Source organism: Oryza glaberrima, chromosome 12, assembly GCF_000147395.1.
Source record: "Oryza glaberrima chromosome 12, OglaRS2, whole genome shotgun sequence".
NCBI lineage: Eukaryota > Viridiplantae > Streptophyta > Magnoliopsida > Poales > Poaceae > Oryza > Oryza glaberrima.
The window spans coordinates 22,300,906-22,372,284 of record NC_068337.1 but is presented as its reverse complement, the minus strand read 5'-3'; the positions used below and the strand labels follow the sequence as shown (position 1 = coordinate 22,372,284).

The 71,379-nt window shown below is 42.1% G+C and overlaps 6 protein-coding genes and 1 pseudogene across 6 annotated transcripts; 2 read left to right on the top strand and 5 right to left on the bottom strand.

The window, feature by feature from the left end:
• Window positions 1-12,721: 12,721 nt before the first annotated feature.
• LOC127756709 (uncharacterized) lies at window positions 12,722-19,696 on the top strand. Its single transcript, XM_052282080.1, has 6 exons — window positions 12,722-13,557; window positions 14,379-14,455; window positions 14,842-14,884; window positions 15,165-15,291; window positions 17,945-18,059; window positions 19,045-19,696. The coding sequence occupies exons 1-6, from the start codon at window positions 13,203-13,205 to the stop codon at window positions 19,504-19,506; spliced, it is 1,179 nt and encodes a 392-aa protein (XP_052138040.1). The 5' UTR covers window positions 12,722-13,202; the 3' UTR covers window positions 19,507-19,696.
• A 3,136-nt stretch (window positions 19,697-22,832) lies between these two features.
• Window positions 22,833-24,708, bottom strand: LOC127758044 (B3 domain-containing protein LOC_Os12g40090). The gene is made up of 4 exons (XM_052283662.1): window positions 24,589-24,708; window positions 23,815-24,270; window positions 23,477-23,710; window positions 22,833-23,308 (listed from the first exon to the last, which is right to left on the bottom strand). The coding sequence occupies exons 1-4, from the start codon at window positions 24,706-24,708 to the stop codon at window positions 23,030-23,032; spliced, it is 1,089 nt and encodes a 362-aa protein (XP_052139622.1). The 3' UTR covers window positions 22,833-23,029.
• A 1,204-nt stretch (window positions 24,709-25,912) lies between these two features.
• Window positions 25,913-29,039, bottom strand: LOC127757991 (B3 domain-containing protein LOC_Os12g40080). Its single transcript, XM_052283584.1, has 7 exons — window positions 28,966-29,039; window positions 28,258-28,375; window positions 27,582-28,005; window positions 27,293-27,504; window positions 26,842-27,109; window positions 26,546-26,736; window positions 25,913-26,327 (listed from the first exon to the last, which is right to left on the bottom strand). The coding sequence occupies exons 1-7, from the start codon at window positions 29,037-29,039 to the stop codon at window positions 26,067-26,069; spliced, it is 1,548 nt and encodes a 515-aa protein (XP_052139544.1). The 3' UTR covers window positions 25,913-26,066.
• A 1,544-nt stretch (window positions 29,040-30,583) lies between these two features.
• LOC127757992 (B3 domain-containing protein Os12g0591400-like) lies at window positions 30,584-31,986 on the bottom strand. The gene is made up of 4 exons (XM_052283585.1): window positions 31,789-31,986; window positions 31,311-31,578; window positions 30,996-31,183; window positions 30,584-30,847 (listed from the first exon to the last, which is right to left on the bottom strand). The coding sequence occupies exons 1-4, from the start codon at window positions 31,960-31,962 to the stop codon at window positions 30,584-30,586; spliced, it is 894 nt and encodes a 297-aa protein (XP_052139545.1). The 5' UTR covers window positions 31,963-31,986.
• Window positions 31,987-33,353: 1,367 nt separating this feature from the next.
• LOC127756405 (putative B3 domain-containing protein Os03g0621600) lies at window positions 33,354-36,635 on the bottom strand (annotated as a pseudogene).
• Window positions 36,636-47,692: 11,057 nt separating this feature from the next.
• LOC127757522 (uncharacterized) lies at window positions 47,693-52,537 on the bottom strand. The gene has a single exon (XM_052283047.1). The coding sequence runs from the start codon at window positions 51,599-51,601 to the stop codon at window positions 48,875-48,877; it is 2,727 nt and encodes a 908-aa protein (XP_052139007.1). The 5' UTR covers window positions 51,602-52,537; the 3' UTR covers window positions 47,693-48,874.
• Window positions 52,538-69,714: 17,177 nt separating this feature from the next.
• LOC127757900 (dof zinc finger protein DOF1.6-like) lies at window positions 69,715-70,995 on the top strand. The gene has a single exon (XM_052283492.1). It carries the CDS (start codon window positions 69,805-69,807, stop codon window positions 70,567-70,569), a length of 765 nt encoding a protein of 254 aa, XP_052139452.1. The 5' UTR covers window positions 69,715-69,804; the 3' UTR covers window positions 70,570-70,995.
• Window positions 70,996-71,379: the final 384 nt, after the last annotated feature.

Sequence of the window (71,379 nt, the reverse complement as noted above, 5' to 3'; positions counted from 1 at the left end):
TAGTAGGATGATAATATTGCGTAAGGTCCATGGGTTTTTTCTCAACCATACTCGGCCCTTATATTTTTCTTAGGGAAAAAGTACGAATTACCCCCCCCCCCCCGAACTATCGTGGTTGTCCAAATTACCCTCCTGAACCATAAAACCGGACATTCTTCACCCCCAACTATACAAACCGGACGAATTACCCCCCTCGACCCAATCCGCGGTGGTTTTGGTATACGTGGCAGTTCAGTCAGCAATTTATTTATTAAAAAATAGGTGGGCCCCACCTGTCAGTTTCTCTCTCTCTTCTATCTCTCACTCTCTCTCTCTCTCTTATCCTTCAGACGGCAACGGCAGAGGTAGCGAGCGCGGCGGAGGAGGCAGCGGCGAGGCGCCAGCGCCAGCGAGGCGAGGCAGCGGCGGAGGAGACGAGGGGGCGGAGAGGCGAGCGTAGGGATGGCAATTGGGCGCGACGGGCACGGGTAGTGCCTACCCATACCCATGCCCGTGAGATTATTTGTGCCCGTGGGTATACCCATTACTACATGACGGGTAAGGATGGTTGCCCATGCCCATTGCCCGCGGGCGCCTTATGCCCACGGGCGCGCCCGTTTACCCGCCACAACAAAAGCAGTGGAACAAAAAGTCTACAAGCTACTAAGTTTGAATCGAACTTAAAACATCAAATATTCTCCGCCTCGGTGTCGTGTCTCTCCTCTGGCGGCGATAGAGTAAGAGGAGAGAAATAATAAGGGAAATAAAATGGAAACTGTAGAAAACAAAGAACGTGGCTTATGTATTCTAGTGGATTTTGCTCCTAGCCTACATGTAAGTTAGATTTCGCGGGTAAACGGGCAAAGCAGGCATGGGTAGTGATTACCCATACCCATGCCCATTTACCCATTGGGCATAACTTTTGACCCAATAAGATACCCATGGGTATAAATGGAGAACAAACCCAACCCGCGGGTAAACGGGCAAACGGGCACAATTGCCATCCCTAGGCGAGCGCGGCGGCGAGGCGAGCGTGGGGGCGGAGGAGGCGAGGCGTAGAAGTCGAGCGACAGCTCGTGCCGCACCGGCGCACGCCTGTTTCCTCTGCCGGCAGCAGCGCCCACGCCTGCACTACCCCGCCCTCCTGCCGCCGCCGCCACCACCTCCTCTTCCTCCAGTGCCAGCAGCGGCTGCGCCTCCCGAGCACGGCAAGTCGGCGCCACGGCGGCCGCGAGCAGGAAGCCAAGCAGCAGGAGGAGTAGCCGCCTCGGCCTTGGCGCAGCGGATGGCGGAGCGGGCGGCGCTAGGCGGTTGCGGCGGAAGCAGCGGAGCGGGCGCTAGCGGCGGCGGTGGGTGGCGGAGGTGGAGCGAGCGCTGGCGGTGGGGCAGGCGGCTGAGGCGGAAGCGGAGAGAGCGCGGGTGGTGGCAGGTGGTTGTTGCGGTGGGTGGTCAGCCGTGGAAGGGGCGAACGAAGGAGCCGGTGGCGGCGGGGGCGGAGGAAGAGAAGGGCAGCGAGGATGCGGCGGCGGCATACTTTTTCCTTTTTCTTAGATAAAAAGGGGGACCGCGATAGTTCAGGGGAGGGTAATTCATACTTTTTCCTTTTTCTTAGATAAAAACGTATAAAATTCAGCTCATTCCTATTTATTTTAAACTCAGCCCTCATCAAGTTCTGTATAGACTAGCTAGCTAGAAATTTGGGCCCGTTACCACCCCTTGCAATATATGTATTTTCAGCATCTACAAAATGATAATTAAGCAAGAAATTTAAATTCGTATATGTAACTGCTACTTCCTCCGTTTTATAATGTAAGTCATTCTAATATTTTCCACACTCATATTATTGTTAATGTTTCTAGATAGATATATATGTCTAGATTCATTAACATCAATATGAATGTGGGAAATGCATTGTGAAACGGAGGGACTACTTCGATCCATAGCTGCATTTTTCTTGCAGCTAGCTATCTAGCTAGTGTGTGTTTCTGTAGCCCGCACTAACACACGCACACACGCACTGGTGGTCGATCGATTCGTCGTGCAAACGACACTACTGCAACAGGAAGCTAAGTTAGAAAATAAGTGGGGAAAACACGTATATAGGCAGAGTTATATACTATGGTTTTACTTTTTAATAGGTAGCGTCGTTGATTTTTCTATCGCACACTTGACCATTCATTTTATTCAAAAAATTTACGTAATTATAATTTATTTTGTTGTGGGTTGTTTTATCACTTATAGCAAGTTTAATAATATAGCCAACTACTAGCTCCGAATCATATATACTTAATTTAATAGTCAATTCATACGATATCGTAAACTATCATAGATACATTACACCTCGTAGTTTGTGTTGCGGCTGGATATAAATTTGTAGCCCGCTGCTCTTATATCTTCTCATTTATCTTCTCGATATGTGTTTATAGCTAGCTTATAATCTTCTATTGTACTTGCTCTTAAAGTATTTAAGCATTATTTATATACCTTATACATTTGTATAAAATTTTTGAATAAGACGAATGGTCAAACATATGTTTAAAAGTTAACAGCGTAATTATAATCTATTAAAAAATGAAAGGAGTATATTATAGCAAATTAATGTTTTTGGATGCATATCTGATTGTACCTTCATTTGCATGCTGCTGCTGCTGCTGATGCAGGGTCCCTCAATTGCTTTTGGATGCATGCATGTATGATCTGATCCGTGTTTGCAGCCGAGCCAAACCTACTTATCACCTTTTCCCAATATTCAAGAGGATGATAATTGCATCTTTTTACCTTCTCTCTGTGCATGTGGCAGCCCAAGTGTGGCCGTGATGGCAACCTGAGAGACTGAAGCAAGAGAGTGTGGCACCATGCATCATATTATTCTTGCATTGTCATCATGGCTTAGCATACAGCATTGTTGCTTTCTAAGAGAGAAGAAAGCTATGGAAGGACATGTGTTGGCCATTTTTTGATTTGTTCGATTTCAAGGTTTTTTTATTTTGTCTAACCCTAGATTTTTATCGGATAATGACATGGCGATGATGATGAGGGGTGACCAGAGGTCGAGCAAGCGACAGGAGAATTTAGATGATAGCAGATACTACTATGTCATAATGTGTAGAACTTACAAGGTTTCATTGGACTAGCAGGGAATGATACCTAAAAGATGGTTAATCCGAAGAGTGACAGCATGGATGCCACATAGTAGTAGAAGTTGTTGGCGACAGAGATGGTTAGCAGCGAAGAGTGATTTGGCTGGACTTTCTATCCTTATACGCTACTATCTCTGTTTCTAAATAATTAAAAGTGTTGAATAAACTCACAATCACAAAAGAAAAGTCATCAAACAGTTTTAATGCTGGTTTTTGAACCGGGAGTGATACTCGGACTCCGAGTATTACATTGCCGGTTCATTTATAATGTGTGAATTTTTACATATAAAAGCAAAGCAATATATATTAGGGCGACGCTCCGATGCTTTCTACTTGTAGTATATACTACAAGTATAATTAATCTGAACCGTTTATTTTTAAGGGTAGATTAGTAAAGTTGGAGTAAGTTAGTTTGGGGTAGATTTGGCACTTATTTCTTCAGGTGGGTCCCATGGTCAAGCCTGCTCCTCCTCTTCGCAGTTAGGCCGTGGCGTTCTGGGCCGGACGGACGTGTTGATAAGGGGCGCACACATGTACGTGACTACACGTCTGGTAAAAAAAAATAAAAAAAATGTGTCGAATTAAAAAAAAATAAAAAGAACGTGTCTGTGGCGTAGGATAAGGTAGGCTACAACGACAAGAAAACTGGTTTAAAGTTTTTAAACTCAATGAAACTCGGTTTCAATTTGAGACGAAATTTATACTATAACAGAACTACTAGATATATTTTAGGACACATCGTATTTTATATCCGGAATTCATGTGGGAATGTCCGAACCAAGTTGGAAAAAAACACGTGGTTTTTTTTGTCATATACACATAGAATAAAGGAGAAATATTATTTTAGAATAAAATTGGTTATGTCCGGAATCCGTCCAGTCTGTCTGGATCGGGTCGATTAAAAAACACGTGGTTTTCCGTCCAGTCTGTCTCGTGGACAAAGAACAAATGAGAAATGCTATTTTAGGACAAATTTGGTTACAACATGCGAAATCCATCCTGTCTATCTGGACTGGGTCAATTAAAAAACACGTGGTTTTTCGCTCGTGCGCATATAGAATAAAGGAGAAATATTATTTTAGGATAAAATTGGTTACGCTCGGAATCTGTCTGGTCTGTCCGGACCGGATCGATTAAAAGTTAAGTGTTTTTTAGTCTTGCGCACATAAAACAAAGGAGAAATACTATTTTAGGAATTGGTCACAATGCTCGGAATCCGTTCGCTTCTGTCCGGACCCTCGAGTCGATTAAAAAACATGTGGTTTTTGCTTGTGCGTATATATAATAAAGGAGAAATATTATTTTAGGACAAAATTAGTTACGCTCGGAATCGGTCCGATCTGTCCGAACCGGGTCGATTAATAAAACGCGTGGTTTTTACGTATTGTAAACATAGAACAAAGGAGAAATACTATTTTAGCACAATAATGGTTACAACGCTTGGAATTCGTCCAGTCTGTCTGGATCCACGGGTTGACCAAAAACACGTGGTTTTTTGCTTGTGCGCAGAAATATTATTTTATGACAAAACTGGTTACGCCAGAATCTGTCCAGCCTATCCGGACCGGGTGGATTAAAAAAATACTCCCTCTGTTTCAGGTTACAAGACGTTTTGACTTTGGTCAAAGTTAAATTGTTTTAAGTTTAACTAAGTTTATAGATAAATATAATAATAATAATATTTTTTTAGATAATGGAATAAACATCCCAGCCTTTGCTAAAGAGAGCTACATATATTTGTAATACTAAATTATTTATATTTTCATAATAATTTTGTCTTGGGTTAAAAATGTTGCTACTTTTTCTATAAATATAAAGTTGGTCCAAATTAAAACTTTAACCACAACTTATAACCTGAAACGGAAGGAGGACATGGTTTTTGTTTTTTGGACCAACCATATTATTCCTGTCAGAATCTATCCGTATGTCAACCGGGACTTTCCGTTTTTCATCTATGTTGTTTTCTCTATTTTCTCTTTTTTTCCGTACGTACGAGATCCATTTTCTTTTTTCGTACTTACGAGATCCATTTTCTCCGTTTCCACTGCAGTTTCTTTCCCCTATTACCCCGTTTCCATCCATTATCGATCCGTCCGTTTCCATCTATTATCGCGTCAATTTATCCTGTTTTAACGTGATTTGTTTTCTCCGTTTGCACTTGCTGTTTATTTCCCGTACTATCCCGTTTACAATTGGTGCGGTTTATATTTTTAATCGTATCGAGTTCTTTACCGCTATGGAATTAATGTTATTAATGGCAGTGAATTCCCAATCTGAACATATACCATGCGGCGGAGCAGGCGAGGTCGTCCGAGACGGCGATGACGGCGGAGGAAGGAGCTGCGAGGTTCTCTTCGCCTCGGCTTAGGTTAGGGATGGCGTTGGCTCTGGAACGAGAGAGGAGAAAGTGCAGCTAAGGTTAGAGAATAAAAAGGACGAAAATACCCATCCGTAAATATTTTTTCCTGGACAAATATACCCCTCTAGATTCTACTACCGTTAAATGTAGTTGGAGTAGAAATAGATTTGAACCCTCCGATCAAATAAGATCGACGGTTCAGATTATTTTCTACTACGAGTAGAAAGCACCGGAGTGGGGCTCTATATATTATTGTTCAAGTTTGAATAGGAGAGTAGTTAACGCTGTCAATTTGGGCTTGAAGAAAAGAAAAAGGAACGGTGGACTAAATTTAGATTTCCGGAGGCCGCGGCGGAGGCGGTGCTCCCCTCGAGCAGCGGCAGAGGACGGAGGAGGAGAGCCATCGGCCAGAGGGGAGGCCCGCAGTGATGTCGGCTGGGAGGGGTGATGCGGATTTTTTTTATTTGCTGAAATGATTATCGCAGGCGGGTGAATCTATCGTCTGCAAAGATGGAGATTTCGTTTGCGAAAATGATTTTTGTAGGCAGGCCACTGGGTGGCCTGCGAAAATTATGTATTTTCGCATGTCTTTGCATAAAGGCGGTCATTTCTCTCGCCTAGAAAAACTATTTTTGGCCGTCTGGAAAAACGACTTTTTTAAGTAGTGAACAAAACACACACACAGTTTTGAATTTCTTTACAAAAATTCCCTAGATAATACTTATTGTTTTGGTGTAGATGCAAATTAATTAATGCAAATAGACCACCGTACCACCACTTAGATCATATCAAGAATTATTTTGGTTATTTTTCCTGACATTTAACTTTGACACATTTGTATTCTTGTGAACATGGGTACAGTACTGGTCGCTTTTAGCTGACGACTGGCTGTTGGGAAAATGATCCTGGATGATTTTTAAGTTTTAACAGAATTGTGGTCTGTCTGTTCGTCTTCTTCAATTCTAAGCTCTAGATAATTAATTAAGCTTGAAAGCATGCCTTGACTGATTGAGAGTTTTGACATCCTTATGGAGGTATTAATCAATAAGCAAGAAAATTAGGCCATCTAATTATAATTTGCAACCAAATGATATGCATGGTTATATAGTGTTATAGCAACAGACAGTGGTTAGAAGCTAGAGTGGCATATGGAGACAAGATGGATATGATGTGATAGAAAAGGACGTGTGCGTGTGTATATATATATACGCGTATATATACATATATATATATACGTATATATACGTATACGTATATATATACGTATACGTATATATATATACGTATATATACATATACGTATATATATATCTATATATAGGATATCCATATGGGACTCCATGGTGCCCAGGCTCCAAGGTATAAAACACACAAATTCTCTTAAATTTTTAAAAATTTTCAAATTGTGAGTATATACCTAGGTATATGAATTTGATTCATACAAATACCTAACAACAAAACAACTCAAACTCAACTTTATTTCACAATTCATTATTACATACCTAACGAATTATATGTTTGAATGTTATATACCTAGAACCAAAATCTAACAAAAAAAAAGTTCAAACTCAGTTCAAACTTGTTTGAACTTGTTAGTAAAGAAGTTAATGTTCATATCTAAACATTTAAAAAAATTTCATACTCATTCAAATTGGGTATATACTCAACTTGAATCTTGGAGCCCATACTCCATGTAGCACCAGTTAATTTACTTATATATATATACGTATATATATATATATACATATATACATATATATATATATACATGTATACGTATATATATATATATACATGTATATATATATATATATATATATATATATATATATATATATATATATATATATATATATATATATATATATATATATATATATATGTATATATATAGGGCTCACACTGTGTTAAAGATGCCATATATGCTTGCAGCATGTGTCCAAATGTGCTGCAATATTTGGGTAGAGTTTGAGGAGACAAACAATATACTCAGCTTGGGTTTATCTTATATACAAAATACAAGCAATCTAGCAAGCTATACATGTATGGAAAATCCTTTGAGATATATTTCTTAAAAGAAGATCGACCAGAGGATAAGCTGGCGTAATTCAGCCTTCAGACAGTACATAACCCTATTTGGACCGAGGGATAAATTGAACGGTTTTAATAGTTGTGGAAAATTCAAATATTGGGTTTGAGGGCCTCAAACCCAGTATTTGAAATTGAGGGGGTAATATGGGCTTATCCCTAATTAATTACTAGAAAATATAGTATTCTCTCCATCACATCCACCCAAAATCCCTTATATTATGGGACGGAGAGAGTAGCATATACCGCTACAAGTGATTTTGAACCGCACCCATTATCGTAGCCCTTTAATAGTTGGATTCACTATAACTGATTTTGTAAGCCGGTTTCCATGGATACATACCAATAAAGACTTCTACGAATACTCCTTTTCCACCTTGCATTGGAATGTGACATTACCTTGATCGCATGAAAGAAAGAATTGTTCAAGGTAAGTGAGAAGAAAGAGATAAAAGGAAGAATCATATGAAAGAATACAAAAAGAAACACACATCATCAATAGACCTTTGAGATCGAGCCACATGTACATGAGTAGTAGTTGGTACATATATGATAGTCTCGATCGTACACCTGAAATGGAAAATGTGCATAGAGTAGTGCTTTTCACTCAAGGTTCTAATTATCAAACTATCAAACATACCCAAATCGATCGGTTGAATATTGGGAGAAGGATCTAGCTAGCATTTCTAGCTGCTACCTAAAGAAATGAGTGAGAGGAAGAAAGCTGTGGCAGGACCAGAGAAATTTCAATGAGTTGGAGAGAAGCAAACTACTTGGTCATCATGGCTTGCTTGAATATGGTACTATGTATCCCAAGAAATTAGTGCTGAATTATCAAGCTCATTTGCTCCATACTCAAGCTAGCACATGAAGTAGTTCGATTGATGTATATATAATATCAGCTGTTTAATTATCTTATTATTAGTTTTGTAGACTTAATCTGATCTGTTTTGGGAATATTTCTCTCAAACATCTAGCTATAGCTAGGCTCCCTTTAATTTTGGAACAGTCATTGACGATTGATCTTACAGCTTAGAAGTTCGGATTCCTTTGTTATTAATGCAGAAATTTAAAAACATGGAGATAAAAAAAATGCAATATAGAAATGCTATGATTTGTCGAACCATATAGGAAATTAAACTATATAAAATGGTTCAAAACAGGTATTTGATTTGTATGTCCCACATGGAAAATGCATGAAACTTTTACTTAGAACTTTTACTATAATTATTTCTCGAGTAAATTTCACATTGCACCATATATTTTGACCAAAGTTTTACAATGGGCAAGGGCCAAACCAACCTTTTCACTTAACACCACATATCTTTGCACTAGTTGGCACTTTGGACTAGGGTTGAGCACATTAATGAAAGTTGTCAAAGAAAAGCTAGTTCAAATCATCATTTTTAGTTCCATAGTATTAAAATAAATATCTTTAGAAAGAAATAGCAAATCACAAAACAACTTTTTTCAGCAAATCACACTAAAATAATGATGTGAACATGTTTAAAAGTGGCACAAAATGATCTATACATAGGAGCAAATGAATAAAAATAAAATAGAAAATAGTTAATTACCACTCACACTGAAAAGAAGGAAGAAAACATAAATGTTTTGCCTTTTATAATTATCCCTGTGTAAATCATATGAAATTTTCTCACATTCCCTTGATTTGCTCACCCCTAGTCCAAACTGAAAACTTATGTAAAGATGTATGGTGTTAAGTGAAAACATTGATTTAACCCTAGTCCATTATGAAATCTTGGTCAAAATATGTGGCCCAATGTGAAATTTACTCTTATTTCTCCAATTATATATGAACCTTAAGTTACAATCCAAATGGCTTACACAAGAATATTCCGTTTGGATTGTTAATTCATGGGCTCTAGCTATTAAGCTAATAGCTACAATATAAAATGCATGGGTTCTTGAATTGTTAATTCGAACTGCTGTTTTTTTTTTAACAAACCTCCTACCCATAAGTTTACTTTTTTACAAAAACATAAAAATAATATTTCAGGGGCTAATAATATCCACTAAAGAGAACTAGGGGCAAATAAAGGACTGGAACAACTTTCAGGGGTAAATAAGGATTTTGTCCTTTATATTTTGATATTATATTTTTAATCACATATATATATATATATATTCTTACTAATAAAGGGATGAGGCCTCATTAGAGGTTTTAATTTAACCTTTCATGCAGGAGCATAAAAAAAAACTACCTTCCACAAGGTCTTGGAGAAATAAAATTACAGGGTTAATTTACAGAGTGAGAGAGAGGAGATATACTTTGTACAGTTAATTAATATAAATAGCGAATTAAGATATCAAGCTGGATTGAAATGGCATCTTGGTTGCAGCGATCAATCATATCGACCACCATGGATCATCTCAAGTTAACAATTCCAATGCATGCATGCATTGTCAGTTAGTTAGGCTCGAGCATATATCTGCATGCCTTTCCCTTGTTTCATCTTCTTGTCGTGAAATGTGATCTCTTGCATGCTCACTACTTCCTCCATTTCACAATGTAAGTCATTCTAGTATTTCTCACATTCATATATAAATATGAATATGAGAAATGCTAGAATGACTTACATTGTGAAACGGAGGAAGTAGCTTTCTTGGTTCTTGCAATGGCGCCTTCCTTTTTAACGGCTCAAATAATAATTAACCACCTTTCACGTCGAAGCTTTCATCTCTATCTCCAGCTAGCTAGCTAGCTAGCTATTCGTCCGCTCCAAAATATATTTTGGGAGAGTATTAGTTTTAGCGGAAATTAAAGTTGAGATGAAAATTCATTGTGATTAGCTGAGCTAAAAAAATGGAAAAAAAATAAATAAGAGATGGTTATGATTGTTTAATACGAGAAAGTAGACGAAGAAATGCTTACATCACGATACGGTTATATTTTAAATTAAAAATATATATTTTGGAACGGAGAAAGTAGGCAGCAAACAGAAGCAGGAACTTACTCATGCCGCACTCACAGCATGCATATACAGCTATTCCATCACAGCAACAGCATATGCAGCTAGCTAGTATGCATTTCATTCAGTCTTCATCTATCACTCACACTCACAGCAGCATCTAGCACAGGCACAGCACAACATGCACTTGTAATCCTAGCAATTCCATTCATTTTTCTCCTCTATCTCTCCCTGATCGATGTGCTACAACTGCTGCAGCCTGCAGGCAGACAGGCAGGCATGTATGGGTGGTAGTGGTAGAAATGCTGTATTCATGTATAGCTGCTGCTGCGGCTACTGTTTGATATATAGGGCACGTCACAAGCTTGTACTATACCTGAATTGCATGCTGGGTAAATAGGGTGCAGGGAGCATTCCAATCGTTCATTCATTCTTTCCTTTCTCATTTTTCAGATTTCTCTGCATATGCTGCATGCATATGCGCCTTTCAGTCACAACGAGGTTCATTCGAATTCATTCTTTCTAGCTCCTTTTCTTTGTCTCTATCTTTCTATCCATGTCCTTTGATTATGATAAAAATAAAATAATCAATTTAACAAGACAAATTTGGTACTAGTTGATGTCCCATGATTTACTGCGGAATACTTACATGATGTACTAATTAAATATCATATAAATGGTGGATTGATATATGTTAATTCCTCTGTCCCATTTTAAGTGCAACTATAAGTTTCCGTGTCTAACTTTGATCGTCTGTCTTATTTGAAAATTTTTTATAATTAGTATTTTTATTGTTATGAGATGATAAAACATGAACAGTTTTTTACTCGTGACTTATGTTTTAAAAATTTTTCAAATAAGATGGGCGATCAAAGTTGTGGGCGGAAAACCATAGTTACACTTAAAATGAGATAGAGGGAGTACAATATTGTGAAAATGATGTTGGATAATGATTTGACATGATTACATGTTAGCTAGCTATAGAAATAATAAACTACAATATGGGACGGATGGAGTAATTGCTAGTGGGTGATGATGTGTCATATTTGTATGAGATTTAGGAAATAATTAATAATTACTAGTGGTTTCTAACTATATATATATATATATATATATAGAGAGAGAGAGAGAGAGATAGAAAGTATAAATTTTGTAGTCATTGGTAATGTATCATGAAAAAAATAATGATCAAAATATAATACTGAAGACCATATGGAAACTAATACACATTACATTTTTAGACGAAGATAGTATAATTTATTCGTATTTTGTTCATATTGTTTATTTACGTATCTTACATAAAAGATTAAGAGAAAACTTAAAAGCATGGCCCTCTCAATTCATTCAGTTGAAGCGGATCCATAGCCGACAGAGATGCATTGCTAAAATAATGTACAGTTAGTCATAAATAAGAGAACAATTAGCCGTAAATAAGAGGCGTATATATGTATCAAATCTAGAATTTAAACCTAAGTAAGCAACCAATTGGATTGCGTTCACTTCACAAGTCGATAACTTGTTAATTGCATGCAAGGTAATAAATAGCGTATAGCGGGTTGTTAGCGGATCAGTATCTGTGTAGCGGATCGCGGATAGTGGACGCTAAGTTCTAATAGCAAATATAAGAAAATAACCATAAATATATCAATATTAACATCAATTTCACATAAAAAATAGAATTTATAATACATTTTTAATTACTCCTATATTTCATAACATAAAAAATATAAAATGACATATAGATATATAAGATAAATAAGAAAAACAATATAAAGTTCTACAATCCACATATATACTAAGAACAATGTTTAAGCGTTATAACGGTCGAACAAAGTCAATAACGAGTTGTTATACCTGCTATAGCGGTAGTGAAGCGCTATAGCGGGCACTAAGTTACAACATGCTACCTTGTAGCGGTAGCGGTAGAGCTCCACTAACACTATAGCGGTCACTATTGTGGATGTTACGAATACTATTTACTACCTTAATTGCAGGTATAAAAGAAAAGCTCGCGTCATGAGAGGTCCCTGAACCGGTCAATTCAATGGAATAAATCAATGGTGATCAATGAAATACTACTAGAGGACAGTGAGATGGATGCAGTGCACAGGCCGGAGGGGGGCGTCAATCCACAGTCAGATCCGTTAAGCTAGCATGTCACACTCCAACCGCTCTCTGTCTCCTCCCTTCTTATATGCCTTTCCCATTTCATGAAAGGCAGCTCAACCCTTTCATAGTTTCATCTCTCAATCTCTCTCTCTCTCTCTCTCTCTCTCTCTCTCTCTCTCTCTCTCTCTCAAACACACATAATATTCCCCTTTCTCTCTCTAGGCATTATTCCTCTGATTTCTTTTACTGCCTCTTCTCTCTCTAACCTGATTCCCCCCCTACCTGGACACTGTAATGCTCTCTCTCTCTCTCTAACCTTATAGTAGTAGCATCAAGCTTTCTCTCTCTCTCTAGAGGCCTTTCCTTTCTCATCTCTCTAGTTCTCTAGAACACACACACACAAACCCCCATACAAAAATGATATGCCACTCATGACCTAATCACCCAATTCCCACTACCTCTCTTCTCCTCTCCTTCTTCTCCTCCTCCTTTTCTTGGAACCAAACAACAACAACAAACTTACTCTCCCACACTTAGCTAGCTCACACACCACCATTGTTGGCTAGCTAGCTAAGCTTTTAATTTGTTGAAGCAATGAGCACAACTACTGCTACTACTACTCCTCAGCCTTCTTCTTCCTCCTCTGACGAAGCTGCCATGGCGCCCGATCTCTCCCTCCACATCAGCCCACCGTCGCCGGCGCCCGCCACCGAGCCGAGGCTGGAGCTGGGGCTCGCCGACGACACGGCGGTGGCGGCGGCGAAGACGACGACGGACGATGAGCGGCGGCAACGGCCGCACCAGCCGATCCAGACGGCGCATGGGTTCAAGAAGAGCTCCGGCTCCGGCGGCGGTGGGAAGAGGAGCGCGAGGGCTCCGAGGATGCGGTGGACGACGGCGCTGCACGCGCACTTTGTGCATGCGGTGGAGCTTCTTGGCGGCCATGAGAGTATGTTCATGCTAGCACCTCACAACAACAACAACAAAAAAAAGAAGAAAAAACTTACTAATTATTACTTGTATATATATGTGTCTACATGCATACATGGATATTCATACAAATGTATATATGGGGATGTATTGAGTTTTGATCATTGGTTTTACATGTGAATTCTTTTTTTTTGGGGGGAGGGGGGTTGATCATGGTGATCTTTGCAGTAGTCTTTGTCTTGTATTTTCTGGAGTTCTTGGAGTTCTCTTTTGTTGTTTCATGAAGTGTTCCTTATTCTGAAGGAATAAAATGTTCCATGAGCAATTGGACTAATTGTATATGTATTATCGCATGATCAGATTCTTGCCATGCATTTGGCGTTAGCGTGTTTCTTTTTTTGTGTTTTCCCACACCTTCTGTTTGGTTTCTTTCAGAGGACACATTTTCAAGATGAGGAAACTGTACAATGTAGACAACACCCCACTTTTACTAACTGTTAAAGTTTGATTAATTAAATAAACAACAAATCTAAGTAGCATATGTTTTTCCCTTGTTAGTTAAAGCTGCATCTATATATTGGTATTTGGGGGGAATTATACTATTGAGTGGCTTATTAATTAGCTCTTTACTACTTTGCTGCTTATTAGCTGTATGCTTTTCTTAATTAAAGAAGGTTTCATTGTCTGTTTACACCAACTAATTTATCAGTAAATGGCCTTTAATTAAGTAGCAAGCTTGTGATCTAGTTCTACTATATATATATATTTGATTTCCATCCATGCATGTGGATGTTCTTGGTTCTGAAACTCTCTTGCTTTGTTTTTTGTTATATCTTCTAGGAGCAACACCAAAGTCAGTCTTGGAACTGATGAACGTGAAGGATCTTACTCTGGCTCATGTTAAGAGCCATCTGCAGGCAAGTTACTAGAGAGGCTTCTCCTAATCTTTCACCTGGATATATGTATATGCTATCTCTAGTCCTAGACGCCTAGCTCCACACAAACATTAACTAATTTCACTCTGCTTATTGATTTTTTTATCGCTCAAAAACAAAAGGATGTAACTAAGCTTAGCAGCATGTTCAATAGAAGATTAATTTAATAATTGTTAATTACTTGTGAGCTGATAGTTGATACCAAGTACCACTTGTCCTTACATATGTACACCTATATGATATATTAGTTAATCTAGTTATATATATTTTCTAAGACTAGCTAGGGCCAAATGGAAAAGAACACTGAGGAGACATGTCAATCTGAAATCTTTCCCCTTTCTTATCCTTTTCCACTTTCTTTCTTGCAGATGTATAGAACTGTGAAGGGCACAGACAGATCATGTGTTGCAGGTAAATATATATATTGCCTAGATGTCTTAATATTTTGATCCTTTTGGAATACCATGCATGGCCTGAACTGATTCATGGTCATGTCACACACAGTGAAGAATTATTGGCATGGGGTGTGTATGTGACATTGCTCCTAGACTGTGTGTGCCCCATAAAGCACAGCCATGGGGATAGCTTGTACCTTAGTGTGAAGTGCATCCATATTACTAACACATATGTTTGTATTTTGCAAATGTGATGAGACATATGCATATGTATGGTGTGTGTGTGTTTGTTGCAGGCCATGGCCAGGCCAGCAGAAAGATGGGCTTCCTGATGAGAAGAGGTCTTGTTGCTGAAGTGGATAGCTTTGATGGATTCAACAACAACAACATGGTCAACACTACTTCCAACAATACTACTTCTAGGTATGTACATACATTAATTAATTTGTGATCAGACTGGATCTAGTACTTATACATATTAGCATTGATGAATTTCTATATACTCTGTGTGAGAGTTAATAATTATGCTTTCATATATATGCATGTCTGGATCTTTCTGTCTGCAAGTCTGCAAACTTTGCTGCATTTGATGAGTTGTATATATATGCATGCATTGTACATCATTAATTGCCTTATTCTACACTCCTACATGTGGAAGCATACCTTGTTGTGTGATATAGGGATATGGGAGGAAATTAAATTGTGATGGCAGGATCTAGAGGAATTTGACCACATTATTTTAGTAGGTGTGGTCAGTTTGGACTATATATATGTGATCCCTAGACTCCAGCTGTACTGCTGTCCTTAATTTAGTCTAAGGTTCTGGATTTTAATAGAGTATAAATGAGTAGTAGTTAATTCTACCTCCAAGCAAAGGGAATGTATAAGCATCATGTGTGCTTTGAAAAATCTTAGAAGTGTACTGTGAATAATACTCAGTGTGTAGCATCAGTTTGGACTTTGTGGTTATTCAATTTGTTGCTTGTTTTTGTTTCAAGTTGGAGAGTTTCAATTTATAAAATTCCCAATTCTATAAGTTTTTGGAATTTTGACTGTTCTTTTTTAATTTATTTAAATATATAGGCAAGATAATAACAGCTGCAATCTTGTTAATAGAATTAATACTATATATTGTCTTGTTGCATATGAGTAAAGTACCTCGGAATATCTCTTCTTGACATAAAGTTATGGAATAGTTTGTCTCGCGAATTTAACAGTAGGATGTTACAGAAGTTCTCAGCCATCTGAAAAGGTCTTACATACATGCCTGCGCTAAATTGCAACATATATTCAGAGCAATGCATGGCAGTTAATTTGATGTAAATTGCAACATTTCAAAAGCAATATGACAGATTTTGATGTCTGCATACTTCTTGATTGGGATCCCTATTAGCTATAGCAATGCAGCCTTTTCCTGCCCTTCCATCAGTTCTTTTCCATCTGAAATGAAATTGTTCATCATACTTTTAACTGCTAGTCATCAACTCATCAGCAACTATCTATCTTTATTTCTGCATCTACTACACATCTCTCTCATCAGAGAGCAAGCATGCATCCATCCATGCATGCCTAGGGTGACAGTTCTGCATGTCTGTGTCCTGTACTACCATTTGTACTGTGCTTCTTCAGATTTCAAACTCCCATGAAAATATATGCATGCAGAAAAAAACACTCATGCACAGTAGACACAAGCGAAAGGCAAAGACACTGACAGACTAGCTAATTAAGCAGGCAGGCAGCTCCAATCTCTTGTAAGAACAAAACTTGAGCATTGCATGCATGCATATATGCAGTATAGGATGATCCAGGTAGGGGACACAAATAAAATTAAACACTGTGCTACATAGTACTGGTAGTACTGATCAAGGGGGGTCATGATGAACAGGGGGACTTTTTTCTCCTCCTCCAAACTTGCAGCTGCAGTACTGAATCTGCTGGTCACTATGCATGCATGCATGCATTTTTTTTTCCTTACTCCCTCCCCCCAAATAAATCGATTCCTATAATTCAAACTTTGTTCCAAAATAAATTACCTACCTTTGGTCCACGAATTGAGATTTCATCCTTCCTGTACTCTTTACCTATCCACCCACCGATACTAGCTAGTTTCCGATTAACTAGGGGCATTGTAGTCTTTTTTTCCTCATCACTAAATAGTCTCAAGATTTAAGAATTTGATTTATTTTGGGACAAAGAAAGGGGAGAGAGAGAGAGAGAGAGGTCCCTCCCATGGCCAGCAAAGCCAGTCCTCCTGTTGTGGGTTTTTGATCAGATCCATATCAATTGTCCCTCTGATGGCCCTATCAGGGGGGTTGCACAATTGCTGGTGGAATCTTGCATACAACAACTAGAACAAGACAAGGGCAACTTCATTGGCCTTGACCAGAGGAGAAAAAGGCTGCCCCTTAGCTTAAATAGTGGCAAGCATGGACAAGCCACTTGGCAGCAACTAGCACAGTTAGACTGATGTGGCCTTGGTTTCCAACAGCTCTGTCCATATACAAGCTAGCCAGTCCCTCCCCATTGATAGTGTCATTTCTAGCTGCTACCTAACTAAATAAACTTAGCTAGATTCCAATCACTTCATGGTTAAATTAAATTAATCGTGTTAATAACTATCTTACTGGCATATTATCTTAGTAAATGCTCCCTTAGCTAGACTACCATTTCATGACAATGTGCTGCAATATTGTTACTCATGTAACTTGTTAACTATCTTAATGGCATCTTATCTTAATAGCAAATACTTAACTGGAGCACCATTTCCATGTCAAATGTGCTGCTAATATTGCCAATGGTAACTAGTTAACTATCTTAATGGCATCTTATCTTAATTAGCAAATACTTAACTGAACCACCATTTCATGTCAAATGTGCTAGCTAATATTGCTAGTGGTAACTTTGTTAACTATTTTAATGGAATCTGATCTTATTAGCAAAAACTCCATTCACTAGACCAACCATTAATTTCATGTAAAATTTGCTACTAATTGATTGCTATGGGTAATTAACTAGTATAACTTGTTTAACTGACAAGATGAAGAATGCATCACATGCGCATTGATTTGTACTGCAGGAAGTCCCAGTCACCAGGAGAGCAGCAGCTGCAGGATCTTCAGAGCGGTTGGCCTCCTCATTACCTCGCATCATCTGAATCTGATCACCTCCTGATGGAGCAAAGGTTAATGCAGGTACTGCATATATATATACTGCCCATTTGAGCAATAAGTAACGCCCCATTTTGTTCATCAATTCAGTCGCAGATCAGAGCTGGGAGTTATTAATATTTCCCTGCCACAGATCTCGATGCATTAATATGGATCATGACCGCACATTTAATCTCTAGTATTGCAGTAGTACATCCAGCAGTATAGGACTACTGACCATCAGAGTTAAACTTGTTACTAGTCGTAGTAGTTGAATGCTGTAGTTACAGGAGCAGTATATCCTCTCTATACCTCTGAATATCTGATGATCTGATCCCTCTTGCATGCATGGTGCAAAGAGGATATCTTAAATGTTGCTAATGCATGCTATCACTGCCACTGTGGCAGCTTCCCTTATAAGGCTTGTTAATTAAGTACAACCAGCTATAGCTCAATGTGATCAGTAAACCATATATTGATATATACTGGGTAGTAATTGTAATGCTTAACTACAATAATGGAAGCACAAAAGATAGCTAATGATAATCAGAAAGAAGCTAAGTCATTAGTTAATTTCACTCTGGGGAAAATTCAGTAGGGACTTCTCTACGCATCGGTTATTTGAAACGAACAGCATCAGACAACACGATATTTGGTGTTGTTCGTTTCAATATAATGATTCAGGGCCAAAATATACATAGAGAAGTTCCTACTGAATTTTCCCCTGAATCATCATTACACACAAAAGAAAGATACTAGCATTCACGAGCTCTGAATAAGATTTAATCATCCTACAAAACGAAAGGTAAATAACTCTGAAATTTCGGTAATTAAAGAAAGTTGATACAAGGCTTCAAGGAGACCTTCCTGTCCATCGTCTTCTCTCTAGCTCACACGTCCCAAGCTTAATTAGCTGATCAGATGCAAATTAAATGCTTGTGATTAGCTAATTTTATTACTATACGTGAACTGATCATCAGATAGATCTGAAATTGATCAATCTTATGTAAATAAAATGTATCTTTTTCAGGAGATATGGAAGGGTGCAGCAGCAGCAGCAGCACACGATCACCATGATCAAGAAGCAGCCACCGCCGCTGCTCTCCATCACGATCAGCACGTCCGCCGTCTCGACCACATCGTCGCCGGCCGGCCACCGCCGCCGCCGGCGTCGAGCAGCAGCGGCGGCGGCGGCGGCGGCGACACGATGGCCAGCTCCCTCGACTGGCTGCTGGCGTCGCGGCGGCAGGAGCAGCACAAGTACGGTGACCGCCACTACGAAGACGACGACGGCGGCTACTACACGGCGGCTCACCGTGGTCAAGCTGCGGCGGCCATGTCGGCGGCGGCGGCGGCGGCGAGCGGCGTAGTGAAGGATCGTCGACCGAGCCTGGAGATGAGCCTGGGGAGGCAGGGGTGGGAGATCAGCATGGAGCAGCGAAGCAGCGTGGAGTCCTCTTCCAAGGAGCTAACCCTCCTCAAGTGCTTGTGAAATTGAATTGATTGATTGGTTATAAATCTTATGGCTTTTCACTTAATTATTATTATTATTATTACTATTATTAGTGGTTGAATTAAATTAATGGTCAGTGTAGTGCAGTCAAGAACAAACGCGCGAGATAAAAATCACCAAAGCTTTTTGTGTAGTATATAGTTTAATTTGTTACAAACGTACATCACATTGCACTCTTAATTAGTGACCGATCCAGAATTTTTTTAGATCCTGAGTACAATATCTATTGGAATAAATGGGCTAGGCCCAATTTAATTCAATTAAAATCTCAAGAGCCCACAAGTAATGTTAGAGAGAATAATATTGCCTTGAAAATTTAGGTGGAAGAACCTCAACTTAAATAGGGTGATATTAGAGATCCCCTGTTGACCGGTTGAGGTGATGGTTGGACTGCCACACGCATGCGCGCATGCCGAGGCGGCCATGGGCGTAGCGAGGCGAGGCGGCCGACCGAGCCGAGCCTGCCTGCTGCTCTTCGTTTTGTAACAGACGAGAATAAAGTCACCATTAACAAATGAAATTCATTGTGTTGTAACCTCCACAACAAATGAGAGATTCATTGTGTTGTAACATCCACAACAAATGAGAGATTTATTTGTTGTAACCTTCACAACAAATGAAAGATTCATTATGTGGTAACCTTCACAACAAATGAGATTTATTTTGTGGTAACCTTCACAACAAATGAGATTTATTTGTGTGGTAATGGAGATCTCTCTCTCTACATATAACGCAAGGCAGAGGCTCTCAAAGAGTGTGTCTTCCTCCTACTATTGTTCCTTGGCGATACTCTCCTTCTGTTCCTGCGCTGTCTTTTTGTTTCCCCGGTTCTGTTCATCCCGCACGCACGGGTGATTGGAACGAGCAGGTGCCTCCGAAACTCCGTTCGCTTGAGAACCTGCACGTGTAGGCGGACGATCAATTTTTTGGGTAGCGCTTCAAGCGCGACTGCTCTGCATCATCTTCACCAACATGTCGATAACCGGTGACAACAACAACACTGGAGACAAGGAGAAGGAGCCTCTCGTCAACACCAACGGAGGCAATACTGCCTCAAACTCCAGCGGAGGGCCATTCTCGGGGTATAACGTTTCACTATTACCGTTCGTTCTTCGTTTCCTACAACTGTCTGTCGCAATATTATTGCGTTCTCTTATCTATGTTGATGCTTATTCTATATTAAGCATGCTCATGTTGTACACATCTAGCACTGTCACTAGATCTACTCAAATTACAAATGTCATGTTTATTGTCTTAATATTTTGGATTAAAATATGCCGAATTATGACCAAATTTCCAACAATATCTATGAATAATTATACACACGCACTAGCAGAGGACTGATCTTTCGATGTTGTACCCAAAATTATAAATATCTCAGTTAGATTAACCGGTACTAAAGATGTTTTAGTACCGGTTCTAAAAGTCCAAATCCCTATAAACATCTTAAGTTCCGGTTGATGTTATTAACTGGTACTAAAAATACATCTTTAGTACCGGTTGATAATACCAACCGAGACTAAAGATGGAGGATACCAACCTAAAAATACCTTTAGGTTAGTTCAAAAGAAAAGTATATATCTATTCAAGTCACGCATGATGGTGGAGGTGAGAGATATCGAGTTCGAATTTCATATCTCATATATATTTTTTTCACTTGCTATACATCTTTATTACTGATTCTCTCGACCACTACTAAAGATCCGAAGGTGAGAAATATTGAGTTTGAATTTCACGTCTCATTTTAAAAAAAACTTAAATAAGTTTATATATTCAATTCTTTAAAATATTAATCATAAATTTTAAGTTGACAAATAATAACTCCATATAAAAATAAAGTAATCGATATAAACACATAATGGCATAGGCTCGCGAGCCAAAACAAGCGACTCGTGAGCCGGCTCGGCTCGGCTCATTTCAGCAACGAGCTGAAAAGGAGGCTTGGGCTTGGCTCGTTTGGTTTATGAGCCGAGCCAAGCCAACCAAGCTCGAGCCAAGCCCGAGCTGAGCTCACGAGCCCGAGCTTTTTTTCCACCCCTGCTTGCTATACATCTTTAGTACTGATTCTCTCAACCGGTATTTCAAGATCCGAAGGTGAGAAATATTAAGTTTGAATTTCACATCTCATAGTACCGATTCTCTCAACCGATACTTAAGATCCAAGTCCGATTTCAGAGTATGGTAATGGTGTGATCCACCGATGAGTGCCCGGCCGGGGTCATCGAGCCTTGGATCTATTGCAAAGCTTTGTATTAATTTGACGGCAGTTGATACGTACAGCAAGTTTCACTAGAGCAAAGTGTTTCTAAAACTAGTAGTTGATTCCCTGTGTTTTGCTGCGGAAATTCCTAAGTAATTTTTAATATTTTTTTAATAATTGAGCTAAAAGTAAAAATTGTATTAGCTATTAACAACAAATAAAACTGGTTTGTCAGATTATGTTTGTAGAGAAATGCATTTAGTACACTCAGTATGAGATTGTAAATGAAATATGATATGAGATTGTAAATGAAATATGATATCCCGCACTTTGATTATATGGATGAATATATGCTAAGGATTATAAAAATGATGGATATATATACATGTTGAAAATATTGTGAAAAATAATGTGAAGAAACATGATTGGATGTTGATGGGTAGAATTCAATAAATTATAGATGATGTTGCATGCTTACATAAGTTTTGCATGTAGTTATTGCTAGTGGATGATGAGGTGGCATGTTTGCATTTTGAGTTTTAGTTAGAATTAGTGGGTTATAACTTTATAGTAAGACATGATATGTTTCCTAGGCCCCTAAAATCTTAAAATATCTTGTTACAACGCTGCAAATTTTATCTGAATTTTTTCATTGCAAAGAAATCTTATTTGTAATTCAAGTTAACCTATAACAACTAATAACTACTATGTACTCCGTACTATATGTGGTATGGACTAAATGGGACTGTACGTATTTATAGATGGGCCAGAGTTAAAGGTAGGCTGGAACTAGATTGGGCCTCTATATATTTTATTGGGAGATAAGTTTACTTATCATACCTCATCTTTACGTCGAGTTTAATTAGCATCTTTAAATTGCAATAACAGAAATCTTCATCCCTCGTCTTCGCAAAACCATCCAAATCACATTCTAAAACAGCGTGGGTGCCTGTTTTAGCTGACATGGCATCCTAGTAAGAAAAAAAAATGTAGGACCCACATGTAAGTGGATTTCCACCTATAAACCTGGTTTACAGGCATATCTTGAAGTTAGTAGGAAATGGAAATTTGACATCTTAAACCTGGTTCTAGTAGTAGTAGTAGATCCATATTTACATAACAAGAGAGTTTAGCCTCATGGCACATAGATCACCTGCATCATACAAATGTGCCACCAGCTACTTCCAGCTCAGTTCTTACTGCTACATAAAACACACATGCTTGCAGACGCCACATTTGCACATTACATATATAATACTACCACAGTCTACATATAATTTAACAGAGGAGGATGCCTGGAACTTAGCCCAGTAGAACAAACCGGTTATCGGCCTTGCCAATGACATGAACAGTCATGGTCGGTCGCCTTGCGCCTTTCATCAGCTCAAAGATGCAGACATTTCCCTCTCGCAGCCTGTTTTCGCGGATGAACTTGATCCATCGATGGCAGTTGAATCCCCTGGTTGTGTTTGAAAGGTAGTAGTATTTGACAGACCACTTCTGTTTTCTGTTTGGTCTTATCAGCAGGATGTCATGTGATTTTCTCTCAAGATGATCAGCTGCAAATCTAGTGGGGACGATCTGGATGGACAACATTAACTGGAGTCAGCTCAAAGAGTACTATTTGTGAAACATAAAGATTTTTTACATGAAAATTTCTTCGCTTTTATATGACGATCTAAGTTAGCGCGCAAAAAGTTGTATACGAGATTTTTGTTTTGATCATAACAGCTGAATAATTGGACTGACCAGGATGTTCCTGCGACGAACATGCGCCGTCTGCAGAACAACTACAAACACAGGATTGCCTGGTTGCAGGGATACCAAACTGAATATCTCATCTCGTTCCTCGCCAGTCAGGTAATTGGCAAACCTCGTGTAGTGGTAGTCAGCATGTTCATCATCATCAGTATTCTTTTCCTCAATCACATGCCAGTGGCTACAGTTTGGATCTTCAGGTTCCTTCCCTGTTGAAAATTCACAAATTTCCATAATCTTTATCTGTTAACAAAATGAATAAGTAGAACATATTTTTGGCTTCAGGCTTATTTCACAACATCAAATCCTCAAAAGAACATTCTAAAACACTGCTTACTTGGATTAGTCTTGGTCTTGCCACTCAATTTCTTTGAAGTAGAGGCCTTGTGAGGCGATCCAATTAGAACTGATGGTGTGCTAGTATCTTCAGAATCACTTGAAAGATATTGCCCAGCAACCTGACCGCCTATACTGTTGAAATTCTTGCACATGTAGCTGTTCTTTTTACCAGTGAAGAAGCAAGACACTTTCTCACAGCCACTTGCATCAAAGATTAGTACATCAAAGGAACAGCTGCCATTGCCATGGCCATTGCAAGTGAAGAACAGGAGGTCATTCTCCTGCAATTCATGAGCCTTGGCAAAATCCTCCCATCCTGATTTGAGGATCAGCTCATCAGCAACTTTTGCGACGCCGACACGCCATGTTTCGCCGCTGGGTGATTTCAGGTTGAACCCTTTGGTGATCTGGCCACTGAAAATCTCTGCAACCTTCTCAGGTATGCTCTGAAATGAAAACACAATTTTAAACTTTGTTGGATGATACTGCAATATGATTTTTTTAGTTGGCCGGATGAATGCCGTGTCTAATTAGCAGGTACTGAAAGTCTGAAAACGGAATTGCAGAAAAACACTGATTCTTTCAGGATGATTATACTTTTCTGCAATGCCACTTTGACATACAAACTCTACTCTTAACATAGTAATATATGAAGCCCACACACTATATCCTACCAACACCATGGCTTATTTGCATATCTTCCTTTCAGTAATCACAAGTTTTAACAGCTTGAAATGACAAAAACCTGAAGAAAAGATACTTACAATGCCATGAGCAAAATCCCCTGTCATGAGCCTGAAGAAACGAATCCTGCTCACATCCATGTGCTCCCTGTAGTAGTGCTCCTGCCACTTTCTGCAACTCTCACACCCCTTCTCACCCATCACCTATACCTGCATCGCATTACATCTCAGATGATGCAAGGCATGAACACCTCAAGGAAGAGAGAAGACAGTTCTTGCCTTTCTCTTCTTGCATTCTCCGGTGAATGTGAAGCTGATAATCTCTTCTCCTTGATGTTAACGAGGGGGAGTGTTTTTATGAGGTGAGAGGGGTTGGTGCTGGTTAATGTGTGATTTGACATGAGCAGGTTGCTTATATCCACTGAGCTAGTGCTCATGGTCATTGCTCACTGACAAGTGGGGCCAACTTGGTATGTTCATTAGGATCGAGATTTCCAAGTCTTGGAGTGAGGTAAAGTTGGCAGTCAACCAGTAAGTGGAGTAAACAGTGAATGAGAGTTGATTACTTACGCTGAAAAGAATAACTAGTAAGATTTATTTCGAGAGGGAAAAAAAACTTTTTTTTTCTCCTTGCAGTACCAAATTGTTGTCAAGATGTGTCAAAGAAACATCAAGTAAAATTAATATCACCCAAGCAAATATACTCTCAACAGAATAACTTGAGATTAACTAAATATTAAATATTAGCTTAATAATCTAGAATAGTCGTTACCTTAAGCTTCAAATCACCAGGCTCGGTCACTCGGACCAAGTTTCACCGTATGTGTACTATTGGATAATTTTTTTTGCTCCCTCTATCTCAAAATAAATTACTTTATTTCTAAATAAATTATTTTCTATGTCATTTCCTGCACTCGATCCATAAATCAAGAAATTTTATTCTTCCAATACTTTTTACCTATCCATCATCTAATACTATTAGCTTTTCTACTAATAATGGGTACTTTAGTCTTGTACCTCCTAGGTAAGACGTTGTTCTTTTTACCTTATAAAAGGAGCTACTATCTGGTTTTTCATGGACATATTTTTTTTCTAAATATTTTATATATAGACGTTTCTTAAAATCATCAAATAAATTCATTTTTATGTTTGTAATAGTTAATACTCAATTGATCATGCGATAATAATTTCTTATTTCACACGCTACTAAAAATCCCATCCTACAGTGTTTCGACAGGGCCTAAAAATCTTCCTTGGGTGCTAGGAGATTTTCTTTAAAGGAATACTCCCTCCGTCCCATCTTAAATGCAGTTGCGGGTTTCTATGTCTAACGTTTGACTATCGTCTTATTTAGGCACTGGGCTAGAAATTGTAGTTGGGACTGCACTTGATCCCAATCCATATCTCGGTAATGATATATACTTATATAGGTTCATGAAAGTTCATCCTTCATAGCATTCAGACTGGATAAACTAGCTACAAGCATTACCATTTCTAACTCAAAAGCACTGCCATTAACTATTTACAAAAGGGCAACATCACCAACATCAAAAGATGGATCAGCAGAACTCAGATTTTCGGATGATATGGACCATCATCATGAGCTTCTTCTTGTTTTTCATGAGCTGGAAGAGGCAGATATCACCTAGTTTTATTTTGTTGTCATCGACAAATTTCCCCCATCCTCCACCAAGTTTATGAACTTTGTTATTGATCTTGAATACAGCCTTATACTTGTAGCTCTTATTGGGCAGTCGAAGCCTCATAATTTTGTTCTTCTCCCGTGGGAGATATTTGGCAGCATATTTTGCACTGAAGCACTGATTGCATATGGAAAATGTAAGTAGAAATACAAGCAAAATAGTAACAGAGATTGCATATGGAAAATGTAAGTAATAGTATAAGCAAAACAGTAGCAAGTATGACAGGAAACCAGTGAGAACTTTCTCCTCTATGATTTTCTGAATCAGCAGAGAATAAACTTGGCTTTTAACTTTATATTTATTTTTTACTTTGTAAAATAGCGATTCTAACTCACCATATATCTTGACCTGCCTCTAATGAAGCTTTCCCGCATGACAGCTACAAAAATGGGGATTTCGGATTGAATAGCTTGTACTTTGGCTTCCACTTTTATTTTAAGCTGACCAGATAGAGTGGTAAATCTTGACACAATGTAGTTAGGCTTACTAACTCCATGCCTAGGAAACTTGGTGGAAGGAACACATCCTGGAAAAAAAAACATTCACAAATTGGTCATTAGTCAGAAACTCAGAATGTGCTCCAAAGATTAATTAAATATCTCAAGGGTATTCCAAACACGAAATATATAACCTGGCGGTTTTGGGTGATGGCTCTGCTTCAAAGGATGAAATATCAATGCAACTCCCCTCTTGTTTTTTGATGCTTCGAATACGCAGATATCACCTTCTTGCAAATGATTGTTGCGAATGAAGTCCAACCAACCAGTTGAAAGGGCATACTGATCATCAGTGTCAATGTCCAAACTGATATCCCATGTCATGCTACGACCAGAATGACATAGTTTGATGGTCTCATTTTTGTCAAGAAGGTAACTGACAGCATAATCCTTCGAGATGGCCTATTCCAAATGATTCAGGACTATATCATTTTTTACAAGCTTTCATTAATCATTAGTACAGATGAATAATTCAAGACACAAGTTGCACTTATCAAACAGGTCCTAACGAACACAAATGTTTTAGAAAATTCAAATCAACAAAAATTTCACCTGCTGAGTACACAACATAAATTTAAAACATACCAGTAATCCGTCAGTCGCACTTGCTTTGTCCATGACTGTGATGTAAAATGGAATTTGAGGTTTAATTCTCTTCTCAAGAGCATCTACTTCTGCCTTTTGTGCACTGGTCATATTGCACATCCTTGGTAACGAATAGAAAGACTTGGTTGCCTTCTGGACGTTGGCCAAATCCACGGGTTCATCAAGTTCTTCAGAAGATGGGACCCTTTCAGCTATATTTGTAATTCCAACAGTGTGAATTTTAGTACAAGGCAGTGCAGTTATTTAGAAATGTAAATAAAATATTTACTTGGTTTCCATGAAGGAGAGTTTGCTGGATTTATCTCTGAAGTTTCCTTACTGTGACCAGAGCTATCAACATACAGCTTAGCTGACTTTGCATTCCTTTTCAATTGAGTATGATTATTATGAGAGATGCTCCTTTGTTGTACACGAGGAAGCTGTTCCGTTATGATACAGGGTAATTCTTTCTCACAAGCACTTGGATCATAAATCCAGACTTTGAAGTGGGAGTTTCCACTGTATATGAACACCAAAATGTCACCCTTTTCAAGCTCATAAGCACTGGCAAATCTTTCCCATCCAGATCGGAGGACAAGATTGTTTAGTTCCTTGGCAACTTGAACTTCATATGTTTTACCATTGCGAGTTTCGAGTTTGACTGTTCCAGACATCTGCCCTCCGAAATTGCGTGCAAACTTCGCTGGTATAGTCTGCAGGAATAAAAGAATTATTTTTTGTGGATATATGAACCACAGATAATTTGCAGTAACGTCGAGAATGAAAATTGCAGTAATTTCCTTTCTTAAAATGGTGATGAAACACATAGGTACCGATAACAACTACTCAAAAGCAAATTTGAGTTTTGAATTTCTGTCTCCAATTTTAAGAATTAAGATCAGCACATTATCAAACTATAGAAGATACATATTTGACTACACGAATAGCATAACTGGCAGTCTTACCACTCCATTTTTGAAATCAGTAATCATAACCTTGATGAAACTCTTTCCGTGATTGTCCATGTGGAGCCAATAATGATTTGCAACACAATTCTTGCAGACTCTGTGAGATTTTTCCATCCTGTGGCCACTCCAACCATGTAAATTGAGATGAACTTGTTAGAGAGTTTAAAAATCTATGCAGTTGCTCGCCACAGATACCATCATACCAACAGGCAATATTTCGTGTATAACGGTATACATGAAAGTGTGTGGGAAACAACCCTAAAAGTTTTGTAATTCACCAATTTATGACAGTTAGTAGGTAACAAAGTATAGAGCAAATATGGCATACTAAAGAACTCCCCAAATGCTATTTGAATCACAAAAGGTGTCTCGTTCAACAGAGTTGGCACAAGCCGACTCCATTGATTAAAAGTGCGTCAATGCATAGTTTGGCTGTTCATTTATCAAAGAAAAATATCATTCATGAATACATAATTATCCAAAACAATTTGTCAATACATATCTTGGATAAATGTTCACGTATCAATACCTAGCTTGGTTGTATCAACACATAACTTGGCTGTACTTTTAAATTAAAAGAAGCCCCCCTAAATAATTCACCAAGACAGTAGGAGGTTAAGCATTTAAGGGCTCATGCATCTTTGGATAGTCCTCATTTGCATGATCCAAAGATCAAAACAGAAAGAAAAATGATAGGAGACATACCTTTGCCGATCTGCTCTAAGAGCTAATTTTCCATGTTTCAGCAGAGCTGAAGAAGCCAGCCACAATGCAACCATGTCCAAGCACCGGCAATAGATATAGACCTGACAGGGCATCAACCAATCATGATGTGCTTTGCCATGTGACACTCTCTGACCAATGGCTGACAGCATATATCCATTGTTGAAAAAAGCCTGACCTAGAAATCCATTCTGATAGTAGTAGATGCCAAGAGAAGCATAACATTATTACTACTGGGAACTTTTGTCTTTTGAGTAGCAACTGCAAAGAATCTACTGACATAACTGGTAGTATCATTTCTTCTTTTTTTCAGCAAGTCTGAGATAAGAAAGGGCAGCCAGCAATGTTTGAAGAATGTTGTAGTAGATTTTTGTTAGTATCTTGTGGCACAGCTAACAACTGGATATTACATGTCAAGGTTTATTTTTGTCAATTTAAAATCCATTGTGAAGAAAACGAGTAGAACTGATCAACAAGGGAAAGGAAAGCAACAGGCTTCAACACTAGTCCAGTGAAGACACTGATACTGCACTGCATTGGTATCCTCGACAAGATCTTTCTGCATCTCTGGTTGATGAGAATCAGCCAGGAGCCCAGGACCTTTCTGCCACAGGCATCAAGTATGATTCTTGTCCAACAGAAGTAAAAACAATTCTAGATTGGAATATTTGAATAAGAAATACATTTGGAGTTTTGGATCAGTACAAACCCCTGTGTAACCAAAAGGTTGCATTATTCAGCTCAAATTTCTAGTTAGTTATCTTCATCTGATTCATCAAGTTTCCACAAGCATAATTGCATGCTGTTGCATACTTTCTGTATCATTGATACACAACATCATTACTGAAGAAACTAGTGTTATAGACCAATGCTAGGGCAGACACAGATTTCAGGAGTACATTAAACAAAGACGAATAAATGTGCTCACAGAAATAGAAACAGTTTGATGATGCTTCTTCAGATCAAAGTTATTGAGGCACTCAATTTCCAGATCATCATCCTGGCAGAAAAACTTGAACATAAAAAGGGAGCAGATGACAAGAAAGGTTAAGTTGCACAACACCACACTGAAACTGAGACTATAGACGACTATTGTTGACACAAGATAAATACAGATACTTGCTAAAATTTTAAACCCAACTGGGCAGTTCTAGTTCTAAAAGACATAAACAGGTTGAACCTAATAGAATAAAATACCAGTTTTAAATTGCACAAAACCACCTTTTCAGTCTAGCAACCTTAGCTGCAATAGTGAAGTTGCAAGCCCATTGATCAGGTATCATTACCTAAGAGTAATAAATATTAAGTTTATTCTGAACTTCATATATGATTCCTAAGTGTCCACTTTAGTGTTTCTTGAAATAGTCAGAATTCAGAATAAATTAAAGCGAATAAAATTCACACATCCAAACTGGCCAGGAAGCAACATCATAACCATTTACTGTAAGTTCTTAAAACTAGAAGGTTCGGCACATTAATAGTTTGTTGCAGGTAATTCGAAAGAGAGGGAACACCAGTACCCTATCCACAAGCATGGCGTTTCTAGTACAAAAGCACCACCTTTATTACAAAAACACCCAGATCAGCAGCAACATATGGATCAACTGCACTCGCCTTTTCGAATGATATGGACGGTCATTGTAAGCTTTTTCTTGTTTTTCATAAGCTGGAAGAGGCAGATATCATGTATTTCTAATTTGTTATCGTTGACAAATTTCCCCCAGCCTTTGAGAAGCTTGTGAAGATTGGTGCTTGTGTCGATATGTAACGCAGCTTTGCACTTATATTTCGTCTCCGGCAGCCGCAGCCTCATATTTTGGTCTTTATGTGGGAGATACTTTGATGCGTATTTCACGCTGAAGCACTGAATATATGGAAAATGTAAGTTTCCCTGATAATATGAGTAAAGGAAAAGGTTGCGAATTTTGCTGCCCATTTCATGCATGATTTTAAATGTTCCAACTTGCAAATCAACAGGAATAAAATTTCAAACAAATTCAATGATGACTCACCAGAGAACTTTGACGGGTACAGTTGGAACTGCGCATGACAGACAAGAAAATGGGGATATCAGACTGTATAGATTTTATTTTGTTTTTAACCTTCCTCTCTTGTTGATCAGTTAGATTAGTAAGATTTGTTGCAAAATAGTCCCGCTTAGGAACTCTACGTGTAGGACTCTTGGTGGAAAGGGTATATTCTGCAGAGAAGACCCAATCAAAAACATGGACGTCAGTCAGAAATGTGCTGTCAACGGAAAAAAAAAAAGAAAGAGATGCGCTCATAGAAAATAAAATCTAGGCTATTCCAAATTCTATATAGATAACCTGATGACTTTGGGCAATGGCTTTCTTTGAAAGGATGAAATGTTAATGCCACTCCTCTCTTGCTCATTGAAGCTTCAAATACACAGATGTCACCTTCTTGCAACAGATTGCCGCGAAAGAAGTCCAACCAGCCAGTAGAGAGGGCATATAGATCATCAGTGTCCATGTCCAAACTGATGTCCCATGTCTTGCTACCGCCAGATTGACATAGTTTGATGGTCCTATTTTGGTCAAGAAGGTATCTGACAGCATAATCCTTAGAGAAGACCTATACAAATGATCAGGAATATATTATTTTACAAGCTTTCATTAGTATATTTGAAGGACTCAAGACTCAACTAACACTAATTAAGTCCTAAATGTAACCTGAGTTTTTCTCTCTTTTTTTTCTTGACTAGAGCAGAACACCAAAATTTAGCAAAGTTCAAACTAGCAAAAAGTTGCACCATACCGAATACAAAAAAAATAAAAAACATACCAGTGATCCACTTGCCACACTTGTCTTGTCCATAGCTGTGATGTACAGTGGAATTTGAGGTTGAATTTTCTTCTCAAGAGCGAGAACTTCTGCCTCTTGTGCACTAGTCATATTGTACAACATTGGTAAGACATAGCAAGACTTTTTTGACTTCTGGAGGCCACCTGAACTCATGGGATCCTTAATGTCTTCAGAAGATGGGACGTCTGCAGTACACCAACCATGTAAATTTTGGTACACGTAGGCAATGTAAGCAATGTTGCAAATGTAGATTGTACACTTCAAATGTTTACCTGGTCTCTGTGAAGGATAGTCTGCTGGATTCATCCTTGACCGTTTCCTACTAGAGCAAAGACTATAATTCTTTCCCAAGATTTCACTCCTTGGTGATTGCAAATGATTATCATGAGAAATGCTCCTCTCATGCACATGACTAGTGTTGTCCGTCACAACACAGGAGAACTCTTTCTCGGTACAACTTGGATCAAATATTAGAACTTTGAAGTGGGAGTGCCCACTATGTATGAACACCAAGAGATCACCATGTTTAAGTTGGTAAGTACTGGAAAAATTTGCCCATCCAGATCGAAGGACCAGCTCATCCTGTTCCTCAGTAACTTGAACATTATACATTTTACCATCTGACACTTCTAGTCTGACTTGTTCAGGTATCTTCCCTCTGACATTGGCCGCAAACTTTTTCGGTATAGCCTATGGTAATAAACAAAAGAGAGCTTTTATACAAGTCCCTGTAAACACAATCAATTCTAATGGGCCCACTGTCCTTGTTATCAAAAAAGAAGGGTTCGCCATCATGCCTAAAGTTCCTTCTTTTATATATATAGGAAAAAAACAGGCCTGTGCTACTAGTTTCACTAGAAAACCAAGTGCCTGCATGCTTTCTATTGTCAAATATCGAAATAGATATGGTTATTCTGACATGCTTTGTGCATTGATGAATTTTAATCAAGCATGGTTATCAGTAATCAAAACTGACTGTCGTACTCCCAACCTCAAGGAATCAAGGTTACCAACTTTTCCAAAATAAGCAATCTAAAATATAAATTTTGTGTACAAGAACAGAATAATAGATGTGATCTTACCAGTTCATCCTTGATATCACTCACACTCATCATAACCTTAAAGAAATATCTTTCCCTGTCATCCATATGGAGCCAATAATGATTTGTAATGCAGTCCATGCATGTTGTGCTAGGCTTGTTCATCCTGTATCCACATTTACAATGCTTATTATGATGAAATTCTTCGTGAACATCGGAAAGAAGTCCATAAGCATATGCATGCACGCGTCACCCTCACATAGTTAACACATTGAAAGCTTTTTTTACAGAGAGAACCACACTGAGAAGTTCAATATGAATAACCAAATTGTGATTATAGCAGTACATAAACAAGTACTGAGGCAAAGATAAATAACACTTCAAAATAAACTTCAGCAATGTTGGGAATTTATAATGGTACATATAGAAATAAGAAAATGATGAGCAGACAAAAATATGCTTCTAAGAATGCACAATAGGTAACTAAATCTACCCCTTCAACATTTATACCAACCTTTCCCTTCTGGGTGATTGTCGATGGTTATCATCAGAGATGCTCCTGTTCATCACAACACAGGATAACTCTTTCTCACAATTACTTGGATTAAATATCTGAACTTTGAAGTGGGAGTTCCCACTGTAACCAAAAGCCAAGATATCACCCTGTTCGAGTTCATAAGCAATGGCAAACACCTCCCATCCAGATCGAAATACTAGCTCATTATGTTCCTTAGATATCTCAACATCATATGTTTTGCCATCTGGAACTTCTAGTTTGGCTACTCCAGAAATCAGACCTTGGACATTCTTTGCAAACATTTTCAGTATGGTCTGTAGGAACAAAAAAAATGAAACATTCCGTTTACATAAGAACACAACCTACAGAAGAAATGAAGAATGCTGTACAGACATAATTTGTGAGCAGGACTGAAGTCCACTTTGTTCTTAGGAACAAATCAAAGCCTCATGAAACAGGGGAAAAAAGAAGAAGGATTCTACCTTCTTCTTTTTTTTCCTTTTTTTTTTTTGCGGGGAAGAAGGATTCTACCTTCAAAGTGTCATTCTCTATCTTTAGAATAAACATACACCGTGTCCTGTTTTATCATTTTTTTTTCCCTTTTTTGGTTCAACCAGTCTGTGCTGCTGAATTCAGTAGCTAAGAGTTTACATGATTTTTGTTTCTCAGACTACTTGTCAAATGCTAAATGTTGATGGCTCAGTGAAGCTATGGCTAATGATGGCTTTGCAAGGCGCTTCGGGTTTGTCCAGGAGCACCGGAGGCAGAACTGTTGCATGTTGGTAGGATCTGAAACTAGCAAGCTAGTGGAGTCTACTCCAGATAATTCTTGAAACGGACTGTGAGGTGGCAGCGATATATTGAATAATAAAGAGCTGCAAGAGCAAGGACAGGGAACAGTCGTATCTATTGTTCCTGAATACTGGAACATGAGGATTGCTGTCTGGAGGAACGACAATTAAAATTCAGAGGATTACTTGATGATCAAAATAGAGTTAGTCATGAACTTGCTAATGTGGGTCATGTGGGGGCTTTAGATAGCCTTTTGGTTTGGTCATGTAAGCACAGGCGTATCCTAATCCATCAAGAATTAATGTATGGGTTCTATTTCTGATTAATGCAACTTCTTCCTAGCAAAAAAAAAAATGTTTTAGAACTATCAGATTACCAAATTGCTAACCCAGTTTCTCAAATTCCCCAAAATGAATATCATAACAAGTATATAAGATATATCTTGGTGCTCATTAACAGCGTAAATGACAAGGCCTAACCAGTTCTTTTTGGAAATCACCCACATCCATCATAACAACGAAGAAACGCCTTTTATTCATGTTGTGCCAATAACAACTTGCAGTACACTCCATGCATACTGTATGAGACATGCTCCTGCTGTGAAAAGACTTTGTTAATTGAGATGATTTTTTTAAGAGAGGCTCTTAATCAAATCCATCCACAGCTGTGTACACATAACCAATGGTTATCATGAAATAATGAAATAAGTGGAGGCATGCAACTATGTGGCAAGTTGCACTTAAAAATACTACTACCTCCATTTTAGGTTAGAAGATTTTCTAGCGTTGCTCACATTCATATATATGTTAATGAATTCATTAACATATAGAAAGTCTTATAACCTGAAACGGGGGAAGTACCTCCTTCTCCAAATGTTTGACAATGGTTGGTTCAATTTTGAGCTAACCAACGTCAAACAAAAAAGAATGGAGGGAGTAGTATTTTTGCTAATTTATAATTGTAGATAGTTAAGTATATGACATAATAGAGTTCCACAGAATGTTGCTTCTTGGAAAACAAAATGCTTTTCACCAACCTTTCACTTGGTGATTGCAAATGGTTGTCATGATAAGACATGCTCCCTTCATGGCCACAAGGAGTGTTGTTCATCATGACGCAGGATAACTCTTTCTCACAACCACTTGGATTGAAGATTCGAACTTTGAAGCGAGAGCTCCCACTGTATGTGAACACTAATATATCACACTGTTTGAGCTCATAATCTCTAGCAAATGCCCCCCATCCAGATCGAAGGACCAGCTCGTTATGTTCCTTGGCAACCTGAACATCATATGTTTTACCATTTGGCACCTCTAGCTTGACTACTTCAGATATCTGCCCTCTGATAAAGTTTGCAAATTTTGTTGGTACTGCCTGCAGGAATAGCCAAATAAGACCAACATCCAATTTAGAGTGCACCTCATGGCTCATGAAGGCCATTAGGACAGAAAGGTATGATCATCCAAGTATCAAGGGAAAAACAGTTACTAGGTCTTACCACAAAATCACCAATCATAACATTGATGAAACTCCTTTTTTGATCACCCATGAGGTTCCAGTAATGGTAAAAAAATACATTCCTTGCATGTTGTGAAAGATTTTCTCATCATGTGATTGTTCCTGCAATGTTTCATAAGATGAAGTTGTTACAGAAACATCAAACGATAACCCTTATGTGCAAGCTTAGCAAGTAACAGGCAGAAATAACAAAGATGATAATCTAATCCAAGATGTCAAGATGGTGTATAACAAAGTTTGTACTTCCGTATATAGTGGAAACGAATTTGCAGAAGTTCTTTACAATGATCGGATCCCTAAATTCGTATCTAGGATTGCATTCCAAGTTCTTAACCTTTTTTAGTATTTTTGCACTAGTTTCAAGAACTAAAGTGGTTGCCTGAGCATGAACTTCATATCCCCTGTCATTTGCAATGGTAAGTAGGCAAAAACTATGTAGCTATATGGCACAAGTCGATCTACAAAAGTTTCCAAGTTAATGTCAAACTCAACTAGAAAGAAAGAAAACCTAACGGTATCTGATCTTCCAACCTACGATAGCCTCAACTTGTGTTTTTGTGGATTAAAATTAAACAAATCGAAAGGGTCTGAAAGTTATATGCATTTCAAATAAAGTTAGAAGTACTAATATACTATCATTCAAATCATAAGCTATCTCAGAAGAGAATGCATATTTCTGAGTTTGCATGAATCATGTGTTGAGAAAACAGCAAGTTGTCCACTAGGATGCATGCATGCATGCAAGGTAGTCCTCATTGCATGATCTAAAGATCACTAAGACACTAGACAAGAGATCTCTTACCTCTGGAAGTCCTGCAAGCTAATGCTTGATACTTCTGAAGGGAAGCAGCCTCAGTGCCGACGAATCTGTACTTGTGAGAATCTTCCCTAGGCACATATATAGGGAAGGGCACACCAAAACACCATACTTCTTGTACTTGTGAGTACTGTACTTGCATTTCTGTGAAGCACAATGTGTGTTACTATTTCACACATGAACCAGACTCCAGAGGCTGGCAGCTTATCTTTTCTTGAAAAGGAAACTCACATGAAAAAACAGCTCAGATAGGTGTGGATAAAGTCATGGCATATTTAATTTTTAGTATTAAACACCAAAGGCTGCAAGGAATCTGCTGACATATGCTAGAATCATTTCCCTTTTCTACAAAGTAAAAGGAGATAAAAAAGAACAGCAATATTTAAAGAATGTTGTAGTAGACTTTGTCAGTTTCTTGTAGTGCAGCTGACACCTGAACAGCAAGACAATAACAGAGATCAGAACAAGACATTACCAGGATTTTCTCGAGAAATTCAGTCTCCATAAGACCACTAACTCCAAAGCAATGTTTCAACATTGGTGGTGATTTCAGATATTAGGGTGCAACCCAAATATTACAAGGTACTCACATAAAACTTGAAGCTAAATATATCTTTAGGCGCATTATAACCCATTGTGAATGAAAGAGTGGGACTAATTAAAGGAGAGAAAAGCAATGACATGAACTGCACTCTGTAAACCCTCCTAGTCCAGTGAAGACACAGACTCTGCTCTGGTTTGGTATCCTGGGGAAGATTCTCCTGCATCCTGGATTCCTGCCTGTCAAATTGAGTGAAGAGAATTGAGCATGACCGGTCACCGGTCAGGCCAGAACCAGCCAAGGCCAAATCAAGTAGAGAATCAGCCAGGGCTTTCTGCCATAAATATCAAGGTGGCCTTGTCTCTGGTTCCAACAAAACTATACAAGGTGTCAAATATACAATACATTTGGATCAGGCAAGGTTTCTACAATAAATGCAATTTAAACTATGTGAGAAATGCTAAAAACTATCTCCTGATATTCTCATCTCTTATGATGTACTCAACAAAAGTTTTGGAAAACATGACAGGGATGATTTTGTCATATTAAAACATACATGATGAATGCTATGTATATCACTTTAGAAACTGGTGTATCAGAATTTCGCTTCTATATATTTCAAAGTGTAAGTGAGGAAGACTCTGTATTGTATTAGATTGAATCACAGTTTAGAGGAGATTACATTATATAGGCAGGGGACTTCAAGGGTTCAAGGTGTGAACACAAGCTAGGAAGTCCCAGGCCTAATTAACACACACACTAAACAGCACAAGTGCCTAGGCTGGCGCATGGCTGCAGCCAGAGCCCAAGGCGCAGGTACAATAGTCTAGGAGACAAGTATAACTTGCTAACCCCACCCCCCCCCCCCCCCCCCCCCCCCCCCGCAGTCTGAGCATCGGTGCAGCGGACGTTCAGACTGGTTCTAAACTCAGTGAAGAGGGAGGATGGCAGTCCTTTGGTGAAGATGTCGGCATACTGAGAGGTGGTTGGAACATGGAGAACTCGAACAGCACCAAGGGCAACATGTTCCCGGACAAAATGGAGGTTAATCTCAATGTGTTTGGTGCGCTGATGCTGGACTGGGTTGGCGGACATGTAGACGGCACTGATATTGTCACAGTAGACCAGTGTAGCGCGCTGCAGGGGGGACTGTAACTCACTGAGGAGTTGGCGCAGCCAGGAAGCTTCTGCAACGGCGTTGGCAACGGCACGATATTCAGCTTCGGCACTGGATCGGGACACGGTGTTCTGGCGCTTGGAAGACCAGGAGATGAGGTTGTCACCAAGGAAGACCGCATAGCCAGAAGTGGACTTGCGAGTATCCGGGCAACCGGCCCAGTCGGCATCAGAGTAGGCGATCAGCTCATGCTGTGCTGTGGGACGGAGCACCAAACCCAAATGGAGAGTACCTCGAACATACCAAAGGATCCGCTTGAGGGCAGCCAAGTGAGGTTCCCGTGGGTCATGCATGTGGAGACACACTTGCTGAACAGCATAAGCAATATCCGGATGAGTGAAAGTGAGGTACTGAAGGGCACCAGCCAGGCTGCGAAAATCAGAGGGATCTTGAACTGGGTCGCCAGTGACGGCAGAGAGCTTCTGATTGGTGTCGACTGGAGTAGAGCAGGGTTTGCATTCAGCCATACCAGCCCGATCAAGGATCTCCATCATGTATTGTTGCTGAGACAAGAACAGGCAGCCATTACGGTGCTGAACTTGCATCCCAAGAAAATGGTGCAACTTGCCGAGGTCCTTCATGTTAAACTCATGCTGTAGTGCAGAGATGATGCGACGGAGAACAGCCATGGAGGAGGCAGTGAGTACAATGTCGTCCACATAGAGCAGCAAGTATGCTGTGTCGGTGCCATGATGGTAGACAAATAGGGAGGTGTCTGCCTTCGCATTCACAAAGCCAAGTGAGAGAATAAAAGTGGCGAAGCGACTGTACCATGCCCGAGGAGCCTGCTTGAGGCCATAGAGTGACTTGTTGAGGCGACAGACATATCCGGGATGGGTGGGATCCTCAAAACCAGCAGGCTGTTCAGCAAAGACGGTCTCAGACAGGGTCCCGTGAAGAAAGGCATTGTTTACGTCGAGCTGGTGAACTGGCCAGCCGCGGGAGAGGGCGAGTGAGAGCACTGTCCGAGCTTGACAACAGGACTGAATGTCTCGTCAAAGTCGATCCCAGGACGCTGAGTGAAACCACGGAGGACCCATCGAGCCTTGTAGCGCTCGAGAGACCCGTCAGCCCTGAACTTGTGCTTGAAAATCCATTTGCCGATGACAATATTGACTTGAGTCGGTCAAGGGACAAGCTTCCATGTGTTGTTCTGAAGGAGGGCAGAGAACTCCTCTTCCATGGCGGCCCGCCAATTGGGATTGGCAAGGGTGCCACGAAAGGTACGGGGCACCGGTGACAGTGTTGTGCTGTTGTAGACACTGGGAAACCGGTGACCAGCTTTGGCGTGCGTCGTCATGTCGTGGTTGTTGGTGATGGGCTGTACTGATACGGCACCCTTGGGCAGAGCCAACGTGCTAGGGGCAGCTGGTCGCTAAGGAGGGGCTGCTGCCTCACGCCGCGAGTAGACCAGCAGCGGTCGGGGCCTGCCCGGGGCTGTAGTAGCAGCAGGAGAAGCCGAGGTGCCGGGGGCTGCAGCAGGCCCGCTCGGGGCTGCAGCAGCGCGTGGGGCTGCAGCAGCAGAAGTGGTAGGCAGGGTGCTTGGAGCTTCAACAGCAACAGGCGCAGAGGAAACGGCCTGGGCACCTGGTCTGACTAGAGAAATCGTGCTAGGCACCAGAGTGGCAGCTGCTGTCTCGACGGCTGTGCCTGCGCTGGATGCCACACGAGGACAGTCCGCGCTGGGCGCTGATGGCATGCCGATAGTAGGGGCCGCACGTGGCCGTGCAGGAACACCAGCAGAAGCACCTGTAGGAAATAAAGATAGAGGTGCACCGATAGAACTGGGCACTGGATTAGCATCATTAGTTAGAAAATCAAGAGCCGCCGGATTGGGAGGAGAGGGCTGCTGGGAGAAAGGGAATGAGTGCTCATCAAATACGACGTGTCGAGAGATGTGAACACAATTGGACTGAAGGTCAAGGCAGCGGTATCCTTTATGGTTGGAGGAGTAGCCAAGGAAGATACACAAGGAGGAGCGGGGTGCAAGCTTGTGGGTGGCTGTGGCGGAGAGGTTAGGATAACAGGCGTAGCCAAAGACACGAAGATGGTCATAAGTGGGCTGGTTACCAAATAGGACAGAGTGTGGTGTGGAGGATTGAAGGGTTTTGGTGGGTAGGATGTTGAGAACATGTGTAGCAACGTGTAAAGCTTCAACCCAATACGAAGGGGGCATGCAAGCCTGGAAGAGCAGAGAGCGAACCGCATTGTTAATGGTGCGATCATGCGCTCAGCCCGCCCATTCTGAGATGAGGTATATGGGCAAGACATGCGGAGATGTATGCCGTTGGTGAGGAAGAAGGAGCGGGAGGTAGAGTTATCAAACTCCCGACCATTGTCGCACTGGATAGCTTTTACAGCAGCGCCAAACTGACTGCGAACATAGGCAAAAAAGTGAGTTAGAGTGGCAAACGTGTCAGATTTGAGGCGAAGGGGGAACGTCCAAACATAGTGTGAGTAATCATCAAGTATAATTAAGTAGTATCTCAGCATCACCACCGCCACGACAGCGTCGACCTGCATCGGTCAAGACTCGCCGCACAGCACGCCGTGGACAGAAATATGAACTTTTATGTTCTAATCCTCGTCGCAGCTTGAGACTTGCAGGGAAACCGTCGATGCCGCCGATGCAAAAGTGCAACCGCGTTCTGATGAAGAGGCTTGGGCTGCTGCGCTCGGACACATCCCTTGATGAGGTGCTTGCCGAGTATGTGGCAATGTTCGATGGGCCGCTACCGCCGCACACGATTGCGGCGCTCACCTTGATCTTCGACCTCGACTTCGGCGACGACGACTTCGACGAGCAGCCACTGGAGGAGGCCCTCCTTGCAGTGGTGGGAGAGGGCATAGCCGACCTCGCCGATGAGGTCGAGGAAGCTGTGGCCTAGACCCATGGCTATGACCTGAGCGAGCTAATCTACTTGCATGTATCGTCGCCCATCTCTTCTTATGTCGTTGAGCTGGATATGTTGCCTTGTATTTATTTTGCTGCACCCTAAGGTGCCTTCGACGTTGCGAGACTGTACGCCTAAAGTCGAAATTTGCTGTCGTATTCATGATGAACCGGGCTGCCTACTGCCGCCACTTCTTCTACTTCCATCTACTGACTTTGCGATGAATTTCCCCTGCAAATGTGTGCTGCTATGTGCTGCAATGTGCGCTGCTATGTGCCGCAAATGTGAGCTGCTAGGTGCTGCAATGTGTGCTGCTATGTGCTGCAATTGTGTGCTGCTACGTGATGCAATGTGCGCTACTGCTCCAACTCCAACTGCCATGCTTATTCAGAGCAAACTGTCACGTTGTTCTGGCCACGTTGGTTTGATGTTTGCACACCCCACAACTCCCTGGCTGTTGTCAACAGGCAAAGTCCAAGAGCGAATCGCCTCCTACGATAACACAAAACGTTGACTTTCTTTCCTGGAATGTACGTGGGTTGAACTCACCGGCTAAATGCAGTGCGGTGCATGAGCTGTTAGCGGAAACGACGTGCAGTATCGCCTGCTTTCAGGAAACAAAGCCAAGGGCAATGGATGACAGCCTAGCAAGATACTTGGGAGGTTACAAATTGGACAGCTACTCCATTAAACCGGCAAGGGGGACAAGAGGAGGAATCTTGCTACTCTGGAATTCTAGCTCAATTGGCATCAATGACGTTAAGCTGCGCCGCTACTCATTGACAGCCAGAGTTACCCTGCTGCACAGCTCCGAGTCTTTTCTCTTGACAACAATCTATGGGCCTACGAGGCAGAGAGAAAAAGATGTGTTCCTACGGCAGATCAGGCGTTTAAAGCCGCACGATAGCGAATCGTGGCTCCTTCTCGGCGATTTCAACATGATCTATAGAGCAAGCGACAAAAACAACAACAACATCAACCTTAGGCGCATGAGTCGTTTCAGAGCAGCTTTGAACCACTGTGAACTAAAAGAAATCCATCCCCAAAACAGGAACTTCACCTGGAGCAATGAGAGACGCCGACCAACCTTGGTGAGGCTAGACAGATTCTTCTGTAATGAGGAATGGGACCTTACCTTTGGACACCACATGGAACCAGAGCACCATGCACCATGAGCCTTTCCACCGCCTCGCAGACAAATTGAGCCGAACCGCAATGTCCCTAAAGAGATGGGCAAAGGGCATCTGCTCAGAAGCAAAAATCAAGTATCACATGGCGCTCGACATAATTCAGAGGCTTGATGTAGCTCAGGAGCGCCGGGAGTTAACGCAGGCAGAGTACAGGTTGAGACTGGGCCTAAAAAGAAGACTCCTCGGATTTGCGGTCATCGAAAGAGCATGGAAGAAGCAAGCTACGCGCTTAACTAATATTAAAGAAGGGGACGCCAATACAAAATACTTCCATCTAGGATAAATGCAAGAAAAAGGAAAAATCACATCTTCCGCTTAAGGAAGCAGAACGGCTGGGCTGTCACACACACAGAAAAGGAACACACCATTGCAGAACACTTCCGGCAAGTCATAGGAAGACCTGAGCCAAGAGAGTGTGATCTCAACTGGCAGTCTCTAGGGCTCACCCCCATCGACCTCTCTGGGTTGGACGACCCCTTCACAGAGACAGAGATCCACAAAGCGTTAAGCGAAATGCCTGTCGACAAAGCAGCAGGACCTGATGGGTTCACAGGGAAATTCTTCAAGCACTGTTGGGACATTATCAAAAGCGACGTAGTGGCCGTCTTCAATGCTCTGCACGACATGAGGCACACACACTTTAACCTCCTAAATTCCGCCAATGTAGTGCTCATCCCCAAAAAGGACGGCGTGGAGGGAATCAGAGACTAAAGGCCGATTAGCCTGATTCATGGCTTTGCCAAGCTCTTCTCCAAGGTCTTAGCCATCAGGTTGCGACCACTGATGCACTCGCTAATCCCGACAAATCAAAGTGCCTTCATTCGCGGACGAAGTATACATGACAACTTCATGTACGTCAGAAACATGGTCAGGAAACATCACAGGACTATAAGGTCGATCCTCCTCTTCAAACTTGACATCTCCAAGGCTTTTGACTCAGTCAGATGGGACTACCTCCTCACGCTCCTTCAAAATAGAGGATTTCCACAAAGGTGGCGGGAATGGATTGCGGGCCTTCTATCAACTTCCACTTCCAAGATCATCCTAAATGGTACACCGGGAGAGGCAATAAGGCACGAAAAAGACTTACGACAAGGCGACCCCTTATCTCCATTGCTCTTCATTCTAGCAATTGACCCACTCCAGCGCCTTTTGGACAAGGCCACTGATCTAGGGGCGATAAGTAAACTGAGAGGAAGGGCTGTTCGCTTCCGCACATCCATGTACGCTGACGATGCTGCAGTCTTCATAAACCCACAAAAAGAGGACGTACGAGTTTTCACCGACCTTCTACGTCGCTTCGGGCAGGTGTCTGGGTTATGCACTAATCTGCAAAAGTCCCACGTGGTGCCAATCAGGTGTGACAACCTGGATCTTGACGACATCCTGGATGGCATACCAGTAACTAGAGCAAATCTTCCGATGAAGTATCTAGGACTACCTCTTACCACAGCAAGGCTAAGAAGAGTAGACCTGCAGCCTCTCTTCGACAAATCGATGAACCGCATAGCCGGGTGGAGGGGAAGACATATTGGGCTTGCAGGGCGTTCCACCCTAGTGAAGTCGGTGCTCACTTCACAACCTGTTTTCCTCCTGACAGGGCTAAAAGCGTTAAAAGAGTCTCTTGAGGCTCTTGACAAGCAGAGAAGGAAGTTTTTGTGGGCGGGGGGAGAAGCCTTGACGGGTGAAAAATGCAAAATCAACTGGACCCGAACCTGCCTACCCACTGGTTCCGGAGGTCTAGGAATCCTAAACCTTGAGAAGTTTGCGAGAGCTTTGCGCCTCCGATGGCTTTGGCAGGAATGGAAGTCACCGGAGAAAGCATGGGTGGGTTCTGGTACGCCGTGCGATGACACCGATAAGCTCCTTTTCGCGGCAGCGACATCCATAACAATAGGAAATGGGGCGACTGTGAGTTTTTGGGAGTCAGCCTGGTGGCAGGGGAGAAGGATGAAAGATGTGGCACCTCTAGTCTACGCGGTCTCCAAGAAAAAGAATAGTACCCTCCAACATGCCTTGCAATCAGATCAATGGCTGCTCGATCTGGGATTACCAGCGGACGTGGGCTGGACAACAGAGCTGATTGACCAACTTGTCACGGTTTGGACCGCCATCCAGACAATAGAGTTGACAGAACATGAGGACGACCAAATATCTTGGAAGCTCACTAGCCATGGTCAATATACGGCAGCATCGGCCTATAATACACAACTACTTGGAACAACGGCCAACAATTTCAACAACCTAATTTGGAAGCTCTGGGCTCCTCGCAAATGCAAAACCTTCGCCTGGCTGGTCATTCAGAATAGAGTCTGGACCTCTGATAGACTATCTACCCGGGGATGGCCAAATGGATCCATATGTCCCTTATGTCGTCGGGTCCAGGAGACGGCTCTACACCTCCTCGCAGGCTGCCGCTACACAAAGAGAATATGGGCAACCCTAGCGGAATGGATGGCGTGCAACAATATTCACCCCAACCATTGGCGGCAGGTTTCGTCGGTGTTAGAATGGTGGGATCAAACCACAAGTGTAAAAGAGGCACCCAAAAAGGCTCTACGCTCCCTAATGCTCCTAGTCGTTTGGGAGATCTGGAATGAAAGAAATCGCAGAACATTCCAGCATAAGGAGCTCCCACCAAGTGGTCTTCTGACAAAAATCAAGGACGAGGCCAAGATATGGGTCTTAGCAGGCGCGCATCATCTGAGAAATTGGCTTGTTCCTTAGTTGACTAGGGCCAAAGGTTCTGAGTTTTTCTTTCCCTTTACACTGTACAGTTTTCTCCTTCTATATTCATTGAAATTGGCGGCTCGCCGATTCGTTCAAAAAAAAAAAAAGCCAGAAACACTGACGACTGGAGAGGTCCACAAATCACAGTAAATGAGCTCAAATAAACTAGGGGCCCGAGAGGATGATGACTGAAACGGAAGGCGAGTGTGGCGCCCTAACTGACACGCATGACAGATAGAATCAAGTTCTTTAGTACAACCAGGGAGAACAGAGACGACTTTTGACAGGGCGTCGCGACCAGGGTGGCCGAGCCGACGATGCCAGAGTGAAGGCGAAGAACCAGCGGCAAGAGCGGCGGCGCTGGGGAGGTGCAACGGGTAGAGGGGCCCGGAGCTATTGCACCTGATGATCACCTTCTGGGACTCCAGATCCTTCACAGAACAACCAGCAGGGTCAAATTCAACAGCACAATTGTTGTCAGTAGTGAACTGGCGCACAGAGATGAGATTCTTAATAAGTCGTGGTGAAACAAGAACATTATTAAGTGACAAAGAGTCAGTGAGAGTGGTAGCGCCAGTGGCAGTGACAGGAAGTAAGGAGCCATCGCCGACAACAATAGAAGGAGTAGGATACCGCGAAGAGGTGGGGTGTGAAAGAGTGCGAGAATCAGATGTCATGTGGGAGGTGGCACCTGAGTCGAAGTACCATTCGTTGTTCGGCGGCTGCTGGAGGGTCATGGTGCTGAAGGTTGAGGCAAGGGATTGCTGATCCCAGGCTGCTGGAAGACCAGTCGGAGAGTTGTAGAAGCCGGGAGGAGCCGTGGCGCCGAGGGAAGGCAGAGGAGCGCCCTGCTGACCATAGTAGGCAGCAGGAGTGGCCTGCTGTAGGTACTGCTGCTGAAACGGCGCTGGCGGGAGCTGCTGCGAAGCCAGGAAGGCCCCCTGTTGGGCCAGCAGCGCCTGCTAGTGTGGTGGCTGAGCGAGCGGAGCGCGAGTCGGGGGGCGCGGCCCTGGGACGATGAGCCACGGGTTGTAATACGTGGGCCAAGGCCCGCTCGCCCCCTGGTTGGGTGGAGCAGACGTGCCCGAGCCACCGCCTTTGCTGCTCCTGTTGCTTCCTTTGCCGCCTTTGCCGCGACCGCCGCAAAGGTCAGAGAAGCTTGCATGCAGTGGTCTTGAGAAGCTTGCAGTAGTCGGTGACAGAGAGGTCCCCTTGGACGAACGTACGGAGTTTGGCATCGAGGATGAGGGCCCGCGCCTCTCGGTTGCTGAGAAATTGGCTCTCGATGGCAAGCCAGATGGTGCGGGCTGTGACACCTTGGTCGCTGCGATGCCAGATGATGTCGAGGAGGTTGTCGAAGAGGGTGCCGTAGAGCCAAGAACGGACGACGCAGTCCATGCGCTCCCAGTCAGGCGAGTTCAGGGGACAATCGTCGTGAAGGACATGACCTTGAAGAGAATACTTGCCCAGCGTGAGCAGGAATTGCTCGCGCCACCGAGCGAAGTTGCCGGAGTTGACGTCGAGGATGACGTGGACAAGGCTGCGGATATTCTGGACGGCCACAGCTTGGGCGTGGAGGTTCAGAACAGCGGCAGCCTCCTGAAGAACCATGGCGGCGTGGACGGAAGGTCGAGAGCCATCGGAGAGGGAAGACGCGTCCTCTTCTGCGTCTTCCGGCGCAGCGGCGGCGCGCTCCAGGGCGGCGCGGACGCGCGCGGCAGCAGCGTCGTGCTCGATGGCCGCGGCAACGGCCTCAGCCTCGGCCTCCTCCGCGCGGGCGAGGGCGACGCGGCGGGCTTCGGCTGCGGCGTCGTCGCCAGCTGCAGAGGGATGGAGGGAAGAGAGGGGCGGCGCAGGGGCAGCACGCCGGAGGGGTGGCGCTAGGAGCAGCACACCAGGGATGCGGAAGAAGAATCGGGTGAGACCCGGACTCGTGATACCATGTAAGTGAGGAAGACTCTGTATTGTATTAGAATGAATCACAGTTTAGAGGAGATTACATTATATGGGTTCAAGGTGTGAACACAAGCTAGGAAGTCCTAGGCCTAATTAACACACACACTAAACAGCACAAGTGCCTAGGCTGGCGCATGGCTGCAGCCAGAGCCCAAGGCGCAGGTACAATAGTCTAGGAGACAAGTATAACTTGCTAACACAGAGATATGAGACGGCAACATTTTACCATTTGTACCTAAAAAGGGAAACTCGTGAAATCAACATTAAGCAATAAAATTTAACCAAGACACAAGAGTGCATGACCATATACTGTAGAAAGTTGTACTGGAAATTGACAAGATACAACACAGATAGGATTGTGATTTCCGATAAGTTGAAAATTTAATATTACAAAGGGAAGGAACCATAATATCGTTAACCTGGGCATTAAAACATGTTTCACAATATCGAAGAATTCATGGTTTTAGTTTACAAGTCACAAGTGACTGGGAGCCATCAAAAGTCATATACAAAGTAAGATGGGATACCTGGACTGCAAAATGCCACGCAACAAAAAAATCAGTACCAGTTTACTAATTTTGGTTCACTGGCACGAAGGAGCATCTATACAGGATATTCTCCACTTCTCCATGTGAAAATTTCCATCTCGGACAAGATAGCAAAAATGTGTGTTATGGACATAGTACAAAAAACCGGACCGGACCGGCGGTTGAACCGGAAAAAACCGGAACCAGCACTCTCACCGGCTCGGTTTGCTCTAAAGACCGTCCATGCAATTGAACCGGTATAAACCCGGTGAACCGGACGGTTTTTGCTTAAAACCGGCGACCGGGCTATACTAAACCGGCAGGTCAGCTAGTAGATGGGCCGGCCTTCTAAGGCCCACTTCACTTCCGGCGGCCCATGTTCGTTTTATTGCCTAAAAATGAGAAAAAGTGCTGCTTTGGGGGTTTGAACTCTAGCTGGCAAGGAGCTAGAATGTGATCCTCACCACTAGGCTAACATAAGCTCCCTGTTTGAAGGTAGTTATGTATAATATATGATGGTTCCGGTTCAGCATTAGACCGGTTGACCCAGCGGTCCAACCGGTGAACCGATGAACCAAGGGTCCAAGCGGTTCGATGACCGGTCCGGGTTTTTCTACTATGGTTATGGACCAATGCCCCCAGTATAGGCAACGACTTCAGGACTACATCAAATGAATTAAGAATAGAGCACAGAAGCATAAAATCGGATTCATAATGTTTCATCAGATCAAAGATAATGAAAACATTCAAATGTAATGTGATCCCAGAGAAAGAAACTTAAAATAATATTAGAAAACAAACAACAAAAAACTACACAATACTAAACTGAGTCAATACACGACAGTGGTCACAGGTTTTCAAATTCAACTGGATGACTAAACTCTTTAAGACAAAAACAGGCTGAACTGACTGAAACGAAATGCCAGAAAAATTGGAGCATAAAATGTTCTACGTCATTCAGTTCTTAGTTCATGAACAGAAGAGAAGCATGTGCAACACTCATGGACTTTCAAGTATCTAAAAGTATAGTTGAAGCAAGAACTGCAAATGCGACAGTGTTAAGTGATGATATAAAAACTGCATGATGAACACATGCCTAACCAAGTGTATTACAAAGCACTCAAACTATTTCATTTCGAGTGAGGCAGTGAGCTGCTTTACAACATTGTTCAGTGGAAAGAAGCTCTACTGGTGAGCTGCTGGTACATATTTGAGCAAACTCTACATGAAACAGAAAAGGTCACATGTCGAGGAACTAAGCAAAGAATAAACAAATCTGCTAAATCCACTACCAAATACTCCTCGAAGGCATAAAGGAGAAAAATCACCTTCCTCTCCTTTGCTGAATGCAAATTACAGATAAAGCTCAAGTTTGTCCCTCTGAGTGGTCAGCAGCAATGGTGAGGCGCTCACTTTCTAGAAATGAAGGATCCAGAAACTTGGCGACAAATGCCCACATATTGTACACGTCTTCAAAATTAGTAAGGAAGCCAAGGGAAGCAGTCACAACTTCAACTCTTATGGTCACCTTTTTACTGTCTCTGCGGCCGTTCTTATAGAAGGAAGCCTCAGGTATATCGAATGCTCCATTTAACTGTTTGTGGTTCAGGTCCACCTTTATATGACTGAGAAAACCAATGCCAAGAGATATGCCATTCTTCTCCGCAATCTTCTGGACAACTTCAGCATTAACAAAAGTGCCATCACTTTGCTTCACATTGAAAGCAACAGCAGCTCCCCTTTCGTACTTAATCTTTGGGCCATAAATGTGGACAAGGGGGTCTCCATCACCACCTTTTGAGCCTGGTAACCTCAGCTGCAACAGTGAAGTTACTAGCCAATTGATCAGGTATCTTAATCTAAGAGTAGTTCTGTTAAGCCCCATCATATCAACATGATCAATGTGCCTGCATATTATCTCCGGCTCTCTCCTGCCCCAGTCCTGAGCATCATCATACCCATCACTTACACAACCATCATCATCACGGAATGCATATCCAGAAGCTTCAGCAGCATCTGAGGCCCGGTGTAGTCTATCCGCGATAATATTTGCTTCAGTGCTGAATGAAACCCTACGGCCCATGCTTAAACCTGCATCAATCTCTTCAACACCGAAGAGCCGACCCCCAGCAAATCTGCTGTTTCCATCCCTCCCTCCCAAAAGCCGAAATTCCCCTTCAGTCTCCCTTCTTATCGCACTTTCTTTGTGATCCCCACCACCATTCATAGCATGTTGACATACAACTTCTTCAACCTCTGGCTCCTCTTGAATTTCACTAACTTGCCTGAAGTGATTCCGCCGACCATTCTCATAGATTTCTTCTTCAGGGTCTTCCTTGAGGCAGTCCGCGTCATGTGAAACTGATAATACAGCTGCATCAAAAGATATCACCTGACCATCATAAAGAGGGCTTCTTGATATCCTGGATGTTAGGTTCGGTGACATCCTCTTGTTACTCTTTCTGCCAGCGAACCAAGAAGATGGTAATGGGGATCCAAGTTTCCCTTTCTTGAAATGACCACCCTTCTCCGACCCCAATGGGCTTTGGCCAACATCAACCCAGAAAGAATTCTCTGAAGAGCAATCTTCACTGAAAGCCGGGCTCCTCATGACCTCACCAACTGAGATGCTCTCAGTTTCTTCAAAAATGGTGCTCGCCCCATCCCTGTCCGAGCTGCTGTCACGGCCAGGATCACTCTCAAATGCCTCTCTGACCTGAGCAGATGTGTACACACCTGAAAATGCTGGCAGCTGCGAACCATTACGGGCATCAGACGCTGGCTTCTCATCTTTGTGGACACCAGAATCATCTTCGAGACCATCCATTGCATCAAATCCATCAACAGAATCACTCAGATATTGCGGAAACACTGGAACAATCCTCACCATCCCAGAAGCATTACACCCATTCCTCCCCTGCAAGCTCCCAATAACTGATTTCTTAATCAGAAGGCAACCAAACCCAGTTGGGTCTGCACCGAAAACCCGGTAGAACGAGGTTATGATGAAATCCGGCCTGAACAGCGAGAGCCCCAGAGAATCCATGTCCTTGGGGCCCAGTGCGCCTGCATCAAGCATCACATGCCAGCCATTCTGCTGCGCCAGCGCCATCCACTGGTAGGAGTACTTGGCGCCAGTCACCCGAGATTGTGCAGGGAACACAAACAACCCAACCGCAGAATCCCGTCGCCGCCCTCTCCTCTTACCGACGATCTCCTTCCTCAGCTCCGTCGAGCAGAGCTTCAATGTCGGCCACCGGAACCACGCGGTGCGCGTCTTGGCACCCTTCGCCCGCGCGCTCTGCGCCATCCAGCTCACGGACTGGCTCTCGTGATCGAACATGGTGAGCAGCCTCCGGTTGGTCTCGAACGGGTAGCACTCGGCGAGGAGCCGGAACGCCGAGCCCCGGCTCACGGTGAACACCAGCGCGTACTCGCTCGCCGGCACGTTCAGGTACTCGAGGATCCTCTCCTTGATGTCGTTCTCCACCGTGCCGGCCTCGGCGCCGCCGTAGAGCGCGTGGTTGCTGAGGTTGGCATTGAGCTCGGACAATGTGAAGGACGAGGAGGAGGAGTCCCAGCCGGAGTCGAAGAGGCCGAAACCACAGTAGTCGAGGCAGACCCTGCCGCCCGCGCCGCCGCCGGGGGCGGCGGCGTCGAGGTGGGAGTAGTGCTCGACGCGGAGGCGGTCGACGTCGGACGTGGTGGCGTAGTCCGGGTACATGGCGAGGAACCCGGCGATGGCGGCGGGGAGGAGCGGGATGTCGGAGGGCGAGCGGAACGGGCCGCCCGCCGCGGCGAGCGCGGTGGCCCGGAGGAAGTCGCGCTGCGCCCGGAGCCGCGCGAGCGAGCGGGAGCGCGACACGGCGGCGTCCGCGTCGGCGTCCGCGCCCGCTCCCGCGGCGTCCGGGGGCGGGCACAGCGAGCCGTCCTCCGACGCGGCGTCGAGCGCGTCGCGCAGCTGGCGAAGGAACGACGCCGGGTCGTCACCGCGGTGGCCATTGCTTCCGCCGCCGCCGCCGCGGCGGCGGTGGTTCTTGGCGAGGAGGACGGCGGCGCAGTGGGAGAGGGGCTTCCATAGGGAGAGATGCATAGGGAATCGAGCGACCTGAGAAATCGCAGCTTCTCCTTCTTCGTGGCGATTTTGGATCAACGAGGCATCGAGGAGGAGAAAAAATGAGAGATTTTCGTGGAGAGATTTCAGAAAATTGGATCTTTGGAGAACTATGGATCAGAAAATGAGCATTTCTTGAATCAAGAACACTGGCAGAATGGCAATGGAGAAGTGGGGAGAAGAAATCTGAGAGGGTTTGTTTGGTGGTGGGGGTGAAATCAAATGGATTTGGAGGAAAAGATGGGGATTTTTGTGGTAAAAATTGGAGATTTTTGGTTTGAAGGAGTTTGGAGGGGGATGGAGGGTTTGAGGTGAGATGCAAGGAGGACAAGCCTTCACCTTTTCCCTTTGGACTTCTCTCCTCAGCTAAAAGTGAGGGGCTTTTGCTTTTGGCAGGATCAAGAACTCAAATTAAAGAAAAGAGCATCAAAGAGGAGGAAGCAAAAAAGAAAGAAATATGTAAATAAAAACTAAAGATTTGACTCTGTCTTTTCTGCTTTGCAGCAAGCAAGAAACAATGCTCCCCAACAAACCAGTGATGAACTGGCCTGGCTCTAGTCTCTCCAAATCTAGGGAAGAAGAAGAAGAAGAAGCTTAAGGTCAGATGCAGAACAAATCTCACACAGAGCCTCCCTCCTCTCACCAAACTCTTGCAAGTGGTTTGAATGCCCTCACTAAATGCATTTGCATCATGAGGGAGGGCTCTGCATTCATTTCCAAGAACTACTACTACTACTACTAGCAGCAAGCACCAACTTTTTTATTAGTTTTGGTTTTGTTCCTACACTTCACTTTGGAGCAAAGTACTGGCACTATTTTAGTGTGGCTCAGTGTGTGCCTGCTTTTTTAGTACTATCCACCAAGTAAAAACAAAGTGTTTGGTACTCTTATTATTGGCTTTTCCTATATATTTTCTTTCTCCTCCATGGGGCTCACATTGGGCTGTAAAGTAGTGTTGCAAGAAAGTATTTGGGCATTGACTTTTTTCACCATTTAAATGCAGTGTTATTGGGTGCTTTTGGTCATGATTTTTCTATAGGGGTTAAAGCAAAAGTTTTATCTGAATGATTATCTTCTTGACTGATTTGTGGCCTTGGCTGTCTCTCTCTGCCCTCGTGCTCATAATAAGGAAATATTCTTTTTTTTCCATAGCATTGTAGTAGTAGTAACTTTTGAAGAAAATAAAAACTCATTTTGTTATGTTTATTCTAATCCTCATAGGCCCCAGTAGAAATAAGTTATTTCAGTTACAGTTGCAAAATAATTAATGCTGATCAATACTGACATTTAATACGTGTACTGACCTTCTTAATGATAACTGTATGGCATTAACAGTTCGATAACAGTTTTGATATTCCTCTTCAATTTCCATATTTTTATATTCCAGTCCACCCAGTACCCATGCAGTGCATGATTTGCTATGGGCCTGTCTATGATTGTTGATCTAATCTTTTTTAAAAAGTAATCAAAGTTTTTTTTATTAATCTCAGACAATTTATATTAAGTCGATACATCACACTAAGATACTTTCATCCTCTATATATAACTAAGATGTACAGAGCCACAACAAACTCATACGCACTCTCAAAAGGATAAATCACAAAGGATAACAAGGATAATCAATCTTTTTTAATAGAGTAAATTTTACAAACTACACGTTTTATGATCCAAGTTGCAGAAAACCAACACATTTTGACACTTGGCACTCAAGTACATATATTTTGGTAGTGTAGTTTTACAAAACCACACTAGATTCGTCCGTGAGATGACATGGTTGTTCCACCTAGAATAAGGACGTGGCATCCTATTAATTTCGTGCGATAGCTGGTAATAGGATGTCACGTCCTTGTCCTAAGTGGAACAACCACGTCATATCACCACACTATTAATGAATGGATTCGTCCATGATATGAAGTGGTTGTTTCACCTAGGATAAGGATGTGGCATCCTATTAATTTCGTGCGATAGCTGGTAATAGGCCACGTCCTTGTCCTAAGTGGAACAACTATGTCATATCACGGGTGCATCCATTCATTGATAGTGTGGTTTTGTGAAACCACACTACCAAAATATATGTACTTAAACGCCAAGTGTCAAATATGTGTGGTTTTCTGCAACTTAGACCACAAAACGTGTAGTTTTGTGAAATTTACTCTTTTTAATATCTGATCATCAGTTAATCAGGTCCACATATTGGTGATGCACAGAGAATCCAGGCGTCTAGTGTGCATGGATGGACAAGACAGGGTCAAATGGCCACATACCTTGTGAAACTGTGAGCTGTCGCAGAAAAGCCTGAAACTTTATTTTTTTAGGAGTTGTATTTCCCTATCCATCCATGCTGCGCTGACTAGTGACCACTGTGAATGATGGCAACAGTTGTTGTGATCGGCCTCATCTGATCTGTTCTCACAACTCATCTTCTCCTGTCCATGCCATGGTGTAAAATTTCTTTGAAGTTGAGATTTCTACGCAGTGATCGTGGATATTCTGGTAAGAATTTTACCCTATTGAGTAAAAACAACCTCCCATCATTTACCGTTCAGCTCATAAACCGTAATCAAAATTTAAATTCTAAAGTTGATTTTAAGGGTTTTCTCTAGTAGTTTATTTTTCTATATTCTTTTTAAAAATTACTAAGAATATATATATAAAAGTTTTATTTATAAATTATTTTTATGTTGTTATGGTTTATAATCAGTATAATCGAAACGATGACTGTGACTGTTATATGTAGAGCCTGTTCACTTTGATGCTAAAAAAACATTGCCTGGTATAGTTGCCAAAATTTTGACAGGATTTCTTATATAGTTAATTTGGCAGCAAACTAAATATAGCCATTTTTTTATAACTTTATCAAAATTTGATAAGGTTAAAAATAATACCAAAGTGAACAGGCCCGTATTTTAACTTCTTTAAGGATAAAAATGCCTATGTTCTAAATTTTTAAGTAATTTACATATAACTAGCCAAGAGCTCGTGCGTTATAACGAAAAAAAATCATTTATAATTTTTAAGTTAATTAAGCACATATTTTGTCAAAGTAATAATTTTATGATTTTTCTTATTGAATAAGTAGGTGATTTTAAAATTTAAGATAAACCAGCAGTTAAACGGGAGATGACTCGTTGGAAGTTAATGTGATACCGTAGATTGTGTGTCCTAAATATCAGTCGGACGCCACCCTATGTAGTAATCCCTCCGTCCCAAAAATATAGAAAAAATGCTTATATTTCGGAACGGATGTAGTAGTACTACAGATTTAGTAGTAGCATCTTCATGAATAAATGAATGGTTTATAAAAATTGTGGAAGCAGACACATGGTTCTGAATGTATCTATCTGTAGAAGTACTCGATGGGTAGATATTGTTTTTCCAAGTATTTTGGTGGGGTAAGAGTTTAAGACCCCGAATGTTCTTTGCATCAGCTTTGAAATAAAATTCGTATTTTTCTTATGAGCTGCAGACCCCATTTTTGTCTAATTATTGTGGTGACAAAAGCAGGACCACTCACTGCCAAGATGGGGCAGGACAAGGGACTAAAGATAAATACAGCCAAGGACAGCGTTGCCGTAACTCCAATTATTCATGCTTTTATATACTAGCTAGATTAAATGGGTTCATTTGCATCTTTGCCACTATGGTTCCGAGTAATTGTCAATTACCCTACTGTTATTGATTTCAATTGCAAGTTGGAAATGTGGCACACTCCATTTACGTTTCAATCGTAATTCAGAAATGTGCCATACTTCAGTTGCACCATCTATATTCTATAGTCAAGTAGTCAACCAAGCCCGGCTGTCTATTGGATAAAATTGCCCTTGAATCAGCTACATATATATAGAGAAAGATCACAAGAAAAAAAATACTTTTATGAATATGCGCAAAGCGTGGATCTTTTGTATTAAAATCAGAAAATTACATGTTTCACAGAGACATATCAACTATGTACAGAGAAAAGGAAAAGGGACTTGGGCTCTATAGACAGTCAATTGCACGGTGCCTTTGTCACTGACATGTGGGTCCAAGAATCATCGGACCCACATGTTAGTGACAAAGTCACGTAACTTCGACTGCGGAGGATTGTGATCTCACTTATGCCTCTCACCAGAACGCGGCATTCATTGCTGCTAGCTTCGGCCACTTCTCGTATGGTCTTTGTAAGCGCCGTTGAATGTGTGATTGTTATGTTCGTTATAGATTGGCTACGCAATCAGGATATATAATATTCTCTTCTTTCATTTATATATGAAGTTCATTCCTTCTATTTATATGTGAAGTTGGTTATTTCAAAACATCGGAAGTAGGGGATGGAAAAAGAGAAATGCAAAGTAAATACTCTCAGTGACATGTCCTAATAAAAACGCTCAGTGACAAACGACATTAATCGATTGGAGTTCCAGCTTGTAACAATTGAATAGAAATAGACCAAAATCCACCAAATACACAAGCAAGAGAGCAATATCTGTTTTTTAATGGTAATCTGTCAAAAGAATTTGCAGTGGCAATTATATAAGTGTGCCAATTAAATTTGTACCACAAAGAGATAAAGCTAAATAGATCAGGATAGACATCATCTGATCACTCGATGAGAAGACAAGACTCCCTAAGTCAGCTCACACGGTGCCATGGGCACAGATCTCATTTCCAGATACCCATGTAAAAAACTGTCCCTAGCAATTCAGATTAAGATTCCATTCCCTCCCCTAGTACAAGATTAGCACCAAATTATATTCCAAATTGCCTCTACTCAATAACCTAATCATTGACAAATTGATCTGTAAACACACACCAATTATATCACCATGATCCAAACTCTGAACCCACCATGCTGAACAACATCTGCACAACCAATTTTGTAAGTAGTAAGCTGGAAAGCTCCAAGGAAAACCTACCCATCTTTTTTTAATGATACCTTTTTTTTAATTAGTAGCTAAGCTAGCATTAGTTGCTCCCTAAACTTGTACTAGATCATGTTTTTCTATTGCCCCCCACTTGCAAAGTTGCAAAGAAGACATGGGCAAGCAAAGCCACATAACACGTCAAAACAAAGTTGCAAAGATGAACTAGCAGGGAACCCTAGCTTGGGGCAATAACCCTCTTGTCCTTTACCATGTCACACAGCTCATCTCACAATGTCTCTCCAAACACCAAAAAGAGAGAGCTTTTTTTTGTAGTTTGGGTTGAAGAGAGAGCATGTCCGGAGAAGAGGCTGGATTTGGGGTGTTTTCTTCCCCTCTATGCTGCTGGCTCTTTAATTGCAGAGCCCTTGTACATGTACAAAAACCTCTGTTTATGTGTAAAGAAATGATTTTCCTTTTGCAGCTGACAACAACTTTACTCAATGGGAGTTGCAACTTTCAGAAGCATAGTATCTCTGATTCAGTCTGCCTGCTTGTTGCTAGTAGTTGCTAGTTGCTACTTACAAGGTTGTATTTGATTGGTGATCTCTGAATATTCTGAATACTTCTGATCCAATCGACTACTGATTCTTTTCTAAACATTGTACAGTAATCCTCTGTAGTATAGTAAAAAATGATTCTTTTGCTGCTAACAACTACTTACTCAATGGGCAGAAGCATAGCATTTCTCACTCACATTCTGCTTGCTTGCGACTTACTACAAGGTTGTGTTTTGATTGGCGATTTCTGAATGTTCTGAATACTTGCGACCTAATGGACTTCCAAATTATTTTTTCAGAGGTGTACAGTGAAACCGTACTAATCTGCAGTTACAATATCATTTCACTCTTTGACCACGCTTAGTTGTACCACTAAACCAGTCTGCTAATCTGCTCCCTTAATTTTTATTTTTGTTGCCTTGTGTTTGCTCATAGTCCGTGTCCACTCCACCATTGCCATCGATCTCCTCTTTGTTTACTGCAAGGCTCGTTACTTGTCGTCTTGGAGAGGCAAAAAAAAATTTCATCAGATTCTTCAGCTTTGCTTGAATGCCTCGAGGTGTGGAGATGGCGTGAGCGTTTGGTTGCAAGCGTTGAAGAAATGTGAGGTTAGAGGAGGTAGAGAGTAGATTAGGTTTGAAACCTGTTTGTTTACTGATGTTGCCATGTGGTGTAATGTGCAGCAGTAATTTTAGTCTCCCAATGCTTTGCAAAGTTGCAATGGCCTGAATGGTTGGTTGGTCAGAAAAAAACTTGACTGGAAAGCATCTTTTACTAGAATTTAGGGCAGTAGTTCATGTACTAATTCTCATACTTATGTCAGAGGAAAGTGAGATGGCTTTCTGAGCTCTTTTCTGATAATTGTTCTTGTTTTACCATGAGTAGCATGTATTTCTCTTTTTTTAGCACCATTGCAGGTTTGTTTTAATCACTGTCACATCTATAGTGGTATGTTGAGCAGAAACCAGACTGCAGAAAGAGAGAGTTTTCAGCATGTACTCACTCAAATCTTGCTCTTTACTGCTAGAGCCTGAAGATAAGCACCCTCCGTCAATCACATGGTTATCACAGCAGTAGGTGATCGTTTACGTATTCAGTTTTTCTAGTACTACTCTCTTGCAGAAGCAGCAAATTAATGGCGGATTGACCAGTAATGGCAAGTTGACACAGTTTCATCTACTTTCTTTTTCATCATTAACATTCAAGTCATAAAGAACACGTAAAAGTTTTTGGGCATGTTCATCTGTTTAGATTGTACAGCCGGTCAAATGCTTTACCTGATCAGCCATTTAAGCAAAATAAGCTAATTAATATGCATTGAATTTTAGCTGAATTGAAGGCAACTTTGGCTGATCAGCCAAAGCATTTGCTCATCCGAGGAGGACCATAGTCAAAATAAACCTTACAATTTTAGTAAGATGACAATATTGCTAAAATTTTGGCAAGATTTCTTATGTATTTACCAAATTTAATAACAAACTAAACGTAGACATTTTTTTCAAACTTTATAAAAAAATAATATGATTGAAAATAGCATCAAAGTGAACATTAAACATAAATTATTTTTACACTAATACATCGTTTGACATATTATTAGCAATGGGCCAATCGATGAAAGCCTTACTAGTTTGATGTGCTAATGTGCTCCAGTGCGCATAAGCCAGGAGCAAAGAATTGGCCGCGAGACGATTGGGGCCCACGAATCAGAGACCCTGGGTGGCAATCAACCACGCTGACACGCAGGTGTCCCCTTCTTTTCCTCTCTCTGTATAATTTCTACTTGGGCCTGATGCTGATAAATGGTCTGGGCCTGGCATTAAATCCGACCCAAGCGAAAACCTACTGGCTGGGAGACAAAGCCCAATAAGAGTTCCAGGCCGCTTCTACGCAACTGTTTTACTTGGGCGAAGTATGTTCACTTTATATGCCTCATCTTTCGTCAAGTTTAAATCATATTCCTAAAAATCCCAATACCAAAAATCTTAACCCACCCCATACCAGTATGGATGACGGGTTTTGCTAATGTGAATCCTAACTAGCAAAAGGGAGATGAAAAACATGTAGGACCACATGTAAGGGGCTATCTCACATTCTTCCTCTACTTCCCCTCTCCACTTCTCCCCCTCGTCTCCTCCACGCTAACGGCAAGCTTAGTGTGCCAATGGCGAAGCTCGCTCTCCCCTCTGACCGCTAGCATTGCTCCAAAAAACCCGTCACCTCCACCGCATAGAAGATAGCCGTGGCGGAGGTTGTTCTGGTTTGCGGCACCCACGTGAGGAGGGGAACAAGATGGGCTAGGGAGGAGCGGAAGAGCAAGCTGCGGATCACACAGGATCGAATGGTTTTGTCGTAGGACCCGCAAAACGCGTCGTTAATCGTCTTTACTGGCTGCATGCGAGTTGTAGCGCATGTGAACCCGTGCTATCGCCCGGCTACAAAATTGTCGCTCGCTTTCTTCTCTCTCCAACCTTCTCTCTCTTCCACGTAGGAATTTAATGACTTGGAGATTTTTGGAGCCCGCTTAGTCAGCTTATTGTACCTGCTCTTAATCACGCTTAGGCCTTGTTCAGTTCCAATTTTTTTTTCCCAAAAACGTCACATCGAATCTTTCAACACATGCATGGAGCATTAAAATATAGATAAAATGAAAAAAATAATTACATGGTTTGTATGGAAATCGCGAAACGAATCTTTTGAGCTTAATTAGTCTATGATTAGCCATTAATGATACAATACAGTAACCTATATGTGCTAATGACGGATTAATTAGACTTAATAAATTCGTCTCGCGGTTTCCAGCCGACTTATGAAATTAGTTTTTTCATTCATGTCCAAAAACCCTTTCTAAAATCCAGTCAAATATCCGATGTAACAAAAAAAATTTCTTATCACTAGCTAAACACACCCTTATTTCTCCCTGAGCGCGTGCAGAATTCCCTCTCTAACTCTCTCTCTCCTCAGGACCACTAGGACGGTTGATGATCCAAGGATAGTAGGGTCACTCGCCGCTACATGTGCCACTACATGCAGTATTCAGGTACTGTACTCTGTACATACTCCATGTACATAGGTCCCGGGCGGCCTGCGCCCTGCAGGCAAGCAGCTGCAGGCTAGCCTGAAACCTCTCCCCTCCTGTGCAGTGTGCGCAGTGCTGCATACCCACCATGACCGAGCAACATCAAGCTACGGCTACCTAGCAAGTCAGGTTGGATTGTAGCAGCAGCAGGGGCGTCGATTGTAAAATTACTGAGAAACGTTCTCTAATTGTTAACTACTCCCTCCGTCCTGGATTTTTTTTTCCAATTTGGTCCTTTTTAAAAAAAAATATTTTCCAAATAAACCTCGAAAAAACTTATCTCACAAATAATCCTTTTTGGGGCGCCAGAGTCGCTGGCGTCGCCGTTCAACGGGACGGCGCCAGCCTCTCTGGCACCGTCCTCCTGCCACCGTAGTGGGCCGGCGCTGAGGTGACAGGGGAGCGCGCCAATGTGGCTGGCGCCCTCCCCCCATAATTTATTATTATTATTATTTGATATCTTTTTCACGCTTAGGAGCTGTTAACGACCGAACTTAGTAAATCACAGATCGAAATCGAAGTTAAAATCGAAGCGGATTTGGAGAGAGTTTGTTTCTCAGAAGCAGAGTGCGCATCGGCTACGGGCAGCATCGGCTATTGTCTGCATCGGCTGATACTGAATCATACAAGGAGAAGCCGATCTAGCCGATCCCAGGAAGATGGTTCTAGAATCATTGTTGGGATCGATTGAGGCACTACGCAAGCATTGCACGTATGAATTGAGTCCAAAGAGGGCAATTGCATCTATTAATTAGGATGTTTCTAGTTAATTTCCTTAGAGATATTTTCGGTAGAGTCCGCCTAAGGGATTTGTTCGTATTTTAAGTTGTAATAGAGATAGAGTCGTGTCTGGCAAGGACATATTATATATTTTGGATATAAATATGACCCGATACATTGTAAACAAACAATGCCAGTTCAATAATACTTTCGGCGCATCACTACCCTTTTTCTACTTTCATTGTTTTCGACGAGCTCTTGCTTTCGAATTGGGCTGCATTGGTTTCGATCTCCGACGAAGAGGTAAAACTTGTTATGGTGGTTTGTGTTCTCGGGATTAGTGCTTACATCTTCATGACACTCTAATCCTGCTTATGTGAATCACCGAGTTATCATATATGTTGTATAATCTAGATCGGTCCCGTTGTTTAACCTTATCGGCTAGCCTCTATCGTCGAAAACAACTAATAGGATTAAACATTGACGGCTGAATTAGACTATATATCATATCTACCATCTTGAAAAGGCTATCATCGGTTGGTTTAGATCTTATGCTTCCATCTGTGCTTAATACTGCATCGGTTAGGTCTGACCTATTAAGTAACACTTAGAGCCATAATATCTAGCTTGCCTCATGATTGCCAATAGAGATAGCATCGGAGTTTTAGCCGATCTTACCTGGTTTAGTTATCTTGCATCTTTTATGTTTGCTCGATATACTAAATTTGCCCTTTATATTAAGATCTCGCTTGTTTGAAATATATTAAGCATGTTATCAGTCTGTTAGGTTATCCTGATATTAGATTGGTTCCTGTTTAGTATGTTTCATCTATATTGATATCTCAGTACAAAGTGGTATCGCAGTAGTAGCCGGTACATGTTGGATTTGCTCTACCGGCTATGTCGTGAATATATATAATCTACGTCTCAAAGTGCTTTTTGATATAAGTGATTCATACTGTCTCGGCATGCTGTCCGATCTATCCCAATCACTTGGTTTAAACATATTTTGATGTGTGGATTGTATACCATTGATATTTACAGTCGATCGAGCAGGTCTAACTATTTCTATAATTTAGCTCACATTGCCGATCTAATGCATGTTACATCGGCTAAACACCAAACGATACGTCATCGGCAATCCAGCCGATCGGTTGTCATTTATGGGTTTAACTTTATTTCTTTTTTTTGTTTCTTGTTGGTTGCAAGATCAAACCTACTGGCACACTTAGAACCCGAAAGCAATTCTGTGGACCTACACTGGAGCTAAGTAGATCTCCTAAGCCAGCGTGTGTTTTTCGCATCACAGGAGCACACAAGAACCAACCATAGAAAAGTTAAACTCAAATGGATGAAATATGTGACCGTAGAATTTTCCAAAGCTCTACCAAAAAGCTTCTCGTCTCGAAAACATAATCTTGCAAGCGGAATTTGGAGGTTTTAATTTTGCCGAACCCGACAAAGTGGGGAGAATCGGATGCAACTTTTTCTGTAGATGCCCATGGATATATTATTTGCCTGATTCCGAGTCCGTATGAGAAAGTTACGTCTGTTTTAAGAAATGACACCCGAATGTAACAAAAAAAACACAACCCTAACTATTTTTTTGTTTATAGGATGTAAAAGATGTAAAAAAAAGGCTAAGGCTAAGAGTGTTTGAAATCTAATCTAATTTTTTTGGGACTATAGGAAAGACCAAAACAACGAAGAGCAGGGAGAGTGCCGGGGGAGGGGGGCTTTCAGTATAGCTTTGGAAAAATTCACAAATCACATTTTTTTTGAGCAGCCACTCTGGCGCCCCCCAAAAGGACCATTTTTAGGATAAGTTTTTTCATGGGTCTATTTGCTAAATAAGTTTTTAAAAGGACCAAATTGTGAAAAATCCAGTCCCTCCGTCCCTAAATATAAGGGATTTTGGTGGATGTGACACGTCACTAGGACGTATCACATCCAGTGACATATCACATCCCACCAAAATCCCTTATATTTAGAGACGGATGGAGTAATATACTATTGATAATTAACATGATATAAATAAGCTAAAATTGAAGAACCTATCCGAAGTCGTAGGACCATGACGCTGACAAATGTGTTGACAAATGTATTGGGAAATAGTATATAGGAGAAGAACTGATGAGTAGCACGAATCCTGGAATAGATAAAAAAAATCGAGTGAAATCCAAGTAGTATAGTAGTATAAGTAGCTAAACACATGTCCAATGATTAATAGAGATGATTTCACTCGATTTTTTAATCTATTCCACAATTCGTGCTGCTCATCAGTTCTTAGTTCTTCTCCTTCTTTGGTAGTGAACACACACTCCAAAAATACAGCACAACGAGTTTTTTTTAAAACCAGAGATATATTAGATCTTAGAAGCAGAGTACATATTTGATCTTACAGTTAAGAGGTCTGAATTAATCATTCAGACGACTAGCATAACAGCTTCTGTCAGGATAAGCTATGTGGGCAATGTTTTGATAGTTTTGCACTAAGTCCTACTGATAATAGATTTGGCTTCTTTTGCTAACTTGTCGTCCATCTTATTCATTTCTCTTGGAATCACCTAACCTGTAGAAGATCAACTGCATTGAAAGAAACGATTTGAGTCAAAGTGACCTTAAGCTCCAATGGACTAGTTCCTCCGTGAAATTGTTCTTCTTCACCGTATCAACTATGGTAGAGTTGTCTATCAGGAAGGTAGTACCTATAATATCAGGAAAACTAGAAATTTCAAGGCTAATTGAATTCCCCGGGGGGCCCGCATGCCCATTATGGAATTAAATTTAAAAATATACTTTTTTATAATTTACATTTATATATATGCGAAAATATACCTAATCGGCGGCGCGGCGATGCCGACCAATCCACTGCCGCATATGCGATCGGTCGCGCATCGGCGATGGATTTAGCACTGTTGGGCGATGCGCGACCGATCGACCGTTCCACCGACCGATCGCATATGCGGCAGTGGATTGGTCACGCATCGCCGTGCCGCCGATTAGGTATATTTTTGCATATATATAAATGTAAATTATAAAAAATTATATTTTTAAATTTAATTCCATAATGGGCATGCGGGGGCCGATGCCCCCCCCCGGCATAATGGGCACGAGGAGTAGCAGTGCAAACGGGTCCCGAAATTTTTCGTACCCAATTTTGATCGTCCTTGTTATTTCAAAAAATTGAAAACATTAGTCACACATAAATTTCTATTCATGTTTTATCATCTAATAATAACAAAAATATAAATTATAAAAAAAATTTAAAATAAGAATAACCATTAAATTTGGACACGGAAAATTATTGTTGCACTTTATTTGGGAATCGTTGCACAGATGGAAAGGAGGGAGCCGGTGCCGCACATGGGGGCGCGGGACGGTTGGCTCGGTGCCGCAGAATGGGGCTGTGGGACCGCCTCGGTCCCGCGCCTCCAAACTGCGCAACCGACCTGCCATGGGACACAGCCGCGCCGCGGGACCATCTCGATTCCGCACTTCCAGTCCGTGCGACCGAGTCGGTCCCGCATCGCCAATCCACGCCACCGCGTTCCCGCGCCGCCGCTCTGCGTTACCATCTTGTTCCAGCTTATCCAGCGTGCGGGGAAGGTATATTTCTGCACAACTTTTTCTCCGAGGTATATAAATGCAAATTATTGAAAAATATATATTTTCAAGTTTAATTCGGAGATTTATGCACTGATGAGCTCCTCTCTTCTCTTCTCTTGGGTGGGAGGTCAAGGTAGCCAAACGCTGGGCTTCGGAGATGGCAGAGCGACGAGACTAAGAAGACGCTACCGGTGACGCTGGGTTTGAGAGGACAATATTTTACCTATAAATTATTTGCAATTATTTATTTAGTATAATTTTTCATGCCTTATTAGCCATAAATTAAATAAAAAAAATCGGAGGCAGCTGAGCCAGTAAGCACATCCTAGCGACCTAGCCCTAAGCACTGAACCGTCCATTTCCATGAACAGCAGTACAGATACACTAAACGGTGGATTGAGATCAAATGCAGTTACACTAGAGACTGCAAGATAAGGACTGCACATGATTTTGGCCATCTATTTTTCTTATGAATGGTTCAAATTTAAAGCTACAGTATCCAAGCTACAGTAAAAAGTGCAGATTTTTTTTTAACTGAATAATATCATGAATGATCTAACCGTTGGATTTTCATCGGATGGTCCTAGCGTGACTGCTTAACTTGCAGTCACACTAGGGACTGTAGGTGAACCGAATCCCTAAACGGTGGATCTAAAAAGATACGCTAAACGGTGTATCTACCCACTTGTTTTGAACCGTCGGATCACCAGTCAAGCAGCTGACAGAATCAAAGGGGTTACCATGCATTGGCCCATCCAAGAACAAGAAGAATATTGCTGTAGTATATAAAGCCACATTGCTCAGTATCAAGTGTGCTTGGGTCTAATAAATATACACCCTTGATCAGTTTAAAAAAAAACTAATTTCTAGCTACGTACTTATGCTATATCTAGATTTATAGATTTATATAGTTAGAAGTTGGTTTTAGACGGAGGGAGTACTCCTTCATAGCAACCTCACGATCAGTAAAAAAAGATGAGCTTATACTAGACACAACATACAGAGAGTATTTAGTTTGCGGCAATATCGATTAGTTGGAAAACAAACTCAAGCGCGTCCTTTATAATCAAATTCTATAAAAATTCTCTGCAATTTCTGTGTGAAATTCAAACATATGTTTCCAAAGAACGGTCGATCCGTCAGGTCTTTGTCTGTGCGTGGATGTACCGGCCGGCGAGGGACAAAATTTCCAGATGGTAAAAAAAAAAAAAAAAAAGCCATCGAGCAGGAGAGGCATCCAGGACAGTTTGTAGGTAGGGTTGCTTGACAAAGAGGGACATAGCAATGCAGTGCAGAGGATATCACTGTTAGTCAGTCGCGTGTGGTCACCACGGCGCCCAGCAAGCAAATGCAAAGCAAGAGCAGCTAGCTGCTGCTGCTGCTGACCGAGGAATTCAGTACGACTGCTGGTGGTTTTGCAAGCAACCAAGCAAGCATTCGACGTAACAAACGTCCATGGATTTTGCAAATTAACCAGGAGTAACTTGATTGAGGCTGTTGCCGTGTTTAGTCCCCTTCAAACTTCCAAAAATTTGGTCACATCAAATATTTGTACACATGCATTGAGCACTAAATGTGGATAAAAAAAACTAATTGCACAGTTTGCATGTAAATTGCAAGACGAATCTTTTGAGCCTAATTACGCCATGATTTGACAATGTGGTGCTGCACTAAACATTTATTAATGATGAATTAATTAGGTTTGACAGATTCGTCTCGCAGTTTACAGGCGGAATCTGTAATTTATTTTGTTATTAGTCTACGTTTAATACTTCAAATGCGTATTCGTATACTTCAAAATTTTTACACCAAAACAACTAAACACGGCCTGATTTTTGCTATTCCCTTCAGTTCTCTAGTTTAGCTAGGCTCATACTCCATTTTTTTTAATTGAAATATAGGCCCAACGGGACGAGATATGGTAAACGTACTTCGATCTTTTTCCCTCTCTTGTCACGTATTTTTCTCTCGGTTTTTCTGGTGAACATGGTTCAAATTTTCTCTTCTTTTTGGAACAATTTTCCTCTCATTTTTTAGCCTTTTTTTTCTCTTTTTTGAATGATTTATCTCTCGGTTTTTTATCCTAGTTTTTTTGGAGCTGCTTTTCTCTATGTTTTTTTAGGGGTTTTATACATGGGACTGAAGTGGGTAGGGAAGGAGGATGACCGTGCTTTTAAAATAGTAGAGATAATTGACGTGATGAACTACGACTGATCACATTAACCGCAAAGTATTTTTAAATCGTTATATTATAATGAATTGTATGATTACGTCTATAGGGTTATGTGATGTACTAATATAACATATCTTCAAATATTTATTTATTTTTGTTAAAATTAAACATGAAAATATATAGTGCCAGTACCAATTATTCGAGAATATGGAGTACTGCAGTATCTACAGACGACTGCTTGTAGAAAATGAAATAAAACTTTCAGTTTTCTTAATCTAAATATATAGATCGTGTATATTTAGGTCCTATTTAGCATAACTCTGAATACAAATTTTTTTATTGAGGAGTACATTAAAATTCCATCGATTATTTGTAGTTGTGATTGCATCGATAACATTTGGACGGAATATACACTCTATCCCTATTTTTAGATGAAATTAATATAGAAATTCAAACCACTTTAATCTAACTTATAAACTCCAAATTAAGTGTTAATTAATTTTTTCCCCTTAAAAAATTAGTGTTAATTTACGATCTCGAGCGCTGCCAAACACAGGGCCTGGCCCTATATATGTACACTGTAATAACATCCAGATACAACAAAGAAACAGACGCCGCGACAAAGATGATCACACAAATTCACAATTTTCTTGCAGTTTGTCTCTAGCTTCTATGGCGTGCACGTCATGCATGGACCGATGGATCGATATCGATCGATGCATGGTTGGCGTGCTTGAGCTAGATAGATAGATACTCCAGATAGTAGTGGGCAGGAGGGCGCAGGGGCATATGCAGGTGAGGGATGCAGTTCCAAGCGCAACCATCCAATCTTTCTCCGGCCGGATCAGCTCTGGCCGTGGACGAACGTGCTTGCTAGCTACATGCGTCGTCCATCGGCAATGGCGCCGACGCCGTGTCGCCATGCGCGCAGCGAGCGAGCGAGAGAGAGAGAGAGAGGTGTGACACGTCAGTGGGGGTATATAGGATACGGCCGAAGGCGTGGTGGTTCCCCTCTCCGACGACGATGACCGCCTGCTGCCGCCTCGAGATTCGCGGGCCGGCCGGCCGGCCTACCTGCCTAGCTAGCTTCTTCCATCGTGCCTTTCTGTTCAAGGTGTGTATATCATGCGTACTCCGTAAACAAATCCCCAAAAGCGGCCACGCCAGTTAAAGATCACAGATGGCCCTCCGAATGGATGGGCTCCAGAATCACCGAGACCGAAGAGAGAGTGGAGTCGAAAACCCAGAATGGATGGACGTACTAACCGAATTTAATACAATCGTTTGTCTATTTAATTACCTCGGTATTGTTTGTGACTGAAACCATACTAATTAACCAAGACTGAGAAATCCGGTCATCAATTGTAGCTATTTGAATTTTACACGGTCATTTCGATCATCGACTTCGGTTAACCGAACCGGTGAAATAGACAAAGTTAGCCCAACCCACCTGCACAATAACAAAACCCTAAGTCACTCCCCCCCTTCACCAACACAACCAACCGCCACCACTCCCACCACACAACCACCTCCGCTGCTGGCCTCGGGCCTCCCCTCACCGTCACCCGCGTCTGCGCCACAATGAGCTCGCGGTCCAGTGGCGCGTGACGCATTGAGCATGCCATGTGATCTTTTTGACGGTCGTGCCTCCTCCGGCCCCTTGCCTCCATTCTTAGCGATGACTGTAGTGGCGCTAACTCTCCAGGCATTTCTATTTCTAGGGTGTTATTTTTGTCGGTCTCCTGAAATTGTTTGAACATTTCGATATGACAAAAGACCGACCAATGACCAAAACCGAACTGTTCGGTTTTCATTATTTTCCAATACATTTTGGTCTTCATTTTTAGATAATCGAATTTTCGGAAAGACTGAGAAATTGAACAGAAATTCTTAGTTAACCGAATGACCCACCCTATTTGAGATCTCATCACTATCTTGAAGAGTATTTCTACTCCACCCAAAAAAGGAGCGAAGCCGATAGGTTCGGGCCGCTCCATATATAGATTCACTCTAGACTTCACTCCAAGTGTTAGGTTTAAGATTTTGGAGCTCTACCAAACAGATCATGAGAATTAATAACTTTTTTGTGTTTCTCCAATTCAGTTTATTTTGTTCAAAAATCAAAAATTATGTTTCTATTTTTTTTTCTTAAATAAACGAGAACAGGGACCGTCACGATGCATGCGTCAACACGTCACATCCATTCATAAGACGAATAGATAGATACTACTCCAAGAATCAATTCCCTCTCATAATCCACTGCATCTGCATGCATACCCTGCGAAAGAAAGCTACGTAACCTACATACTACACCGGCAGCCCAAAACCCCCTCTCTCTCTATTCTCTCTCCCTCTTGCTCTGTCTGTCTGCGGCATGCATCCCTGTCACCTCCGTACCAATGGCGCGGCAGCCGGTCCGACCCGTCCCTCTCCTCCCCACCTCGACAACCTCTGCACCTCTCCTCACCACCCCCTCCGATGGCCACTCTGCTTGTTGATAGCCAAATTCTGAAAATATAAATAAACCGAGTTTTCCGGCTTCTGATTTACAGTGTATTATCTGGAATTTGCTCTCTCTGTTTTTAATACTTCCTCCGTTTCACACTATAAGACTTTCTAGCATTATCCACATTCATATATGTGCCTAGATTCATTAACATATATATGAATGTGGTCAATGTTAAAATATCTTATAACCTAAAACGGAGATAGTAGATAACATGCTCCATCTATTTCACAATGTAAGTCATTCTAGAATTTCCCACATTCATATTGATGTTAATAAATCTAAACATATATATGTTTTAAACACATGTTTAACCATTCGTGTTATTCAAATACACTTAAAGTATGTTGAGTGATAAAACAACTCACAACAAAATAAATTATAAGTGCATAGATTCTTTTTTAATAAAACGAATGATCAAACGTATTATAAAAAATCAACGGCATCATCTATTAAAAAATGAAAATAGCATAACTAAAAAAAAACGGAGATAGTATAACTATAGAACCTATAACTATAGCACCCAATCTAAACTGTTTGAGAAAGATGTAGCCCACTAGAAGCTTCCCAAAACATACCCCTATATATACCTGTCCCCAACGTCCAATCCTCCATCACCAAGATCGAGCCAGCTAGAGCTAGCTATAGGCCTATAGCTATAGCTTAGAGCATCAGCAATCGATCGATCGATCGAGCCATGGAGGCGCCGCTGCACCAGTCGCCAGTGCCGCTGCTCCCGCCGCCGCCACCGCCGCCGCGCGTCGTCGGCGTGCAGCAGCAGCAGCAGCAGCAGGAGGCGGTGGTGCCGCCGCCGCCGGCGATGGCGGCGGCGGCGGGGGGAGGAGGGAGGGAGCAGTGCCCGCGGTGCGCGTCGAGGGACACCAAGTTCTGCTACTACAACAACTACAACACGGCGCAGCCGCGGCACTTCTGCCGCGCCTGCCGCCGCTACTGGACGCTCGGCGGCTCCCTCCGCAACGTCCCGATCGGCGGCTCCACCCGCAAGCGCCCCCGCCCCTCTCGCCCCGCCCGCGCCGCCATCGCCGCCGCCGCCGCGGCGAGCGCGAGCGGCTCCCAGATTGCCGCCCAGCAGCAGCAGGCGCCTCCTGTGGTGATGAGCCAGCATGAGGCGGCGGCGGCGGCGGCGGCGGCGAGCGGAGGGGGTGGAGGTGGTGGACTACTCGTGTCGCTGCTCGGCGCGGCGCCGGTGCTGGAGGGGCGGCTCGGCGGCGGCATCGGCGTCGACCTCCTCGGTGGCGAGCAGCTCGGCTTCGGGGCGATGGCGATGCCGCCGGCGCCGCTGCTGTGGCCGGCGAGGGTCCTGGAGGGCGGCGACGCGTGGAAGTCCGCCGCCGCGGCCGCCGGCGTGTCGTACTCCCCGTTCCCGGCGCTGTGGCAGGAGCTCGCCGCGGCGGCGCCGGTGGAGCTCGCCGGCGGCGGCGGCGCCCCGCAGCTGATGTGACACACGCATGCATAATGGCGCCGTGTCGTTTGCCATTGTTGGGTACGAGGACTGGATGCATGCGTGATGATGACGTGGCAGGGGAGGAAGACATGCATGGTAGTGTGTAGGTAGACAGGTGGTACTATGTGCTAGGATTACTGAGAGATGGTCTAGTTAATCTGTTGAGAAATTTAAATCATAATCTATATAATTGGTTAGTATATATTTTACATCCTCAACTATTTTTACCACGCAAATAACCTCCCTGAATCAATCCCGGAGTGGTTTTACGCCTACGTGGTAGTTTAGTCAGCAATTTTTTTATTAAAAAAGTCGGTGGGGCCCACCTGCCAGATTCTCTCTCCTCTCTATCTCTTTCCCCTCTCTCTATCTCGCCGCGCTGTGCCGGAGAACTCCTGCATGCGCTCGCCCGTCGGCCATCGGTGGAGCTCAGGGGATGCTGCTGAAGCACGCGGCGGCGGCCAGCCCGTCGAGCTCGCCAGCCGGGCCTCCACCTCCTTGTCGGCATAACATCGCAGCAAGTCGCCGCGCGGTAGCGGAAGTACTCCCGCACGACGGAGCTCGGGCGGCGGCGGCAAGCCCGTCAAGCTCGCCGGCCGGGCGTCCTCCTCCTCGTCGGCACAGCAGCACGTTGCCGGCCGAAGCACTCCTGCACGCGCTCGCCTGGCGGCCAACGGTGGAACTCGGGCGAAAGCGGATGCAACGGCGGCGGAGCCGGAGCTCGCGTGCAGGCAGCGACGAGCCCGCTGCCGCTCTCGTGCTTTCTCACACTTTGTCAGCCACGCCCGGAAAATCCTAACAACCTAC

Bases quoted from the DNA above. Each gene is read 5' to 3' on its own strand.
- LOC127756709 (XM_052282080.1), top strand. From the start codon at position 13,203: ATGAGCACAACTACTGCTACTACTACTCCTCAGCCTTCTTCTTCCTCC. The intron at 13,558-14,378 runs GTATGTTCATGC...TATATCTTCTAG, and splicing joins GCTTCTTGGCGGCCATGAGA to GAGCAACACCAAAGTCAGTC. The intron at 14,456-14,841 runs GCAAGTTACTAG...TCTTTCTTGCAG, and splicing joins ATGTTAAGAGCCATCTGCAG to ATGTATAGAACTGTGAAGGG.
- LOC127758044 (XM_052283662.1), bottom strand. From the start codon at position 24,708: ATGGGTGAGAAGGGGTGTGAGAGTTGCAGAAAGTGGCAGGAGCACTAC. The intron at 24,271-24,588 runs GTAAGTATCTTT...TTTTCATTTCAG, and splicing joins GGGATTTTGCTCATGGCATT to AGCATACCTGAGAAGGTTGC. The intron at 23,711-23,814 runs TGTTTTAGAATG...ATTATGGAAATT, and splicing joins AGACTAATCCAAGTAAGCAG to TGTGAATTTTCAACAGGGAA.
- LOC127757991 (XM_052283584.1), bottom strand. From the start codon at position 29,039: ATGGTTGCATTGTGGCTGGCTTCTTCAGCTCTGCTGAAACATGGAAAA. The intron at 28,006-28,257 runs GTAAGACTGCCA...TTATTCCTGCAG, and splicing joins CTGATTTCAAAAATGGAGTG to ACTATACCAGCGAAGTTTGC. The intron at 26,737-26,841 runs GTTATATATTTC...TTTTTTTTCCAG, and splicing joins CCATCACCCAAAACCGCCAG to GATGTGTTCCTTCCACCAAG.
- LOC127757992 (XM_052283585.1), bottom strand. From the start codon at position 31,962: ATGAGTTCAGGTGGCCTCCAGAAGTCAAAAAAGTCTTGCTATGTCTTA. The intron at 31,184-31,310 runs GTTATCTATATA...TCTTCTCTGCAG, and splicing joins CCATTGCCCAAAGTCATCAG to AATATACCCTTTCCACCAAG. The intron at 30,848-30,995 runs GTGAGTCATCAT...CCATATATTCAG, and splicing joins GTACCCGTCAAAGTTCTCTG to TGCTTCAGCGTGAAATACGC.
- LOC127757522 (XM_052283047.1), bottom strand. From the start codon at position 51,601: ATGCATCTCTCCCTATGGAAGCCCCTCTCCCACTGCGCCGCCGTCCTC.
- LOC127757900 (XM_052283492.1), top strand. From the start codon at position 69,805: ATGGAGGCGCCGCTGCACCAGTCGCCAGTGCCGCTGCTCCCGCCGCCG.